Source organism: Equus quagga, chromosome 7 (genome assembly GCF_021613505.1).
Source record: "Equus quagga isolate Etosha38 chromosome 7, UCLA_HA_Equagga_1.0, whole genome shotgun sequence".
NCBI lineage: Eukaryota > Metazoa > Chordata > Mammalia > Perissodactyla > Equidae > Equus > Equus quagga.
Genome location: NC_060273.1, coordinates 108,195,052 through 108,267,140, shown reverse-complemented (window position 1 = coordinate 108,267,140; position 72,089 = coordinate 108,195,052). Strand labels below are relative to the sequence as shown.

Here is a 72,089-nt window from a genome sequence, read left to right as displayed (position 1 = left end):
AATAATTTGTTATTAAGAGCTAAATTTGACTATTTGCAAACCATGTGGCTTAGCATTCTAATATTAGGTGTACAGTCAATAAAAAATGCTTGCTTGTGTACCAAAAGACGTGCACAAGAAATGTTCATAGAAATATTATCTATAATAGTAAAAAACTGAAAACAAACCAAACATCATAGGTAGAAAAGATAAATTGTGGTATATTTGTACATTGAAACATTAAACAGCAATGAAAATAAATGAACCACAGCTACATGTAATAATATGAATGAAACTAACAAACATAATATTGAGTGAAATAGATTACACACACAAGAATGAAAAATAATGATTCCGTTAGTAGAAGATTAAAATATATGCTAAACTAAACTATGGTGTTAGCAATCAGAAAGTAGTAACCTTTTATATTAATTATAACACAACAAAACAAATTACTTAAAAACTTAGTGCCTTAAAAGAACAATAAATATTAATTATCTCAGTGTCTGTGAGTCAAGAATTCTGGATCAGCTTAGTTGGGTGATTCTGCCTCCAGGTCTCTCACGAAGTTTCAGTCTACATGCCAGAGCTTCAATCATCGGAAGACTTGTCTGCAGCTGGTGAATACACTTAAAAATGGCTCACTCACATGGATTTGTTGAGATCTTAGTTCCTCACTGGCTTTGCCAACAGGCCTTAATTCTTCTCAGAGGTACGAGCCTCTCCGTAGTGCTGCTTGAGTGTTCTCATGGCATGGCAGTTGGCTTCCTCCAGAGTGAGTGATCTAAGAGCCCATGTAAGGACAAAGCATAATGCCTTCTGTAATCTAGTTCCCAAAGTCACACACTGCCACTTCTGTCATATTCCATTTGTTAGAAGCAAGTCATTAAGTCCAGTCCACTCTTAAGAGGAAGGGAATTGAGCTTCACCTTTTGAAGGGAGGATTATCAGAGAATTCACTGACATATTTTAAAACTGTAATGCCTTTGGAGAGAAGGGAGGAGATAGCTATTGGGAGGAACATAGAATGAGGGATTTATAGTATTCTCTATTTCTTGATTGAGTATTGTTTACATTGGAACATTTTCTTTGTAATAATTCATTGTGCTCTACATTTTTGTAAATTTGTATGTATGTTATATTCAATAAAAGAGTTAAAATCTTTAACGCAAATTTTGATCATCTTTCACTAGAATATTAGCCCTTTGAAGAGATACTCTAAAAAAGATACACAGGATAAAAAATATTGTGTGTAAACAGACTAATTAATCACGTAGATGTGCTATTTCTCTGTTGTAGCAACTGTTGTACAATAAGTTGATATTTCCTAGGTCCACGAGAGCACCAAATATACTGGCATAAATTATCACGATATATGATGGCTCAGGGCACCTCTAGTTCTTAGATTTTATGAAGGCACTTACTTTTTTTCCCTGCTCAATTCCAGTTACAAGATCAAGTCAATATTTCTTAAAATTCTAGTTATATTGGCTTCCCCAATAGATCTATCTGCCCAAGATTCCTCAGGATAAGGATATCCTGCAGAGAATGTGAGTTCTATAGTCCTGGCAAAAGGAGCAGATAAGGAAGAGACACTTGGGTGTAGAATATATGGGAAGGGGCATCTCAACCAATTCACTGACCATTCTTGAAGTCGGTCCGGGTCCCCCCAGTCCCCCTGAAACAGGGCTAACACACATATTTTAGAGACCTGAGGTTAAAGACTGTCTCCTTAAGGTTCATCCACTGCTTCTTCAAACCTCTGGAATTGCTTCCATGATAATGAATTCTGGTTCTACTGATATGTGACATTATGAAAGTGACAGGGGACACTTGAAAATTATGACAGAGTGTGCTTTGGAGAGGTCTCACTTTCTTTATGTAAAAGCCACCAGGTTCACTCTTTATATTATTCTAAACTGAAATGAAAATTAATATATGGTAATCAGAGTTCACCTCATGAGAATACTTATCTTGAGAATACCACTTTTATCTAAGTGTTCATTAGCAAAGGTAATAAATCTAATATTCTCTCCCAAATAATCATGCATTAAAAAACTATTCCTGAACCGGGATACAAATGTGCATCATCTGAATTAACTAAAGAACAATTTTAAAGAATCTTAAAGATCAATTTTAAGCAGGTGCTAAGATTATATTAACTATTTTTTACTTGCTACAAAAGAGAGCAATCTCTATCCATCAAGACTCATACACTTCATTTAGAATTTTTGACATTTGTAGATATAAATAGAGCATGTGAACAAGAGTAGGACATTTAGGTGACTCTTTTGGCAGAGTTCTGAAGGATGGGGTTATGCACACTAATAATATGATTATCAAAATTGTTTCTGATGATATATAGTATTGAAAAATGGGTCTGATGATTTTTGGTCTGCACTCCACCTAAGGGAAATGGAAATAGATGAAAAGATGTACAGCAGTTAAAAAGATCAGGATACTGAAAGAGCAGTTATCATTATTACAGTAAATTTGGTCTGGAACATTTGAAGATGAGCCTGAGCACTTGGTTGATAACCATTGCCCTGAAGAAACCTACAAATGATTTCCCTTGGAAGTAGGCTAAGGAAGATAATTCCAAAAGGATCTACTTGATTATAGTTAATAAGCTTTTTAGCCTGTAATGATGTCCATGCACATGGAATGAACAAATTGCTGAAGTAGACTTCTGAATTCAGTGGGTCCCAAGGATTCTTAAGTAAAAATGGCCCTTTGTTTGTGTCTCTTAACAATGCAGGTCCAAATGTGCAGGTCCATTTGTATGTGCAAATTGGGATGTACATGTATGCTCTTTTTAGAGAATACAGATTCTCACTTGCATGTACATTTGGCTATTTGCATTGATGTCTGTGAAATTAGATATTATCCAATAGGAATGGCATAGTAATTCTCATTTCATTTACATTTTATGGTTTTGTACCATGTGTGTCACTTCATGTGTAGCACTCATGACTCAGAAACTGCTCCATTTTAAGCCTGTGTTTGTGAGTATATATGTGTTTGTAGGTTTCTATTTTAAGGATATAAAGGTTGATTATATTCACCTGAACCGTATTACTGAAGTTTGGGTAGGATAGCCTAGGTCAGGGAACTGTATTAGGCAAATGCCATGGTAATGAAAGACAGAGGAGAGGAGGGTTTTGGAGCGGGACAGTTTGGCTTTGAATCCTGGTTACAATACTTACTAGCTATTTGGCTTTATCCCTATTTTCTTCGTCTGTAAAATGTGAATAATGATGATAATAGCACCTACTTCATAGGATGTTTTTAAGATTAAATGAAATAACGGATGAAAAGCACCTAGCATGTTACTTGAAACACACTAAACCGTGAATAGCCAGCAGATATTGTAATTCTTTCTAGATCAGTAAACTTCATGAAAGGGATCACCATGGGAGTAGAACTGCCTTCAATTATATTTCCAACCCAACCAGCTGCCTCACCATCATGTGCCACGGGCCACAAGAGCAAAGAGATTACAGATGGCCTGGAACAAGCCATTCCTTCTGCCTGAGAAATAATTTAGAATGAATTTTGAGATTCAGTCTTCAAAATTCATCAAAATTCTGTCTTTTTAATAGGCAGAATTAGAAGTCTGAAAGAGGAATGGCACATTAAGGCTTCAAAATTTGGTATTCCAGGGCAGTTTGGAAGAACTTATCTAAGATAGACATACATGCCAGGGTTGAAGAATCAAAATGAAGCATAGAGTTATTTAGAGAACATTTACAATTCCAAAAGGCAATCTAGGTAATTCATAGCACATAGTGGCAGCTTTATAAGACATCATCATCAATAAATATTTATGAGCATCTGCTAGGGCCAAAGACCATACCTGGCACTAGAAATGACTGAATGATCACTTAACTCCAAGTTTCACTTTGGTTCTGGAGACATGGTCATGCATTGGTACATAGGGCAGTGTTCATGATGGGAAATTAACATAGTAAGATTTTATTGTGACTACGGAAAAACATGCCACATATGGTTTCAGATTTTTGATGGAGCAACTGAAAATATGATTATGTTCAAATATGTCATATTAATCAACATGACTTTATTTAATGCATGAGCTCTTCCAATAAATTTTTAAAGACTTGAAAACAACACTTTTTTTGATGCTTTTTCTTTTATCACTTTATACTATTCAGTTTTGTGATAACTTTACAACCACCATAATAAGCATATGCATGCACACACACATAGGTGAAACCATGGGAATTCTCCCAGAAAAATATTTAAAGATCCCAACTTTATTTCAGGACACAGCAGGATAATTTAGAGCAGACTGAGTATTAATGAGTAATCCAATTGTGCCAAGTGAGACTCTAAACTCTATCTTTCCAGTGAACGTAATAATATAATATATTTAATATATAACAATATATTGATATAATTCATTTTAGCATGGAAAGAATAGAATAAGAATGGAAAGTTTGGACTCACTCATATATTGTGTTTGGCTCGTTAGCAACTAAGTGTATACCTTGTTAGGTAACTCTACATATTTCAGCATTGAATGCTACGCAAATGACAAAATTACCTTTTATTTTCAGAAAGGAGCTCTTAATTACTACCTTTGTTACATCTATCTTTAATAAAAATGTTCCATTTTTTTTTGTAGAAGAGAAATCAACAGAGAAACACTTTAGACTGAGAGCTTCTCAAACTTTGTATAGACACATCATGGGGATCCATTCTTTTAAAATGCAGATTATGATTCATTAGGTTTGGGGAGGGAACTGAAAATTTGTATTTCCAACAAGCTCCAAGTTGACACCTTTGCTTGTAGTTCATGCACCACATTTTGAGTAGTAAAGCCTGACCTTTACTTAAAAGTAAAGTGCCTTACTTTTTTGGAAGTGCCTTAAATCTAGGGAAAAATGTGCCTTGGTCATTATTGGGATCTGTTTGCTTTGAGTTCCAGAACTACGAGGAAAGACATTCTAATCATCTTCTATAAACCTATGAGAGCAAATTCTCTATTCCAGAATATTCCTTGTTTTATGTAAGACTTCTTTCAGACTCCCTAACTTGTGTCAATAGTGAAGCCACATTTTTGATTTTGTTGTAAAATTAGGAGGATAAGCTTATCAGAAGCTTCATTTTGGCAACAAAAGCTGAAATGTTTACCCATTGCAAATTAACATAGAAGTTTGTGTTTTCAATATTGGATCTTCCTGCCTATTATTTTATTGCCTCATTTAGTATGTATGGGGTTAAAATTTTGAAAGAATATCAGACTTACTTTACCTTTTATATAGTTCTTTTTCCTTTACATCCTGGAACATTTCTCCCCATAGAACTAGTTTGAGTGGGCTGAGGTCCACTGAAAGAAGCATACAAAATAATCTAAAGGGAATAAAGCGTCAAATTCTTGGCTTTTGAACTCCCAGGAAGACTTTTATAAATCTATTGCAAATTCAATCGTCTGAAAGTCAAAGCTCTTTTCAGTTGGAATGGGTAGAATTTATTCAGAGAGAACAGTTTTGTTTTGTTTTGTTTGAATTCCAAAAGATGGGCTCTGAATATCAAGAGCAAAACCTGGAGGACTCAGGGCACAGAGTTTACACAATAAACCACAGACTAGGGAAGAATATATGAATGACATGAAAGCATTGTGCCCACTCAAATAGAGCCAGTTTTGATCAGTGGTTGAGAGAAGAAGATCAGAGGGAATGTAACTAGAACTCAGAGGTTGCCTGGAATCATGGTCTGGGTGGTGGGGGTAGGGAGTGGGGCTGGGCAGTATATAAAATCACATATATGTTTAGGGGAACCTGGGGATAGAAGAGACATGTGCCCTGCTGTATGGGTCGGTGAGACTACAAACCTGTCTGGGAAGGCCTGTGTCTAGTATGTTGTTGGAGAGACAGAGCAGCAAAAGCTGAGAAGAATAGCTCTCACACTTGGCCTTGTGGACTCTCTCAAAGTCCTGTCCTCTTAAGATGGGGAAGGAGATTTTACAATAAAGAAGGCTGGGTCAAGATGAGGAGTAGATACATGCTTGGACTAGGTAAAGGTAGGATCCAGGCCATGAGCAGAAAACATCAGCATCTTATGAAGGGGACTAGATGAGATGAGTTACATACAACGTGGAGAATGAAGAGTCCTGGGGCAGAAGCCCAACAATACAAAAGGCCTTTGAGAACATAGATTGCCTCCGGTAAGAGAGGAAAGGGAAGTCAGATGGGGATGATAGTTGTAGAAGAATCCTAAGGAGTCACTGCAAGTGACTGAGTTGTATTAAACAGAAATCAAGGTTTAAACTAGAAGTGACTCTGCTTAACTTGAATGGCAAAGACTGAGTTATCTTGTCGTCATTGGGAATTGAGGAACTGAGGTTAATGAGCTAAATTAAGCTTAACAATGTAATAATAAAGTTATAATTTATCAACCTGAGTTCTGTGCCTATGTCAATTTATAATCTCTATACCAAGATGATGATAATGATAATGCCAGCCCTGCTAACTTCAATTTTAAATAGTAGGAAAAAAATACAATCCTGTAGAATTGTAGAGTAGGTATCAACCTCAGGGATAATCATGTACTGTCACCCCCCTTCTTACAATCTTTGAACACTTCTTGTTCTTAGAATAAAGCCCCAAATCCCGTGGCCTGAGAGACGCACCGGATCTTGCTCCTTGCCAGCTCTGCAGTCTCATCTTTCTCTGTCTGCCCGGTGGCTCTCTTTGTTCCAACTACACATTCTTTTTGGTTTCTCAAACTTGACCTGCACTTTCCCACCTCAGGCCTTTTTCAGATGTTATTCTCTCTGCTTGTAAGACTCTCCCCTCCAACCGTAGGTCAAGTTGCCTTGTGAAATGCTTCCATGTCAACCTGTACTGCTTCTTTATAGTACTTATCATAGTGAAATAGATTTTAGTTGTTACTGTGGGTAATGTCAGTCTTCCCTTATAGGCTGTAGGTTTCAGTGATCCAGAGACCATGTCTGTCTTATTCACTGATGTAGCCCCAGTGTATAGCACAGGTCTTACATGTGGTACTCATTAATGCTTGAGGAGTGAGCAAGCGAATGAATGAATGATATGATTCGATACTCTCATTTTACGCACGAAGATGTGTAAATGTGACTGAACTTTCCAGAGATGCTTAAATATAATCAAAGACGTTTTATTAAATCTTGGGGAGAGGATGGGAGGAAAATTTTCTCTAATCCTTAAAGATACTAAAAATAAATTCAAGAATATCCTCTAGTTTAAGAAATCATTACCCCATCCCCTACTGTCCCAGCCTTTTTGGTATATTTTATGTTTATTGGTAAAACCTGCTCTTAAAAGAATCATTGGTCATATTTTTATTGCTCAGATAAAATGTTGTGGCTAGACCGTCACACGTTTTATTTATTAAAAGCAAATTGGTCTCTTTGGCTACCTCATTAAGTTTTGCGGAGTTTTTTTTAAAGATGAATACTCGCCAGACCAACAATTGGCCTCCATAGGTGTTTTTTCCCCATGTTAGCCAGAAAGCCACATAAAACTTTGAAAAGATGTTTGCTATACCTGCAATAGTGAAGAAGCAATAAAGACCAACGAGACAGTCATAAATATCACTAGATAAATAAAAGAGTCTCAGCTTGTATTCTCTTATACAGGGTGACACAATTTTAAATTGCACTAAATTGGTACAAATTTGGCAATCTTAGCTTTGATATGCTTCCAGTCTTAAAATTGTATAGACTGTAGACTTGAGGGGCATTCACACTAGGTTTGAATGAAATGTATTTACAGCACAGTAGGAGAACAGTTTTATTTTATTCCTGGTTTTCTCTATGCTTCTTGGTGTGGAAGCTGTGGAACCAACTAAATCATATCAATATTTAGCATCTCTTTTTTAAAATGACAAACTTTAGAAAAATAATTCAATATCAAGGTAAATAACCATAGCTTTGGCTGCCCAGGTATCTTGTAAACACTACTGAGGAAAGGAAGTATTTCTCTTAAGAAAACTGCATGAATGTCAGACAACTATTTTTTTCATAAGGCCTTATAAATAATAACTAATATTGTGCTAGGACAATAGAGGATTTTCTCAATCTCCTCTGGGTGCCAGGTAGAATACTGGCTGTTAGCTCGCATTTATGACAAAGTATTATTTTTCTGCTAAAACAGATGGATTTTGAATTGACATTTTGACATCACAGGAAAATACATACTGTCCTTTCAAATACTCCTCTCAGATACATCAGGAAAGCAACTATTAAGTGAAATGTATGACAGCAGGACTTCATTCTACTTTTCTTATTCGAGTGTTTATTTGTTTGAATTGGCTACGGATAGGTTCCTAAGGATGTGAACTGTGTCAGAAATGATTTGATTTAAGTCAAACAGGAAGCATAGACATGCCTTGTCACCACTCCTCAAATGACTCTTTTTGGTGGGAGGCCATCTTCATGGACAAAATGTAATAAGTTCAGAAAAGCTTTCCTGGGCATTGTCTCATTTGTAAGATATATTTAAGACTGGAAAATGACATAGGAATATTGACCAGATACAGATATTAGCAAGAAAATTTCTACTCCTGTGAATGTGACTATGGGAGTATTTAGAGACCAGTATGTGACAGCTTGAAAATAGCATATAAGTATTACCAGATAGAGATATTACCAGAATAATTTCTATATCTGTAAATGTAGATTTAGAGATATGTTAGAGTTATGATTACAGAAATATTTACTTGGGGAAATTATCACAGTGAGGATTTAATTTTAACTGTGTGTGTGTGGAGGCGTACGTAAAGTAAGACATTGACTATTGCATTTTATAAGGTAGAGTTAATTATGTACGGGGGAATATTTGAATCTATTTTATTGTTCATAGGAAGACTTCCTGTTACTCTTCATGTGCAGACTTCTCCAAGTTTTCACGGATTTGAAAGGTTAGATTTGTTTCTTGAGCCACTTAATAAGTTCATTCCTCTGGATTTATTTTCCATTCAGATATGATATTGTTTCCAATATAAAGATACAACTCCAGCATTTTGACAACCCACTTGAGGACATTCCTTCTGGTCATGCCTGCCTTATACACATTTACCCCCTGCCCATATGAGCCATTTTAGTAAGCTGTAGATAGTTGTACCTTTTTCTTCAATTTCTCTGAAATCCTTTTCAATCATTTTGATGAAAGCTGTCAGTCCTTATTTGTTTTACCTTTCAAAAGGACTCAAAAGGCAATGCATTTTCACTTGCATATCTAATCCTTTTTTTCTAGTCTTAAATTATTACTAGCAGTACACTTTGCTACTCCAACATGAACTTAAGACTTTAAAGCAGTACTATTTTGTTGAGACTATAGTAAATGATATTATAGGCACAAGTAGTATTATTATTAATATTTCCAGTAATATTGCAGACATTTAGTTATGATTTTTTTCTCAATAACTTAATTTGTAAAGCTGGTTAAAAATTATATTTAGTTTATATTAGCATTATCCTTTAAAAATCATGTTTCTAAATATTGTGGTTAATACTTTAGTAAAACAGTGTTTCAAGGTCCCCTTTCCTTTATGTGAAACCAGTACCATCAGCAAAGTGGAAGTCTGAGCTTTAATTCTCTTCTTAGACTTCTCCTTGTTTGGATGATCCAGTTTTCTCTATAGTGATCACAGTGAATCACATGAAAATGAATATGCCAATGTAAGTTTGAATATTTTTTAATTACCTATTGATATAATTTAGACCTCAAATCCATATCAACTTCATAATTTCGTTAAAAGGTAGATGTTGTCAAGCAATTATTTTGAACTCCTAAAATATGCCAGGCACAAGTACTATGTCATTTCACTCTTACAGATGAGGAGGACTCCATACGTATGAGGACATTGGTGCTCGGCAAGGTTGAATAACTTTCCAGGGTTGCACCTCTGAAAATGACAGAAGTGGGAGTCAAATTTGGATCTTTCTGATTGCAAAGATGGTGATCCACTGAACTACTGGATTAATTTCTTTCATGTTTGCTTTCCTTACCTATAATACTAAAGAAGTTTTTTCAGATTAGTTGGTAGTGAACCCAAGGATGCATGCTGAATCTTAGATTTTAAAGTTTCCAATGCCAAAATTTTTTTCTCCTCTTCAACTGTTTTTTTAAAATGATTTAATTGTAGAAATAGTTTGATTGAAACGAAAAAATTTGAGATCAGAGACTTAACAGTAATGCATTTCAAAATTTAAGTTTTTCCCCTATCATATGCAACTCTCTCTCAATAAGCCATGGTATTTGGGCATAGCAATTAGAAGACCTCAGGTTCTCCAGTTTCAATCATATTTTACAAGGTTATTAAGGTTTTAAATATTTTACTAACAGTTTAACTGTTCAGGTTACTTCTACCACTGGTAAGGAGTAAAAGTGAATCGCTATCTTGTGCGATGCCATGGTTACTTTGTCCTTTCTTTCAAGTGCCATTTAGAGTTTAGAGTTTGCCCCGAATTTCAGATGATGATTGACAATGAGGTAATTATTACTATTTGCAGAGTTTCCTCAAGATATGTGGTAAAGATGGTGAAAAAGGAACACGTGTTAAATATTTGCTAATATATAGGTGGGTTGATCCAACCCTGACTCGTATCACAGAGTGATAAAGGCCAATGAATGTGAAAGGTAAAATAGTCTTCTTTTGGTTGAGAAGAATGAAGTCTAAAGGAATAATTAATGGATAGCAGAGCCAAGGCAAAAACCTGTTTCTCCACAGAGCTGGTCAATGAAGGGGGCTTGACTGAACTCAGGCCACTTGAGTCCACATCCCATCCTTCCATGCAGCCCCAGGGATCTAGATCTCCCTCAAATAGGCCAGAGAAGGGTTTTTAGAGGAGGTCTGGGTCCTACATGTCCTTTCAGAGGACTCTGGGTCTTTTTGGCAGAGGTTGGGTAAGAATTGCTCCCTGGGATTGAACTCACATGGTGTCCCCCACAGTTGCAGAATAAGCTGCCTTGGCAAACAATGAACCCCCCACCGGCTGCTGCCCCATCCAATAGTTTGTGTTACTGCTGCTGGACTACTGGCTGAGGCTGCCAGTCCAGGACTGTTGTGTAAGCTTGCTGAAGCTCTACACAGACAGGTGCAAGTTCCTCCTCTGGTGAGTCCCTCTCCTCCCCCGGGGTCAGCCAAGGCTCGTCTGTGGTCCATGCCATTCTTGGTCAGGCACTAGGCTGAGTGCGTTACCTCCTATCCTATATCCTTGGATAAGCCATTTCCCAGCAAAACCAGGAGAGGGGTTGATTTTCCCATCTTACCCCCATGAGGAAACTGAGGCTCAAAGAGGCTAAAGAACTTCTTCAAGATCACAGAGCTCTAAGGAGGGCCAGTAATAACAACAGGAATAATAATGCTAATAAGCTAACGTGTTTGGCAGTTAATGTGTGTCAAACATCATCTCATTGAATGCTCACAGTTCTAGGAAGTAGATACTATTTGCCCCCATTTTGCAAACGAGAAAACTGAGGCTCAGAGAAGTGGAGTAATGTGTGGAAGTCACATAGCTAGTGAGTAGGGATGGCAGAAAAATGAACTAATGTTTATGGGACACTTAGTGTGTACCAAGTACCTTGCTATTTAATTCTCACATCCTTACTGGAAGAACAGTTGCAATTATCTCAATTTTATAGGTGAAGAAAATGGGACTTAGAGAAATTATTTGATGAAGGTTGCACAATTAATAAATATAAATATAAAAATAGTAACAACAATAATAATAATAAGCTAACGTGTCTTGAGCACTTATACTGTGTGTGGTGTATTATGTTACATTCTCTGGCTCAGAGAGTGTAGGAACTTGCACAACATCACACAGCCAGGAGTGGAAGAGCAGGATTTGAATTCAGATCTCTTGAGAGGGAGATCCCTCTGTGGGAGGGAAAGTTGCTAAACGCTGAGGCCCTTCAACTCGGAGGACGTCCGCTACTGGGAGGGCTTCCTGCAAGGCGTGGGCATTCGCAGGGTGGCATCCTTACCTGCAGTTTCGGTTGCATCAAGGACAGCATGAGCTCCATGCCAAGCGCAGCTCCCACAGCGCCGCTCAGCGGCCCAAGATGCCGGCCGTCCACCTCTACCGGCCGACATCGCGCACGACACGCGGGCCCTGGTGTCTGACGACAGCACAACAACAATGACGATGGGTACGAAGACAAGGAGGCCAGGGGATCCCAGGGCAGGGGCAAAGAGTCTGAAGACAGCTATCTGCAGAGGCCATGGAAGGGGGGTGACTCTGCACCTCCAGCCTCAGAATCTCACTCACGCTCATAGGACCCCATTTCCAGGCCCTCTCTCCACCCCCGGGCGGGGCCATCACTCCCAGTGGGTCTCGGTATGCGCCCTCCTGGCTCTGGTCCCTGCAGTACCGAGAATGTCCTGCCAGGGGCGACAGAAGAGGATCCTGAAGTCCTTGCTCAGTGTCCTGGTGCTGGGCAGGCGTTCTGCTTTGTCTCACTAGCCCTGGGGCATTGGCCCCAGGACACCCGCAACCCCCCAGCTTTCTGGGAGCTGAGGGAGGGATGAGGAGTGGGTACACTTCCTGGCCAACTGACCATAATTCCCAAACCCCTGAGACCTGTTAGTCCTATTTTACAGATTGGGAAACTGAGGCTCAAAAGAGCAGAAGGGACTCAAAACATTTTTGTTTCTGTCCTCTGACTTTTTATATCTTATTTTCTACTCCAATATAGTTTGTTTTTATATCTTTTAAATCACTACAGAGAGACTGTAGTTTAAACTGTATTTATTTGAATAAATGGAGAATCTTTTGTATGCACTGAGTCTTTTGTATATAGTAGGTATTCAATAACTATTTGTTATTTGAACATTTTAATTAGAAATAAAATGGGAAAGAATATCTTTATACTATTTCAGAGAATCCACCTGTCCTATTGATAAAAGGATTTAAACCACAGGACTATCCAAAAAGGGGTAAGATAATAAACCCCACGGTAGGAAGAAAGAGTGTGCTAAGTATAAGGACCCTCATACTATAAGATTTAGGATCCTGATGGACAGAGAAAGTGGATTTAAGAGGACGTGAAAGCAAATGTGCCTATTCAGCTGCTGATCAGAAAATGACAGATGGATCCACTGAGAAGGCTGAAAAGGCACACCAGAAGAAGAAAACAATACTATTATTTAAGATAATGGAGACATTCCTCACAGCTCGTTTCCGGGAAAACCAGCAGCAAGTTTATCCCCTGATTGAGGCACTGAATACTTTTCAATCAAAGCACAATGAGTTGACCTAATAAAAGTTTTCAGAGCAAAAGTAAAGAAAAATAGAAGGCATTATAGGCAGCAAGCATTTCCCCTTTGTACAGTTTGTGGTGCATTTGAGCGATTACGTTAGCCGTCTGAGGCGGTGTTTCTCAAAGTGTAGTGGGGGTATTCTGAGAGACCCTTTCAGGGATTCGTTGAGGTCAGAACTATTTTCATAATAATACAAAGATGTTATTTACTTTTACGACTTTTATTCTCTTGTAGGTACACAATAAAAATTTTCTAGAGGTTATATAAAGTGTGATATCACAACAGATTGAATGCAGAAGCAGATATGTGAATGTAGCTGTCTTCTATTTACTAAAGATACTAAAGAGATTTCCAAAATTACAAAACAATACCACTCTGCTACTTTTTTGTTTCATTTAGAAGTATAGTTATTTTTCACTAAAAATCCACGTTATGTATGTTAACATATGATGAGTTTATTACTTTTTGCTTGAAAGGAATTAATAAATATTTAACAAATTTCTCAGCTTTAATTTCAAATATGATGTATATTGATAGATAAAATCAATATCAATGAAAGCTCTTAGGGCCCTCAATGATTTTTAAAGCTATAGAGAGATCCTGAAACTAAAGAGTTTGAGAACCTCTGGCTTCAGGGGTATGAGAATGTCTCCTCTAAAAACTGCCCATTTATGGTAGAGACTGCAAACGTTTACCATGTCCATTTCCCTTCTCCTTCTGGAAGCGTAGGGGGAGTATACTTCCTCACATCTCTGTGATTGAGGAACCTATGAGACTAGTTTTAACAACATGTTGTGGGTAGCAATGACGTGTTTCACTGTCTGTCACAACATTTGATGGGTGATAGGAGATTTTTTAAGAACTCTCTTTTCCTTCTATTGTGACCCTGAAGACATGTGTTGACATAAAGGTGCCAAAGATTCAAGCAGCCTGCCTGGAATACTGAGCCAACCCTAGGAGGAGAGCCACTCTGGAGCACCATCTGGACTGGCAGTAGACCTGGCATAAGCTAGAAAAAAATGTTCAGTAGTAAATTCCTGAGACTTGAAGGCTGTTTGCTACTCTTGCATAGACTGGCCGCTCCTGACTTGTATCTTATTTTTCATAGGAAAGCCAGCAGACAATTTTAGGGCATTATTACACTGAGAGCTAAGGGAAAGTCCTCATACTATTAGAATAAAAGGTGATTCAGAGTAGCTGTTCAAAATTGTCATTTATTATTTTTGTGATGCTTTAGAGGTAATTATGCAAAGAAGGTGACATCAGGCTCTGTGTACCTAATATGGATAATATGTAGGTCCTTACTCTTAAGGAAAATGTGCCCTAAATGCTGTTCTTTTATGTTAGGTGCTTTGGGAAACTCGGAGCTCAAATGTAATAATCATTTACATTTACAGAAAGCAATGTTCTCCTACGTATTTATTAACTCATTGAATAGTAGTTATTAAATGATCACTCTGTGGTATGTACTTGGCTGGGGATAATACAGTGACAAAGACAGTCTTCAATGTCACCAGTTAACTTACAGGCAGGAAATTGCAGAAAGGCAAAGGGCAAAATCTGCATACCAACTGAATTGGCGCATTTTCAGGAGCTTTCCAGGAAGTCCCTTCAAGGATTTAGGCTTACGTCTTATTGGCCACTCTTAGCTATGAGGAAGGCTGGAAATTGTAGGGTTTTTTTATAGGCACATTGACACCCTGAAGAAAACTGGTCAATAAGGTGGAAGAGTAGACAGATACTGAGTAGGCAGCCAGGCATATTTTCCACACTTACCCTTTGTCCTTTTGATGATCTCTCCACCTCGGTTGTGCCAGAAAATATGGACTCTCATTCACTGCTAAGGCATGAATTCCTCAGTTCCCAGTGCTCTAGAATATCACTGAATCACCCAACACCCTGGTACACGTGGCTGCCTCAGGTCCAGTGGCATTCGCTTCTCATATGTTACTTTTGAGGCTAGGACATCATTGAAAACTGCCTGTGGACCCATCTGCAGAGATGCACCGTATAGTCATTCTCTACCCCCAGACTCTGCTCTGGGAGCCAAGCCCAAGTCCCCTTTGCTCTTGGACCCACAGATCTCTGTTCTCTACCCCTTCTCAGCTCCCATGATAGAAGAGTTTCTAACAGCAGGTAACCCATTTTCCTTCATGTTGTAAACCTAGTCAAACCTAAAAATCCTCTCCATCCTTTGGAAGTAGGAGGACTCAGGGACTATTTTTTCTTTCTACTCTGATGCATCTCTCCCTGAAGCAACATTTTACAGCACCAAGTACCTATCTTAATAAAAGAGAGGGAGAAGAAAATATAAGTTAATATCATAAAGTGTCATTCTACCACATAAATGATTGGGTTTTCAATATAACATTGTAAGGTTTCTGATATGTGTATGCACAGTGTGCTATGGGAAGCCCTGGGAATCACTTCCAGGGGGTCTCAGGACTTCCTGCAAAAGGTGGTGTCTAAACTGAAAAATCAGTAGAATCTATACAGTTGAAAATAAAAGAGGGAGAGAGAGGGAGAGGAAGGGAGAGAATGAAAAGTGTTCTAGAGAAAGGAAATAGCACATGTAGAGACAAGAAAAAGTATGAAGGGGTCAGGGGATTGTCAGTAGTTCAGTACATGGCTTGAAAGTACAATGTGAAATAGAGAGTGATGGTGATGGAGAAGGGGTGAGAAGAAAACAGCTCATTTGGATTTTAGCCATGGGGAACCTGAGCAACCCTAAAGACTATGTTTTAGTAAGATCTCTCTGGCTCTAGTATGAAAAATGGATTCAAGCTGTGTAAGACTGGAACTAGGGAGACCTTTTAGAGATCTGTTGTAATTATTTTGGCAAGAGATAATGTCAGGCTGACCTAATGTCATAGCAGTGGGAAGGAAATAATTGAATGAATTGGAGAGTTATTATGTATATAGAATAATAGCAACATCAAAAATCAACCTCTGTCTTTGGATTGGTGGTTGAGTGTGTGTTGGTTACTTTCTCTGAAGACAAAAGACAGAGGAAGAGGATCAAATTCTATGATGCAGCTCTCCTGTCTAAAACCCCTCCCCATTTCCTGCTCTATTTGTTTTTAGAACTTATCAATATCTGTTATATTTGATTTTTTCCTGGTCTGTACATCCACACTGGAATATAAACTCCTTGTGGGAAAGCATTTGTAAAAGTTCTGTTCTCTGTTGTATCCCCGACTTTTAGAAAAATGTCAAGCACATAGTGGCTACTGAAAAAAATATTGGATAAATGATTGAGTGACTGATTGATTGACTACCTAAATGAGTAAGAATGGGCCAATAGTAAAATAAATATGCTCAGTATTTGAACTTGCTGGACATGAGTTGCCTTTTGGCATTCATTTGGGGTTGTCCAGTAGACATTAGAGATGTAGGTTTGGAGTTCAAATGATATCTCTGATGTAGAAATAGAACTTTGAGAGGTCCTAAAAATATAGAAAGCCTTTGAAATAATGAGAGAGAATGAGATGTCCATCCTGTAATTCAGCTCTCAAAGAAAATATCCTATTGTAGATATTCTTCTTTGCAGCTACTTTTGCTCCTGATAGAAATTTCCTTTATTCATCAATGAGACCATGAAAGACTTATCTTTGTAGTCACCTTCCCCAAACTTCACTCCTTCAATCTTTTCCTCACCAGAAATGTGGTCCCTTCATTGAGATGTATCGATTCTGATATTTCATTTTATATCTTACATATCATCTTCTATCTCATGGGTTATGTTATTTAGGTTCCTCAGGGACCTTATAAAATTTGATGACTGATAATTAAGAAGTTGCTAGAAGCAAAGAATACTTATCTCACACGCTTTTCAGTCTTACGTAAATGCTCTTGAAAAAAGTTATACTCACCTATTTTCCTAACACGTCTCATTTTCTTTCTTTCAAATTATTTCTCTTTACATTTTTTAAATGACCCACATCTAAATGATTTTTCTCAGGAGAAAGAATTTAAGATATCAGACAAATATTTCCTTTTTTCTCTCTCTTTTGAAGTGGAGCTGGCTTCTAATTTGCCACCGATTGTAATAATAGGGAATTCAAAAATCTACCCACCAATCAGAGACAGAGCCAAATTTTGTGAATGAGTCCCAGAAAATAGAGTTTGATGGGAGCTCTCAGTAGTAGTTGTTTTGGGGATGGCTTAACTTTTTTTCTTTGGAGTAAATTTAAGAGGAGTCCTTAGATGTGGGAGAAGTAATGACGCTCAGAAAAGTGGCTAGAAACAGGCCATATGCAGAGGAACCGGGGCGGGGGCTAGGAATCACTAATGTGTTATTTTTGCTCCAGGCAACAGGATGCACTACAGGGATCTTAGGAGACTCAGGACAGAATCATGAAGTGGAGGATGCTAAATTGACTGACTTTAGTGACTGCAAGAAGTATCTCCAAGTTTTACATGACAATTAGACTAATAGTTTTCTTATAGCTTTTAGTTAATTGATCCTATTTCTATGTAAGAACTTATAACAACTTGAAGGTTGGGGATGTGAAAAAGAGAACTGTCTGCCTAGAATTATTTTTCTCAAGAAACTATGCCAAGTTATGCTGAGATTTCTTAAAAGCGACCCAGCCTGCTGTGGTAGGCATCTGTTCACGCAGTGTGAGGGATGGCCATAAGGCTGTTATAAAATTGTTGTGGTCAGTGTATAAATGACTCTGGAAACATGAATGAAACCATTGATAACTTGGCTTTGCCATATAAATTGTAACATTTGTGAAGGGGACTATACATTATTTTAAAAAATACTATTCATCATGTATCGCATTGCCCTGTCCACATAAATGGGATTAAAAAAATACCGATCATTTATTACCTACACAAATAATTTGAAATCATGCTTTAATACATGTTTTGTTTTTTTTTAATAGAAATTTAGCATTTGCTGTATGCAGGGTGTTCATTTTTAGCTTTTAATTACCTAATTTGGAAGTCTTATAAGTAAAACATTGAAGTATAGATAATTCATCCAGAAAATTATCAGTAGAGTTTTAAGTGGAACCAAGGATTTCATATTATCATTCTTTGTATTGGATAATAGAAATGATTCTTAAAATCTTTTTTACTTGTGGATAGAGTAAGCCCTTTAAGGAATCAATTATTCCTCAATTGTAAAATGAATGGTTTTCTTCTCCTTATATCTCAAAAACTCTTAGAGATCAGCAGATATTCATTAAATGAAAGCCTTGGGGATGGAACACGGATCCACCCATTTGTAGTACAGTTCCAAGATAGTTATCTGCAGCTCTGAGCAAGGGTGGCTATATCCCACACCTTTCCCTCCTCCTTCATCCACAAGCACAAGAAATTCTGACAAATTAAAAAGCTTTTAAAGTAACAATTTAATCTTCTTACCCCTTTGGGGGATAATGATAAAATAATTATTGCCCATAGAAACAACACCAGCTTTTCATTGAAAATCTAGTAAGAAATTGCAAATGGAGTCTAATTAAACATCATCTATTTCCTTGCAGTTTAAAAGTCGCTATAAGTTCCAAAGGCAGATTGTTCTTTAACCCTCCTTCCAAAAAGAATTGTTTTTATCCCTAGCACCAATCCCTAGCACTGGTGAAAAACATGATTTTAGATTCAAGCTCATTTCCTATCTCAGGTTTAACATGTAAAGTCACGATTTTAATAGAATAATTCATTTTGGAGAGGTAGGCAGCCAAGCAATCATGTTAGCTACTGCTATTTATTAATAATAAATGTAAAACACTGAGAGAAAATATACATTCTTAAGTTAAACAGACAATGTGGCTTCGAGAATTACAACACGAAATCTTTCAGCTGTTTCTTGAAAACATCGGAGCATCGAGTTCAATATTGATTGAAAAAGATCTGTAAGCACAGACATGGAATACACAATGATTCTCTTTGTGTAGTCTACACAGTGAATGCGTTTTATGTCAGTGTATGTGCATGTATAGCACAAGGAATCTTTCTCTGGGAAAGTGTGACTTGTGGTTAAGGACTTGCTCAAGAGAGCTAAATTACTTTCAAGTACCTGGCTCTCAGTAATGCCATGTGATTTAATGTTGCTTCTCCTGATCCATTCACTTCTATGTGACAGAAACTTCCAAGGAAGGTCAGTGGTATATCTAAGAGATTTTGACAGCTGAATTATGGTTTCAAACAGGTTTGGCTTTTACACTACCTTAGAAAATGAAATAGCTTTTGATTTATAGTCATTTTACATTAATATGCATTTCTCTCTTGTATTTCACTTGAAATTAGGCAGGCCAGGTTTATACATTCCACATTACTTCTTGAAGTGCCTACTGAATTACATATTTTAAACAAATCATTCTGACTAGGTTGACATCAGGTGCAAACAATGAGAGAGAATAAGTAAGAGGCTCTGAATTTCCCTAGCTATTAATAGCAACATTAAAGGCATTGAGACCTCTGTATGACATGCAAGTCAAGGTATATTTCTCTGTTAATGATCTTGTACCTAGCAGAAATAAAAAAGGCACCAGATTAGAGGTTCTACAACATCTGTCATGAGATTTCTTTTCTAAGTTATGAATAATTTGGGAAATAAATTTTCAGGTTTCTAGCTCTTTGATGATAGGAAACTTAATCCCACATTTTATAAACACATCAATAGGAGAAGAGAATGCATTTTTTTCTACCTGCTAAAATATACTATTTCCATTTCTAGATGGTCTTATGATTTTCTTTACTTCCATAACTATTGATGACTTACTGGATAGAAACTTCACACCCCTCTGCATTCTCTTTCACTCTACTTTGGGTTATTTTCAAGGGCACTCTAACTCAGGCTTTGGAGGGACAGAAAGAGTGTCAAGTCATAGTCCCAAGTCTTACGACTGTGCTTGACTGCAACTTTTTGAGCTTGAAGACATGCTATTCTGGATTCTCGTAAGTCTAGGTTTTTGAGTGACAAAAGTAGTGTATTTTATGACACAGGAAGACTCTATGTGCCTCACTGTATGGAAAAATGGATCTAATATCATTAATTCAATGATTCATTTAACAAATATTTGTCATGTGCCAATTATCCACCAGATATTGTTTTAGAAATTGAGAATACAAAGGTGACTACAACAATGTCCATGCCTTTACAATGCTAACTTTTTACTACCGAATTAATATATTATCAGCATTATATATTGAAATTGACTCTGAACACTTGAATTTCTATTACCTGATGAAATCTCACAATTTCTCATCCATAAAAGGAAGGGGAAATTAGGAGAGAAAGAATAGTTATATGTGTGAATAATGGTAGATGAAAGGGAGGGAAAAGGTCCGTGGGAGGCAATGATGCTGAGGCACTCACTCATGCTTCACTTGTCATGAATGGCTTGTCTTTGGTGCAGGGACACTTTTCTTATATTCTAGTGAGATAGTGACTCATTACTCTGTAAATCAAATGCTTCCCCAATGCCTGATATATTTATCTGAATTGTGGAATAAAGCATTTTTTTATAGTATTCAGAATGCTGGGTGTGAAGAAACAGTTTTAAAGAAGACAGAATTATACGGTTTTACAAAGGAAAAAGACAGAGACTCCATAGTAATAATAATAATAATAATAAAAAGATGATCTGTAATGAAATTTGATCTATTTTAAAAGTCTCATGGAAGTATTCTCACAATCACTTGAAAATATTTAAATGCAACCAAGTTCTTTATTAAAAGAAACTTTAAACAACTTCAGAGCATTAGAAGCTTTGGCCCTTAGAGACAACTCAACCAGGAGCTCCGATCCCCACGGTGGGAAGTCTTTCCTCTTTATTAATATAGATTTTTATGCCTGAATGCACAAAGCAGTTTGTGCTGTTGGACTGATGATCTTCCCACTATTCTTGTCTCTTCAGCCAAGACTCCTTTAAAGATTAGGTCTATGCATTGTTAATTGAAGCCTGACTGATGCTTGCAGATCAATCTGTACTTCTCCATAGTTGCTGTCTTCATTATCATCATTCATTGATATTTACTACTACCTCACATTCTTCCCTAAACATTACTCTGTGCCTGCCGTGTGCTGTGTTTGAATCAACAAGTTGTAAGTAAGAAAAGCTCTTTGACGTTGAGGAGTTTACAGTTTAGTGCACTTACTCTTAACTATAGATGAGCATTGGACTCAACTGAGGACTTTTGAAAAGCACATATTCTCATCCCTCACCAAGTCTGAGTGGACAATTATATCAGTGCCATAAAAACTTTCTCCATGTGATTCTATTGCGTATCTGCAGTACATACCCTTGGAAATGGAAAAGATGGCCTTGACAACAGATAAGTATAAAAGAATGCCACAGCTATCATTGTCTGGGTCCAACATTTAGTGCATTTACAGATGGGAGAGTGCCTGGCTCTATGTGGGTGGGTCACCTTGTTGAGGAAATGGTATTTGAGTTTAAACATGGTTGGAATTAGATGGATGAAGCAGGTAGAGAAGGTCAATGTATACAAAATGCATAAAGGCATGAAATAACTAATATTATAACAATTTTCTACTATGTAAAAATTGTATAATAAATACATACATTACCTTCACTTATATTCAAAAATTGTTAAGATTCCAAAGTAGCCTTTTGAAAAAATGAAGAACAAAGAAAAACCATAACCAAAACCAAACCACATCAAACAACAACAAACGTTTAGCTTCTTCTTAATGTAAATATCTGGGAAATAAGGCATTTGATGTTCTAGTTATGCTGTTTTTGATGCAGAAATAGTATGCCTATTAAACATTTAATGTTCCCCTACCTAAAATAATCTTACTGCATTTCGGAAACAATGGTCTAGTTTATCTGTACAGCCCCTTCTAATTCTAAAAGTCTGATTCTGGGGCCAGCCCCACGGCCGAGAGATTAAGTTCTGCTCTCTGCTTCTGCGGCCAGGGGTGTGCCGATTCGGATCCTGGGCATGAACCTACACACCACCTCTCATCAAGCTGTGCCGGCATCCCATATAGAAAAACTAGAAGGACCTACAACTAGAATATACAACTATGTGGGGCCAGCCCTGTGGCCGAGTGGTTAAGTTCGTGCGCTCCACTTTGGAGGCCCAGGGTTTCACCAGGTTGAATTCTGGGTGTGGACATGGCACCACTCATCAAGCGATGCTGAGATGGCATCCCACATAGCACAACCAGAAGGACCTACAACTAGGATGTACAACTGTGTACTGGGGGATTTTGGGAAGAAGTAGAAGAAGAAGAAAAGATTTGCAACAGATGTTAGGTCAGGTGCCAATCTATTAAAAAAAAAAGAAAAAAGAAAATTTTTTAAAAAAGACTATACAACTATGTACTGGGGCTTTGGGGGGAAAAAAGAGGAAGATTGGCAACAGGTGTTAGTTCAGGGCTAATCTTCCTCACAAAAAATAAACTCTGATTCTGTGTGTGTGTATGTGTTTTGTTAACAAATTAAAATAAACGTAAGATTTGTTCTGTAGAGCTACATCTATTTTTAAGATAATACTTTATGAAAACCTCTCTTTCTCATTGCAATCCCAATTTGTGAGAATTTGTTACCATATTTCTTTGGGAAATTGGGATATATTCTAGTTCTGAGCTGCTCATTTACTCACTATGAGGACTTACAGTAATACTGAGGGAGGAAGAGGAAGCCTGTCAAGAAAGATATTTGAGGCCCAAGATACAGCAGAATGTTTGCCATTAAAAGTTTGAAAACTGGCAACTCTGGCAAAGAAGGGCAAGAGATAATGTTCAAGATGACACATTTTGTCTGACCCCAAAGGTAAATGTCAAAGGTAGATAATGTATCAGCTTTCGTATCATTTTTTGGAACCATATGTTGCTTATATTCGGGAGCATGCTGGATATTGTCCAGATGCAGTCCTGTGTTCTGTATTGACTTGTCCTTGATTTTAATTATGAAATAGGCAATATTAGAGCACTGATAATCTCACAAAATAAAGAGTTTAGACTAAAATCCTTCTCAGTTACCCTTCTAAGACATATGTCTCATAACTGTATGTAATATCCTTTAGAAATCATGCTAAAATATCATCTCAGTTTATAAATAAAATGAGTTAAATTTTTTGGAATTATTCAAACTTGTTCATTGATATTCACTATATAATCTAAGAATATATTTCTCAAACAACACACAACACACATAAAAGGGAATGTTCATGTTACAGAAGATTTATCTGTATTAAGATAGTTATTAATTCAGGAAATATAGAAGTTGTTGGAAGCACTGAGGTAGAATTTAGAGTTTTGCTCAATATTAAGCATTATTTTATTAGTCATCACCTTGAATTGAAAGCATCTGAATCTACTTTTGGTGGCTTATTTTTGTTCAAGACAGATAGTGCTTTATTAATGCAGGCATGTGAAACTTCTGCAACATTACGTTACTAGGGTTTAATGTTTGTGGGTGTCAGATCAGAACTATTAAATGCAAATTTCTCTCAGGGTTCCTGCAGTCAGGAATGATTTTCAGGATAAGTATGCTAGTTTAAAGCATGATAAAATCATTTCTGAGGTGATTTCTCTTCTCTTGCTTAGAGCAGGACAGACTGACTCTACCTAAGTTAGACTTGTGCGGACTCATCAGACCTCTAAATGTAAAGTTTGATGTGTGGCCCTAGAAAGAAAAAATAAATTGTCAGTCACCACAGGCGCTCAGACTGCTGCTGATAAGCAAAACATATTCATAAATGCTATCACTTTAGGGGAGCGCTTGTCCCAGATTTCCAGTGTGCCCTCTGCTGTCTAGATTTTGGGACATTTTAATAATGTATACATTTCTTATATGTTAACAGGCATATTTGAATTAAAGTTTAGCACTTAGAATTGTTATTGTTATTATTTTGGTTTCCTTCAAAATCAATACTAGGAATTTTGGCTTGAAATGGACAGTTTTTATATTTTGACTGCCTATTGTCAATTTCCATTTCTTACCAATACCCTGATTTTCTTTAGAAAAATGATCTCTCTCCCATTGTATTTAGTCTGGAAGAGGGAGTTAATAATATTTTATTATTTTTTGGCTAACTGAAGTTGAAAGCATCCCCACATCTCCACACTCAGGTACAATCAAGGGGTACATGTCAAACCTAGGTTTAGCCGAATTGATTCTCTCTTCTAGGATTATAAATCTTGAGTAAAAGAAACAGGATGGAAGAAATAGCTGGAGGTTGTTTATTCCTGCAATTTTTCCCTTACATAAAAAGCAGCTCCAATCTGGGCTCTTGCTCTGATTCTAATCCTGGTTCTCCACAACTTCGTCCACTTGGCAACTCCCTGATATCCTTCTAATACATTTCTTTTTGTTTAAGTTATCTAGAATGGGTTTCTGTTGTTTGCAAACAACTCTAATACAGGACGCATCGAAGTTAAGTTACTTCATTAAATAACATCGGCAACTTCAGCAAGGAAATGAATATGACTTTTAAAGTTCCAGTGCAGACTTTAGCTGGTGTCTAGAGACTATCAATTAACTTCTACCTTTTTTGAACCTTTTTTAAACTTTGAAGAGTCCTTTTGCTCTTGACCTTCAGAAGTGAACAATTCTAATAAAATATTAAAAGATATGGACCTGATTTATTTTAGTGGAATGAAAATGAAAGGAGAGAGGGTTTTTTTAGCTTGACAATATCGATGTCTACTTTTCTCTAATTTTAATGCAGAAGCTGTCAGTGTACATTAGAGACAACTCAGTAAATCTTTACAGAGACGAGACATTGAAAAATATTCTCCTGATTAGCCATTTCCCTCTTGAGACTAGAACTACACTACACATGATATACAATATGTCTCAACCAAAATGGGAAATATAGCTAATTACCATTTTAGTCATACACATCAGGGATTGCAAAAAAAAAAAAAGGTAGGCAAATATAGCCTGTTTCTGATTATCCAGGGAGAGAAACTTTCGCTTGTGAATTATACATTTTCATACATCTTCTTCCTCTCTTTGTTACTCTTCTCTGTTTCTCTCTCTCTGTCTGTGCGTCTGTGTCTATGTGTGTATTATCGCCTATTTGAGAATTTCTGTTGCTCATTTGCAATAAAACCAGAATGAATCAGGAAAGGACTTATAGCCCACAGTACTCTTGTAAAGGGTAGATGGAAAGCAATTGCTTCTATTGAAATCATCGCCATTTTACTCAATTTCCCTGATATAAATAAGCTAGAGAGCTGTTTAAATATTCCAATGATTTTCAGTGTAGTGAGAGAGTTTGGTCTTGGTTACAGTGCAACTGTTTACTCTCTGTATGACCTTGGAAACACGTTGCTTAACTTTTCTCAGGACTTGCTCTTTATACTGTATAATGAAGTGCTTGGATTAAGTGATATCTAAGGACATTTTCCTCTAAAATGAGAACGGTAGATATTATTACAAGTGATTGTCAACATATGCATCCCTAGCATCAGTTTCCTCAGCAGAGTGAAGTCAAACTCTGGTAACTAATCTAATTTTCCATGGAAAAAAGCCAACAATAAAGATTGTGCATAATTCGCTGTATTTCCCCTGTGTTAGTTTTAGGCTCTGATAGGGAGTCTCTTCACGCAATGCAATCTTTACTTAAAATATCCCATGGACAGGATGACTCATCTAGTTTTAAAATTAGGTCTTACTGGCCAAAACATGGTATTTGAATCACATCCTCTGAGTTTTAGCTTGAAATTGAAGGCTTAGTGCTCGCTATTGCTTTTGAGTGGTTTTCTAGCATGGATAGAAGACGTTTATGCTCTGTCTATATGAGGAAAGTATTTTACAACATAGAGCACTGTATGGTTTATCTCTCAATTTTTAAAAAGTATTTTTTCTATTTATCTAAGAGTAAGTTTAACAAATATTTATTGAGTGCCAGGCATGGTAGTGGAAGACGAGGGTACAAAATAAACTAATTGCTATATTATTCAATAGTAAGCTACAGCAGTCTACTTGCTGAATATACCTTTCGAATATTCACCTTCTTTTCCTCTCTGTACCCACGAATTAAATTCAAGATAATTTTTAGTTCCTTGATTCTTCAATTTTCTGTTTTTCTCTCCTGGCTTTATTTTCTTCTGCATTTAATCTTGAACCCTTGAAACTTCTTTCTCCAATAACCTCAAGAGCTTTGTTTCCGTATCTTTTTCTATACCTGCACTTTGAGGCCCAATCATGAACCTAGGTTATCTATCTACTATGTCCAGACAATTGGGCACAGCTAAAGGAAATCACGTAACTATGGAAGGATGGGAGAATGCAGATTTATGGTTTCTGGCTTCAGTAGGGTACTTAAATCTTCCTGGAAATCTTTTAAGCTTTTCATCAGTCTCTCTTCCATGTATTATTATTCTAAGCTCCCACAACTGTTCTCAAATTCCCTAACCTGTTCCTATCCTTTGACTCCCAGAAGTTGACTATGCCTTGGAATTCACAGAGAAAACAGACTAGACTAGGAGGACTCTTCTAGTTTCTCAACCTGTCATCTGCAACATGTCTATATCCACTCTAGCCTTTGTGCCTCTCTTCTCAGAGGAAGCATTCTTTCTGTTAGAAAAACAAACAAAAAATTCCCTTCTACTTTGCCATGGATCCTATCATCCCCACTTCCTCAGGGGCTTCAATCCATGTATCATGGCTGAATCTTATAACTTCAATATTTCTTTCTGTACTCACTCATTTCAACAAGTTTCCATCTCTCTAACCTAAAACAGTTAATAAACCCAGAACTCATTTCAATCTTGTAGATTCTTCCAGGCATCACATTATATTGTTCTGTCCATTAACAACCAAGCTTATTGAAAAAATATCCCTCACCTCCTACACATGCCACTTTCACATAGCTCACTGTAATTAGTATGCCACCCTTGGAAATCAATAGAACTACTTTTGCCAAAATTGCCAAAAACTTCTAATTGCAAAACTGAATGCGTAATTTATAGTTCTTATATAATCAATTTATGAGTAGTATTTGATAATGGAGCTGACTACTTAATTTTCTTCCCATTGAAATGCTTTCTTCTCTTGGCTTCTTTGTTTTCCTCCCACTTTTCTGAGCTGTGTTTCTTAGCCTCCTTTTTGGACCTATATCCTCCCCCATACTCTATGTTTCTTTGTTTTCCTTGGTTTCATCTGAATCTCTATTATCTTCTCAAAATATATTGGGTAACAAAGGTGTGGATTCTGCCAAATTTTCTGTCACCTCAAGGTTACCATCAATTGCTTCTATGGTCTCCTCTGCATCAGAAAGAAGCTGGGAACCACGTTTCTGAGAAGATTCATAGCTATTACAAGAAAATATAAACTGATGAGTCCACAACCCATCTCAATCTCAAGCACAGACTTGCTCTCATGCATTATAGCATATCTCCAACAGTTCTAAGATAGGTTTGCCCAGTGGCATATCAAATTCAACTTGTACAAGACTGAACTCATAATTTCTATGTCCTAAATCAATTTTTTTCATTTTACTCCCTTGATAAATGGCATTATTTTCACATGGTTTCATGAGTCAAAAATTGGGAGTCATCCTATGTTATTCCAGCTTTCCTGATTCCTACTGTTCACTAAATCCTGTCAATTCCTAAATCCCTCTTCAATGAATTCTGCTCTCCCTGTACTCACAGACTCTACCTTAGCTCTTCTTATCATAATTCTCAACTGTATTATTTTAATAGTCTTATAACTAATGTTTCTGTCTCTTATTTAGCTTCTATTAATTATTAAAGATGTGATTGTTTACACTCTTGTGTGAAATCTTCAAATTGTTCTTCATTACCTTCAAGATAGAACTTAAACTATTTTCATGTAAAAAAAAATGCCATATATTGGTCTTATCCCATCTCTCCCATGTCATTTCCTACATGAAGCTCCTGTTCGGACCATACCTTAATGCATGTTCTTTGAGTTTTCTATAGCTTTGCGCTATGATGACTTAACCCTCCCCTTCTTTGCTTCAAGAATTACTAAAGGCATTTTGATGCCTCTCAGCAGTCCACTCCCAACCAGAATTTTGAATTCTTTTGTGCCCTCCTCCCACCTTGTTCTTATGTTCCAACATATCACTAATTATGCAGTATTATACATATATTTTAATTGTTAGGTAACTATCTAGTTTATGAGAATGTGAGATCTTTGAAGACAAGGACTGTATCTTTTGCTGAGTACCTAGAACCTTGCATAGTGCCTACTGGACATAGTTAATACAGGATAAAAGATTGATTAATGAATTAATTCTAGTGGCTCCAAAGTCCAACTAGAATACATATTTATAAAAATACTTTACAAATGTATGAGAAAAGTGAGATTTTAAAGGTGAGCACAGTTGGTCAGTTCATGATATGATGCTCTGATTTTTAACTATTGTCTGTCATAAACTTTATAAACACAAACCTTCTCTAATCTTTGATAGTATGTACCCATATCAGAATGATGTGAACAAGTTTGTTAATGATTAACGAGTTCAATGGAAAAAATGTAGCTTGCAGTGCTGGGATAGTATCATTTCTTTGTCTGGTCAGGTAGTCAAGTTTCCCACAGAAGGAGCTAGGAAGATATTTATTCTTAGTTTTTTCAGCCTGGAATGGCTCATTCAAGTTATCTCTTAAATCTCCATTCTGCTAATGACCACAAGTAATAAAAACTGTTCCATAAAACTCCTCCAGTCTGCGATATTGCCTTTCCTGTCCACTAACTTTATTCTGTGTCTGGATTGATCTGATTTGCCGTTTGGATTCAGTCTAGTGTTGTTGCTGCAAACTTGGACAATAAATATCGTGGTTCTAAATCCCAGTTACGTAGCCTCAGACTTCCTTTCGGAGTAAGCCTTCCTTGGTTAATCTAGACCAGTGTTTCCCACTGTAGCTGTAGACTAGAAGTATCTGTGTGTGCAGAACACAGATTAGGACTTTCCAGCCTAGACCACTTAGAGAAATCCCTGGGTGTAGGGCTTGAGCATGGACATTTTTAAAAAGCCAGGCGTGAGTATTATTGACAGAGACCCTATGGGCTAACACAGTGACACATTCATGTTCTAAAAGCTGACTAAAAGCCACCATCCTCTGTTCTTTGGAATAGAGAGCTAAGAAGAGTCTGTAACTCAGTGTAGACGTATAGGTTTTGATCGAGGCAATGTTCTACTAGAGGAATTCTCAGATAAGGTAGAGGAAAATAGGTTTTAGAATGGTACAATAAATAATTCACAAAAATAACAAGATCACTGATTCAGTTTAACTGTGTTCCAAGACAAACTAGATTTTTAAAAGTCTCGCCTAAAACCTTTGTTTTGGAGTCATAGGTTTCTAATAATATATAAACTTTAAATTTTTCTCCTACATTGAGTACAGGATCCTTCCAAGATTTTTAGTTTCCAGAGTCTCAATTAAATTCTTTTCCAATTTAAATTTTAAGTTTCATCCAATTGAACTTCAATCTAATCTTACTTTATTTTTTGGTACCAAACCATTAAAAAGCTGTTAGGAACATATACTCAATGATTTCCATTAATGTTATCAGTATGATAAAAATTTGTTTCCAACATTTTTGTTTCTGGGGAGCTCTGAAAGCTGGAAAGCTAAATCTCTGAACACATTGTTTTTATTTGCAGGACAAAAATGAAATAAGTTTACTTTGAAATTAGAAATTGCTAATCCTATTTCCTAGAGTTGTTAACAGTGAGTCACTGTTTACAATTGGATTATCCACTGAACCAAGGGCCGCGTACCATGTGCGATGGAAATTGAAAAAGCCTGTATGACTAGCTGCCATTGATTTTATGTTACTGCACAATGGTAAATGTGCCATCTCTTTAACACTACACTCTATAGCTCTATTAAAGTGCACTCTTACGATTAGAAGCACATGAAAGTAAATCATTTGATGATGAGAAAATTAAAAATACAATAATTAATGAGACTGACTTAACTTTTGGCTGCCTCAATAATAATTATTATTTTTTCTGCTAAGTATTTTATAAAAATGTGGAAGTATTGTCAAAGTCATCACATTGTGCTGGGAGACAACTCTTCTTTTTATCTTGTTTCTATCACTCAATAACATGGAACCTGAGCTGATCTTCTGGTTCTCACATTAGGAAGGAGATGTCTTTAGTCCCCTTATATAACAATGTATTACTCCTGGTAGAGCAGAGAACCAGAATCTATCTATCTATCTGTATATATAATGGCATCAGTACAATAAAAAATTTGTTTCCAAGTTCATCTCTCACTCTCTGTATCTATACGTATATACATACAGAGAGAGAGAGAGATTTATTATAAGGAATTGAAGAATTGGCTCACACAATTTTGTAGGCCAACAAGTCCCAAGATTTGTAGATAATTTAGCAAGTTGGAGACCCAGGAGAGCTGACGATGTGGTTCCAGTCCAAAGACCAGCAGGCTGAAGACTTAGGAAGAGTTAATGTTTCAGTTGAAGCCTGAAGGCACAAAAAAAGCTTCCTTCCTAGTTTTTGCCTTATCTGAGTACCATTTGTATTTGGAGTCTCTCTCTTTCTACATACACACATTTCAAATCCACTTTCTTTTCCCTGCGTTTTACTTTTACTTAAATATTGGCAATAATAGAATGCTCCTGTAATAATAGTTATATATATTTTTTGGGGGGTTGGGGGGCTGTGATGAAATGCAACCTTTAATTCCATGCAGAGTCCTCTTCCCCAGCATTATTACACACACAGTGGAAAGGGATGTCAGGTCTGAACAGGAACAAAATCCAGATCTGGGCAAAAAAAAAAAAAAAATGTATATATATATGTGTATATATATATATACACATACATATGTAATTATATACATGTATGTATTTGCAGATAAGAAAAGTTAGGAGTGTGATTAAGGTAGGGCAGAGAGTTAGGTGAGGAAAGTGTGAAGCAGGGAGAGGGTGCCCAGTAAATTATATTCTTTAGAGAGTGGAGGGGGATGCATGTGTATGGGTGGGACATGGTAGGCAGGATACTCAGAAATGTCCCTGTAGCCTGGCCTCTTGATCCCATCCAAGGGAGTCTGAAGGCCTGGGTTCTTCCCAGGACCTGGGGTGGTGCTAGAAAGTAGAACTCTAGCTGACTTTGCCTGGAGGCTGATGGTGGGCTGGGTTTGTATAAGTGACACCTCCTCTCCAAGCCAAGGCTTCCAAGGCTGGAGCAAGGGGCTTTGAAGCTCAGGGTGGGGGCTCACAAGTAAAGGACAAGTGGAGCTAGAGGGCAGGGTGACCTTGCTAGAGTCATAGAAGCAGGAGGTGCAGGCACAGGGGAAACTGTCAAAGATGAGGCAAAGAAGAGTGTTTGGGTGTGTACAGGGACCTGGAGCTTTCCCTGCCTGGCTGCTTCCCACCCTCACCTTCCTCCTACTAGGGCCAAGCGTTGGACCCAGCCATTGATCAAGACAGCTGATAGGCCTGACCACTAAATGTCATGTTCATTTTTCTTCAGTCTCTTCTGGGGACCTTCATGTGGGGGTGGGGGCAGGAAGAGGATACAAACATTAACCCTGTCTGTGCTGGAGTCCAGGCTGGGTTTGCCCTGTGCAGTGAGGACCAGGAGTGAGAGAAGGAACACCACTCCACCCCCCATTATGGGGAAGAAAGTCCATGTCCCACAACCCCAGGGCTGCAGAGGTTTTGGTTCCCCCTCGACCCGGGGCATAGAGCCTGCCCCACCTCTGACCCACTTCCTTGCTCCCCCACAAGATGACTGCTCCCAGCTGGCCATTGGAAGAGCATGCTTTGGGGTCAATGACCCCAGCTCCAGAGCCCTGAAGCAGCAGGGGTGACGGTCAGGCATGGAGAAGGTGAGGGCAATCAGTAGAGAGAGGCCTTTTCCTTGAGTTTATTCTGCTTCCACAGAGCCAGCCTGCTAAACTCTTCAGGAGACATGGAAAATACCCTTGGGAAGTCCTTGGCTGACAGATGCCACTCAGGCTTCATCAGATCCACACCTGGAGGCAACTTGGTTCACCCCTTATTGGTCACCACCAGCATTTTATAGGGACGGATTTGCAGGCCTGGGCTTACATTCTTATTCTCCATGGGCTAAAGTCTGTGGACTGTAGCCGGCTCAGGGTGGTCCTGCAATAGGTGAGGAGAGAACACTTAGATCTTCCAGGGTACAAGGAAGTAAGAAAGGGTCTCTGGTCCTTTCCTTCAGATAGGCAATGACTTTTCCATCTTTTATTTCAAGATCATCTTTCCCAAGTTGGAAATCACCTTACTGAGTTCTTCTCTCTGACGCTTGCTGAGAGCCTCCATCTCCTCTCTGGAGTCATCATCTTCCTCCTCCTCCTCTTCTTCCTCTGCCTCCCTCTGAGATGCCTTCTGCTTTCTCCATTCTGTCTCCACAAGGGCCAGTGGCAGGGGCATGGTCAGTAGCCAGTTTTCATCTTGGCTGGCTGCTTGGGGTTGGGGGATGGGCCACAGGGATCTTAGCTGCCTTGATGATGAAGTCCTCAATGAAGTGCTTGCTCTGGGGGCTGCCTCACATAGACTCTCTCTGCTTGTAGATGGGTGGTTTCTTATAGATGTTGGAATCTGGGCAGATGGTCTTAGGATGGTGGGAATGGGTCAGGTTGGTCTCGGGAGTCCCAGTGCTTCTTTCGGCTGAAGCCTGAGAGATGGTACCAGGGGACTGGCTCTCTTCTTACGCCTCTGGGGATGGTGGGGAGTTGTGGATTTGGGTGATAGCTAGCATTTGGCTTCCAGGAAACTCCATGTGTTCCAGGAGGGACTAGGTAAAGTGGCATTTGTAGATCATGAGGTTAAGCCAGTAGATGTCCAGGATGGCCTTGTCCTGGGGGATGGCAGCCAAGTCCTTGTAGCTCAGCACCTGATTGTCCGTGGAGTTTGTGTGCTAGCTCTGTTTTTCCAACTGACAGTAAAATAACTGCATAACTAGTAAAAATTTTTTAAATGTCCATCTGTGTACCATGTAAAGTAAGCCAGGTTACCACCAGTGGTTTGAGAAAAATTAAATGTAAGTTATTTTTAAAGAACTCTAATATCAGACACAACATGAACAGTTTAAAGTAACTGTTTTTAAAATGTGTTTAGTTTTGTAAATGCCTACAAAGTAGGCTATATGTGGGGTTTTGTAAACTAGATACTACACAATAAGAACAACGGGTTATAAATTTGATTTTATAATACTAACATTGTTATTTATGTCCAAATAGATGCACATTTATGCATTCATAAATAAACTTAACATAATATGTGATATTAATATATTATGTGAATTAGACAACATGCACCAAAATTAAGAATTTTAAAGGATGGTATACAAACACAAATAGAAATAGATATGTAATCAGTCTTCTCTACAACTCAGTCATTAGTCTTGAGCACAACATACTGCTTATACTCCATTGGGTAAAATCTGGGAATCAGAATTTGATTGCTTAGCAGAATCAGTGATTTCACATTTTTTAAAGACTCCATTTTCAGCCTTGATCTCTGAGATGAAGTCGTTTATTTTATTACGTCCCCTCCACAATTTCCAGTTATTTGAGTACTTTTATTTTAGTGTGGCATAGTGGTAGCAGAGCATAACAATGGATTGTGAAACCGGGAGAACCTCTGCTGAAAGACCAATACACACAGATTTTGGTATACTAATTAGTGGTATTCAAAATTGTTAAACATAGATGTATTTTTCTGGGAAAGCTATAGGCAAAAAAGAAAACAAAACAAAAAGACATAGATAGCTGAGTTGGCAAAGAGGTACTCTGCAGACTGCCGACTCGTTATACATTACTTCACAGTTGTTCACTATGGGCTTAAGGGCAAATGGGACGCCTTCAGTTTTTGCTTACGAAGACAAAGGGAAAATCTTCTCTTTTTAGAGGATGTTTTAAGTAGGATGTGGCTTATAAAAGCATCTTATTAAAATGGCATTCTCCCCATGGACATGTGTATTAAGAACCAATTCACCCAGCCTAAAATCAATTACCTCTGCCTGTGGCAATGAAATCTGTGTGAAACATATGCTCAGAGGTAGTTAGCATTCCACTGAAGGTTACTGCTTCCGTCCAAGAGAGCAGTACCCAATTTAATCAATTCTCTGAGTGTTAAATCTCAGATAGTAAACAACTTAGATTATAACCTGTGTAATTATTAAGTATAACAAGACACTGTGTTTTGACTAGCTAATTCACAAAGTAATCAGTGGTTAACTAGAAAGTTCTGATTGTTTAATACTTACTTGAACTTTTATTCAGAAGTAACACAAAGCAAGTTTGAATATTAACTTATTCCCGTGAGTTTGGACTTGCCCTCTTCGTATATGTTCTGCACATTGCAGTCAGAGTTTTCTTTCTAAAGAAAAACTTAGGTCATTCTACTGCTTAGCATGTTCATCTGCTCTTCCATGCTCTCTTGGCAGAATTCAGACACCTTTACATGGCTTAGTAGGCCCTTCGTGATCTGACCGCTCTTTACTTCTGCAGCCTCATCTTTTATCCCTGCACCTCTCCATCTCCTCTCCTTTTCTTCCACTGGAATTCTACACTCTGGTCATTCTGAATTTCTTTTTATTTCTTCAAACACAATACAATCTCTCACTTCTGGGCATTAATTAATACAGGCTGTTGCCTCTGTCAGGAACTTTCTTCTGCTTTTTGTTTAACTCATTTCGGTTTCAACATAGATAGCAATTCCCTGGACAGCTTTCCCTGACTCGCCAAGACTGGATTAGCTCTCTTTCTGTATTGTTCCATAATGCTCTGTTTTATGCCTATCATAGGTTTCTTCATGCTGAACTTACTGGTTTATTTAATAGTGTCTATTTTCCACACTATTGTATTCCTAGAGGCTAGGTGTTAAGCAGGTAGTAGTTGCTCAAAAAATGATTATTGAATGATTGCATGATTAAACTCTTAGTCAAAAATATAAAGGTGTTTCTCAATCTCTTAGTTGACACAGAAATGATTCTCAACACACCCCAGAAATTTGATTCACTTCCATCAGAAGCAATGGCTTACTCAGAATGGTTTTAATGGCAAATGGGAGGCATAGGAAGATCTCCATGATATGAGGAGTGTGTGAAGGTGTATTTGAAAAGTCCCTGGGTGAGTCTGATGTGTGGCCCTGCCGCAATATGGGTTCTAGATTAGATTCACTAATTGAAAGTTTTTACACCAAAACTTTGGAAAATGGGGAAAAAAAGACCTTATCATTTGGATTTACAAAAAAAGAAGAAAATGGCTAACCAGTTACCGGTGCCTCCCAACCTGGTTTTAAAATATCATTTTTTACCTGGGAATTCTTATACTTTCCATTAGTGTGAGATCTGAGGGTACTACTGTTAATGGCTCCTCCAAGAACATGACTTAGCTATGTCAGACCCTGCTAAGGTTTCTGTTTCATAGGACTGTGGAGGTGTTTGTAGGTCCCAAGGTTCACCCAAATAGCATGAGTTTTAAACTACAAGTAGAAATCTTATCTGTAAGCAGCTACTGTATCTTTTTCTAGCTACACTCCATTAAAAGATTTGGCCTGGGCTGGCACTGTGGCCAAGTGGTTAAGTTCGCATGCTCTGCTTCGGTGGCCCAGGGTTTTGCCAGTTCGGATCCTGGGTGCTCACCTAGTGTCGCTCATCAGGCCATGCTGAGGGGGCGTCCCACATAGCACAACTGGAAAGACCTGCAACTAGAATATACAACGATGTACTGGGGGACTTTGTGGAGAAGAAGAAGAAGAAAAAAAATGGCAACAGATGTTAGCTCAGGTGCCAATCTTTAAAAAAAAAAGGTTTGGCCAATGTATTCATATCAGAAAATGAAATGTTAGGATATTAGAAAGTAAGATGTTTAAAATAAAACAAATGGTGGCTTTTGGAATCAAAAGCTTTTAGGGATAAAATAAAGGAGGAAGCTTCAGAACTTTTACACATCAGTAAAAAATTAGCAGCTACTTAATCCTAGACAGAATTTGCTAAAGTATTTGGGGAAACATATGGGAAAAATGGTTTTAATGAACAATTTAAAAATTTCTTGCTCCTTGTATCTTAGATAAAGAATACCTTTATGTAGAAGAATTTGCTATTTGAGAACAAATCATTGACGAAAAATGAATTAGTTAATTACTGGTATAGAGACAGGAGAGTTAACTCCTGGAAGAACAAACTTGACTCCTATCACTAGCAAAGTAGAGTCATACATTATAAAAAGTTATATGAATTTACATCTTTTTTGACAAAGGCCAAAAAGTTTCGCAATACTCCATGTTATCAGAGGTATGGGGAGAAACATACTCTCATACACAGCTTGTGGGTATGCACCAATAACCTTAAAGACATTTAAATCTTTTCGTATTAAAATTTTGCATCCAGAATTTATTGTAAAGATACAAGTAAATTGATGCTAAAGATGCACGTACAGAAACGTTACTGTAACTCCAAAATGTTGAACCTGTTGGAAGCAGGGAATTAGTCTGTTTTATGCAAAGTATCTAGAACAGTGTCTGGCACATGGTAGGTATTTAATAAATATTTGTCTTTGTCATACTTGTTTGTAATAATAATAAAAAGCAATTTAAATGTGTAACAACATAGAAATGGTTACATAAGTTAGGGTACATTCAATAAGTAAAATTTTATGCAGTTATTTAAATGAAAGACATGAAAAGAAGTGTATTATGTAGGGACTTTCATTATATATTAAATATATACGCATATACATAATTTAAAAAGCAGATAACATGATGCTTAGGATGGTCTTATTTTTGTAAATATTTCTTTTAAAATGGCATACACTAAAATGTTAACCATGGTGAGATATCATGTAATATTCATTATATTTTCTTATGTTATATTGCTCTGTATTACTTGTCAAATAAAATAATAAGATGAATTAGTAAAAGTTCATGTTGATAATTCACAGATTAGAGAACACATTTCATACTCATTAATATGGCTAAACGCTTTTATGATCTTATTCTCATTGTCCTTTGTATCTTAATCAACTACTTTCTCTTCATGTATACTTTCTTCCAAACAGACTGAGTTCCTAAGCTATACGATAACTCACTTAATTATGGCTATTTAATGTTACTTAAAATATTCTCTTTTTCTGAAAATGCTTTATCTTTTATCTCTGTTGAAATCCTTTCATTTGTCCAAGATGCGTCTCAATAATGTCTTCGATTTTTGAAGACATAATTTTTAATTTAAGTTTTTATTCTTCCATTTATTTTATATCTCTTATGGCATTTAACTCCTTATATATTATATTTGTGTTTTTTCTGAACATGTAATTTCCACTCATAGAATAAATATTTGATGATATGGAATAGTGTCTTATTATTTACACTGCATAATGTATAGCAAAACATCTTGAATAGAGCAGAAGATTTTTTGAATTACTGAACAGAGATGTTTTCATAAAAAGCTCAATTACAGTCTTACTTATATAGAAGGAAAAAAGGAAGAAAAAAATAATGTTTATAAAATAGCTTAAAATTCTGAAGGGAAATTTCAAAATATTTTGCAAGTTTTTATTTTACCTGCTGAAGAGAGTTTGTGTATATATTTTAAAATTTAACTAGTTCATGGGGCCGGCTTCACGGCCAAGTGATGTTCGCGCGCTCCGCTGCGGTGGCCCAAGGTTCGGATCCTGGGCGCGGACATGGCACCGCTCGTCAGGCCACGTTGAGGCAGCGTCCCACATCCCACAACTAGAAGGACCTGCAACTAAGATATACAACTGTGTACAGGGGGGGTTTGGGGAGATAAAGCAGAAAAGAAAAAAAAAAAAAGATGGGCAACAGTTGTTAGCCCAGGTGCCAATCTTTATTAAAAAAAAAAAAATTTAGTTCAAATGTAGAGCATTAGAATGAGGAATTTTTTTTAAAAAACCACTGTTTTAGTCATTCTAGGTCATTGTTTTGTTTCATTTTACAATAATTAATGTATGACAATGATCTTATCAGATCACACATGCAGGAGTCAGAGCAAATGTAATTTTGAAGTTAGCCTGAGTTAGAGATTTGGAACTGATATATGCCCACAGAAGTTTTTGTGATTTTCTCTAACTTAGAAATACCTGAAATCTTTCCAAGCTGATCCGTTTGAGAATTTAAGACCAGAAAGTTTAGATAAGCATCTTAGGAATTATGACTATGCTTTCTCAAATGTGGCAGGTGTGCCACACTCCATTTTGGCTTTCATACAGAATCTTAATCCATGCAGGAAGTATGCCACTTTATCTGTCTCAGTCATTAGTTCTACTGACACCTCTAAGTTGGGAGATCCGAACGCAATCACGGATAGCACACACCTGTTTAATACTTAATAGCTCTTGTCATGGCGGTCATTTAAAAATAGGGTGGTTCTAAATGCATCCCTATTTCCTGGGCAGGTCGTTGTCGGGTCAGCAGATTTCTCCACTGAGACAACTTGTCTGACCTTGCTTCTGTGTCCATTGTGTCCTTCCACTTCTCCATTCAGCTGTGAGTTGCCCATTGCCTCAGCTGGGCCTTCAAAGCACTCTGAACTTACCGTTCCCAGATGCTCCGGGACTGGCTGTTTTTATTTCTAATTTTTCTAAGAATGGCCATGTAGATATGTGTTAGGCTTGGGTTCATGAAGGAGTCAAAGCAAAGCAGCCTGCTCCACAGTTAAAAATAGGGAAGTCTTACAATGAGTTGCCCCAACTCTCTGAGCTGGGGATAAACAGGGCTGATCTATTTTGGAAGCTTTTTTGCTCAGATCTCATTGCAGTGCTTAAGAGGCTGCCCCAGCTGTCCTCAGGTATGTACAGGAGAGTTAACTACAGCCTAGGGAAAGGGTTGAGCACAGCTGCCCTATAGAGATCAGACCTTTTTCTTTATCATCAAAAGCAACAATAACTGTAACCACCACAACAAAAAAAGGGTATTTTCTCTTTTTAACTTATACCACAATGCATGTCTTGTCAGGTTTGCATATTTGCCTAGAGAACACTGCTAAAATGCTCTCAGCCCAGTTTTTGATGTTGCTCATGTTATTATGCTGTAATGTCACGGATGTGATCATGGATATTTAAGAATAAAGTTTAATTGTATTGTAATTTGCCTTTTTTCTTTGCTTCAAAGCTCAAGTATTTTAGCAGTTTAGGAAAATGTTTCAGAGTTTCTTTTTTTTTTTTTTTCCCAGATTAAGACAATGTGTGCCTGTAGCATTCATCATTTAAGAGAATGGTGTTTTTCTCTTTCAGACCCCAATTTCCACTCATTATTAGAGAGCTGAATTCTAAATCAAAAATTATGGAGAAGAGATGTGCAACCTGAATAAAACATTTCCAGAAGGGCCTGAATAATGGTCCTGAATAAAGAGAACTGAAATGTTCTTGAATTGTAATTGGAAAAAACTCAAGTGTGTATACTAAGTAGCACGTGTACTAAGAAGAGCTTAGTTATTATTCTTAGTGCTATTTAACATTTATGGGGCCCCGATAGTATTTTTAGTTCTGAATTGAACACAAGTGGTCTGGTAAGTGATCCCCCATCGCAGTTACCCACGTGGAGACTCACCTGTAATCCTTCTCTGTGCAGAGAGGGGCAGCACTGGTGAGCAACCCCAGAGGGAGTGGACTGTTAGTGCAGCAGTGTAATCTGACTCACAGCAAAATAAGATAATTAGTTCAGACAAATATGGCCTTTGAAAATATCATTTGACACCTTTTTTCCCTGATCTGATTCCATTGAGGCTGAACATTCAGAAGTTAGCAAACGCATTTGTTGGACTCATACAAGAATGCTGAGAAACTGCAGAAGGTGGTAAAGGTAGATTGAAGAGGACTAAAGATTACGGTCAATTTCTGACCTCAAGGATTTTATGCTCCAAAGATAAGTAGCAGAATGTCTTTTCTTCTTTGTCTCATATCAACAGTATAGAATCAACAGTAATGGCTACTGCTTCTGATACTTAATTCTGAAAAAGCATGATAGAAAAATTTCTGAAGTAATGAATATTACAGTCTGGAGGAAATTAAAAATAAGAGAACATAATCCTATGATAATTAAATGTTAGATGGAATTGAGAAAGGTGTATATGTGAGCCACGACAGAATTTGTAGGAATAAACATGATTCTATGTGTAAATTTTTGTGTTAGTGGCTTTATATGCACAAGGGTAAAAAATGGTCCCACCGCTGAGAAGAAACTAAACATCCACCAATAATGATAATACAGGGGACACTTCGCATTCTAAGTTAAGAAGTATACACTTTATTCTCTGGGCATTAGGGAGCTGTTCAAAATTTTTCAGCAGGTGAATGACATGTCCAGAATTGAGTTTTATGAAGACTAACCTGATGGCATTTTCAGGATTGATTAGCATGAAGCCTGTATTGTGACAGAACAGATTGTGGTAATGCAAGTCTGAAATATGGTGGTGGCAATGAGAATAGAAAGGAAGAAATTGATTTGAAAGATCCATGACAGTGGGACTACGGGACTTGATTATTAAATATGGGACCTGAAGTAGGGAGACGTCAGAGATGACTCTAGACACTTTGAGAGATCAAGTATGGAAGGAAAAAAATGTCCTGTCAGTGGCTTACTATTATCTCCTGGATCCTGTGAGTTGTGTAATCAACTGCATTCTAAAAATCTTGGGTCCAAATCCATGTTCCACATCTACTAAGCACACCATGTCATCCTGGCATCTATGTTTTTCACAGTGATCTATTGCCAACCATAGTTATTACATTACAGAAAAAAATAGTGTGTGGCAAAACTATAGGCGACTAGACCAAGAGAATGCAAAAATAATTGCATTTAATGTATTTAAAAAAATTAAACCTCAGCCGGCCGATGGCACAGTGGTTGGGTTCGCACATTCTGCTTCAGTGACCCAGGGTTGGCCGGTTTGGATCCAAGGTGCAGACATATGCACTGCTTGTCAAGCCATGCTGTGGCAGGCGTCCCATATGTAAAGTAGAGGAAGATTGGCATGAATGTTAGCTCAGGGCTGGTCTTCCTCAGCAAAAAGAGGAGGATTGGCAACAGATGTTAGCTCAGGGCTAATCTTCCTCAAAAAGAAAAAAAATTAAACCTCAGTAAATAAAAGTTCTAGTAAAAATTCACTTCCAAAATAGACTAGATCAATCTAAGTTAGAAATTTGCTTTAAATGTATCCATCCCATTGAAAGCAAAGCACTAGTTACACACACACGCACACACACTCTAGTAGGTGTCTTTTCTCTGGAATCACTTTTAGTTGTTGAGGAAATATTGCTGAAGTGGTGTAGTCTGCTGAGGCAGATTCTCCTAGAAGTTTTATATTACACAAAGTGCATTTCTTTTTAAAGTTTTCAAACCGCCCCTTACTGACTTGAAATTTAATGCATCTTACACTTACATTCTCCTTTGCATTTTTAGCAAGTTTCAGCCAAATGCTTGTGTAACTACTTGGCATGTTCACAAATTACCAGGATCCTGAAGGACGTATATTTCTATTCTTCTGTCCACATATTGAGAACATGGGTTTAAATAGATGCCTTATAGTATCCCCTAGACTCACTCAAATGGTCCAGAAAAATGGGGAAGTAATAATTCCAGTAGACTCTCTTGCTTAAGGGAATTGGAACTATTCTATGTAGAAGTATATGCATGCAGTTTAAAAATTTTATGCAAATATATATAACCATTCTACAGAAAAATAAAAGCATTATTGCCAAAGCCACAGTTAATAAGACATTACTGGACTAACTTCATTCATGACTTCAGATATTTTCCAACTTTATTATCCTGTTTTGAATTTCTCATCTTTATTTAAAACTTTATTTTCTTTTATAGTATGTATTTTCGTAATTCTCATGTATCATTTAGCTGACATTCTCAAGTTGTATTGGTGTCATAGAGGCACGTAAATCCAGAAGATAAATGTCACTATCTTCATGGAAAGTAAGAAAATCTTACTCCAATTTTTTTTTAGAGTTTCCAAAGACTTAGCATTAAAATACACATTTACTGTTGTTTTTGAGTAAAGGCAGCATTCACAGGAATTTAAGAGATAAAGCTCAAAATTTCAAAGGGATGTTAGATTTGGAGGAGCAGGCAGCTTTATACTCTGCCCATGATTCCTGGAGGACATGCTCACAAAGCAATGTACAGCATAGTGACAAGGACTTCAGATACTGGCATCAGACAAATCTAGTTTGAGTTCTGACTCCATTATTAACTAGCTGGGAGGTTAACTTATTTAATTTCTCTAAACCTTAGCTTCATTGTCTGTAAAATGGGGGAGTTATAATATTTACTTCGCAGGGTTGTTACAAAGATATTGTATGTAAAATACTTAGTAAGAGCCTGTCTCACAGGCCAGTGTTAATTCATAACTGCTATGAGTATTATATGGAAGTCATAAAAGATGCCTATTTGATATTGCAAATTTTAAAACACCTTCCTAGGACACCTCACAAGTTGGACAGTTGTTTTTCTCTTCACCGCTCTGTCAACCTTGTGCCCTTTCCTCCATTACCACATGCATTTCTACATTATCATTGCGATTTAATAATTTGATTGTCTTTGTTACTCCAAGGAAACTGTGGGCTTCCTGAATGCTTGTTCTGGAAATGGATATGGATCGCTCACTATACACTAACTGGGGTTAGGTTTATGTAAATGTATAGCTAAACATAAAATTAAAATATTGTTAATCACAAATTTTATTTGTTTATTTTCATCTCGGCAGAAAACCAAAATATTAACTTGATAAGGTTACTTATATTGAGTTTTAGTCACATTTAAGTAATAACCAAATTTTAGTGAGAATATAAAGCCAGATTACACAAATACCTCTAGTTCATGGTATACTGTGTACAGAGCAGAACAGTTGGTAACTCTGGAAAGACAAATGGAAGGGCTGGATCACTTAGGAGATTAAATTCCCATTTTAAGTGAATAAAAAAATGCAAAAGTTTCAAATAGATCATGGTCCAATTAAACATTCATTTTTCAATTCACCATATGATTTCATGGGCAAACAGCTGATAACATCCAAATATCATTCAACTTCCTTGATGGACCTGATTTATTATTTTGAGATTAGATACAAATTCGTTTGAAACAAAAATGGTGCCTTATTGAACTTTGTTCCTCAGATGCCTATAGATGCAGGTATTATTTTCAATGTAAAGATAAATTGCAGAAATAATTTTGAAGATTGAGGCCAATCTTTTCTTCCTTACCCCTGAGTTTCTTTCTCTGTGATATAAAATAGCAACATACATAGCCTTCTTATATACTTAATGACATTTCAGCCAATTATCTGTTTCCTTCTAAGCCCCAAATCAGGCATGATGTAAAAATAACTTAGGTAAAATTTAACACAATAAAACAAACCACATACAAGGTAGACTTTTAAACAAATTAGAAAATGTCACGCTAAGGCCAATTCTCCTTAGGCAAATATATGGATAGAGATGATTGTGTTAGTAATTTAGGAATAATGTCCACCTTATTTTAGTCTGAGTTGTCTTGGTAAATTGAAGCATGTAAATTTAAGTTTTTTCCCTGTTTAACATGGAGAGTGATCCTGGGGATTGCCTGAAGACATCCCCTTCAACATAGCCTTAATTTTGGAAGTGTTGAGCGGGCAGGAACAAAGACATTTAAAGCCACCACTTCCAAATTCTCCTTGTCAAAGATCATTGGGAAGCGATAGTGAATGCTTGGCTCATTAAGATTGAAGTATTTGAGACATTTTAGAATTTCCTATACATGGAAAGATTTGGGGCAGTCTTTCGTTCTTAGGTGAGTGTGAGGTTGTCTGAGGGGCTGTGTGCTTCTGAGATTGGGACTCTTTGAGTCTGAATTCTCAAAATACAGTGAGTAAACCACTGCTAGGACATGAGGTAATTATCGGTGGTAGAAGAGCAAACACTTTTTAATTTTAATAGCTGAGATTTTTAAAATATGGGATAAGAAAATATAGCTAACAAAATAAGCGAGAGATTTCATGAGATAACTGGAATTAGTGTGAAATGAAGTAGTTAGTGTCTTTAGCAAATACCTGTATTCTTTTTCATGGTACATTGGCATGTCTTACAAGGATATGGCCAAAATTATGAAGATATTATACAAAGGACTGAACTTTGGGAAACACTGTCCTTAAAGGGAAAAATTAGGTAAATTATTCATTTTTCATTGTTTGTCTTATTGCAGTGATGGATAATGAACATTTTGTTGCTTTCACCACCAATGAACAAGAGTGACTGCATTAAATTACTTTCTTCCAATGGAGAAAACATAACCAATTTTGTATGCACTGTCTACTAATGCATTTCTTTCTTTCCCTTACTTTGGTTTAAGGTAACACAAGAATTGGTTTTAATTTGTACATTGTGAAGAAAGTTAATCAGTTTTAAATAGGATTCTTATTCCAGGTTACAAAATTTGAGTACCCAGAGAATACATGCTAGGTAAACCTGTTTGCACATTTATTCTTTCAATTGTACGTTCAACAAATATTTATTAGATTTCTATTTTCCCTTTCAGTTAACTATAAAACATTTATTATAATATTCATTTTTTAAAATTCTGGCCTGATTTTTCTTGATACCAAGGAAAAGAGAGCCACCCACAATTATTATTTAAAATTATCTTAGATTTTTGTGGGGTTTTTTTCATAAGAATCTAATGCAGTGTTTTCCAAATTGTGGGTCATGCACCATCTGAAGAAAAGTCTCCTGAGATACCTTCCAAAATATAAGTTCTCCAGGGATGGGGTCTGGGAGTCCACAATTTTAACAAGTTTTTAGGTGATTTCTATTTGTTCTTCTAAGATTGGGAGCCACTCAAGAAGAGAATAGGAACTGAGTCTAGCATTTGTGCAGAATTCCACAGATAGATGGATATTGAACATACTCCTTAAATAATTAATAAATACAGTTCTATAATTTGAGGAATAGCTTTTATTCTTGTTTCATTCTCAACTCACCTCCTTTCCATCTGCTTTCTCCTTCTTGCTTCTACCTCCTCCCAGGGAAACTTGCATAGGTCCCCAATTCCTTATGTAAGACTACTTTGAACAAGTTGATTCCTCCACTACTGTATCTTCATATAGTCTTGGAGACCACCCAAGGGCAATGGTTCAATTTCATTTCATTTTCAAAAATGCTTGAGAAGTGAACAACGCGCACACACATGCCCTAAATATGGAAGCAGAAAACGAAAGTGTCTATTTTCACAGAATGCCACAGCTTGAGTATCTGCCCAGGCTTTATGATATTTTCATTGATTCATTTAATTCATTTTCTGTTGAGCTGATCAAAAATTGCCAGAGCAATTGTCAGTTTCAGGGTAATTTTATTGCTACTTTTAGCTGTACTCTGGCGAGGAAAAAAAACAAAGGGAAAGTTAAACACATCTTGTTCTAATGCAGAGATGAATAGCACTGAAAGAGTCCCAGTGTGGCACTTCTGGCATCGGTCAACGAAGCTGAAAAGCGACGTGGGACAAACAAGGAAAAATGGGGGAGAAAATGTTCCCATAAATTCAAAATTAAGTTCCTCCTTCAATTTCCGTGAAGCAAACTCCCTGTGGTGAACATCTGGCAGGCCATTAACTTTTGTTACTTTATTTTATTAAAAAATCTTAAGGTGAGAGAAATTTCTCCATTTGGAGACCTGATTTAGCATTGAGGCTCAAGTCCCAGCCATCGTGTTGTCATTGCACAGTACCCATGATCCAGCCGAGCATATTGCCCTCACAACCCTTACTAAGTTTTCCGCCAAAGGTTGCAGTTCTTTGTCATTTTTAAAAATCATTAATCCTGATAGGTTTTTTTTTCAATAAATAAATCAGCTGATCAGTGGCCTGTATCTGCTGGAGGAAAAGTGACTGCAAGATTCTTCATACTTGATAGCTTCTCGCTTGCATTTTTTTTTACTGTATTATTTTCTACAGGCGCTTGAACATCAAAACTATTTACATAGAGCTTTTTCAATGATCCATCAGAAGGATGTGAACTGTTGATTGCACCATTTTCTTTATTTGCACAGCTGCTATAACCTTCAAACTAAATCATTTTCTTACTGTGTCTTCCCTTTCTCTTCTCTTTCTCTTTCTTCTCCTTTGTGAGCTAACCGTCACTTTCCAAAGTAAATGTTTCATATTCTAGCATCAAAACTATTCGTGTACATTAATTTCCAAGCCATAAAATTGAGTATTAGTCAGGTTATTTTCTGTAAAAAATGCATGGTAAATGTTAGAGAAACAAATGAAAATGATTTACTTTTTGTTAAATTTAATATAATTTATGAACTTACATCTTTATATTTCTTTGATAACATGTATGCATCTATCTGTCATGGCTCTATCTATCTTAATTATTTAACATGTGGTTTTTAACCTAAGCCACTTTTAAGTCAAAAACATTTATTCAGTTTTATGAATGATTCTAATAATTTTTTCTAAAATAATACATAAATATAGTTTCTGTTTATTATAATTTATTTGTCTCTAAACATTCGTACAATAATTAGAACAAGCTTTCAACCAACTCTGAATTGTTTGTGAGTAAAAACTTTTAAATGTTCTTCTACTTTTAGTCTTACAAAACCTTTTGTGATAATAGGCATGCAGTAAAACTTCAATATTAACTCCTGAAACAATTCCAATGGCTTTTTTTTCAACTGATAACAATTTTTTTGGTGATAATATTATTTTTGAGAACTAAAAGATTAAGTAAAGGAGCTCAATCTTGACTTTTATTTATGGAGTATAGTATAACTGCATGGTGAATTACATTAAAAAACAAAAAAGTTGGTTGTTATATATTTTTCCCCAATTATTTCAGCTTAAGTAAATATCTACATCTGTACCTATCAATGTATAAAATGCTGTGCTGTTTGCAAAGTGAATTTTATAGAATTCCTTTGCATGTGACAGTAGCTCTGGAAGTTGAGTTAGAGTAGATATAATTACAGAAATGAGAAGTCAAGCAGGAAAGATATGATCTTGAATAGGGAAAACTGAGGTACAGATTTCAAGGGATTTTATAAAAGTTTGTATAAAGAGTAAGTGCAAAGTTCTGTGATTCTAAATGTGTTGCTCTTCCTAAAATAATGGGATTCATTATATTTCCTGAGAATTTTTAATTTCATTGCCATTTTTAAACACATATACAAAGGAGGGTATAAAAATTCAAACAGACAATTTCAGATGTATAAGTGAGTCCTATAACTCATTGGGAGAAATATAGGACCTGTAAAGAATTTCATGTCTGTATTGCTTTTTACTTATATAAGTAATACAGAAACACTTTATAAATTATACCAAAATCCCAAAGTATATAGAATTAAAACAAGAAAGGCTAGTTTTGACCTCTCAGCAGCAAATTCCATTTCCTCTCCCTGATGTAAAAATGTTATTTCCTTATCTGGTTACTACTGCTTGATTTTTTCTTTCACTTAAAATGTGTCTAGAAGTTCTTTTCATATGATTTATCGTGTTCTTTTTAATTACCTCAGAGTTTTCCATAGTAGCAATATGATATAATTTTATTTACAATTCCTTCATTGTTAAGCAATTTGTCAATATTTTTGCTATTAACAAATTGTGCTCCAATGAACCTCTTTTTCCGTATGTCTGTGTACACAAGTGAGTATTTCTAACAGTCATCTTTCTAGAAGCAGAATTAATGGTTCACCATCATGCTTACTTTTGAGTCTGATGGATCCTACTGCCGTACCCTTTCCTATCAACAACCTGTAAGTGACTATTGGTCTCCACCAGTGCCAAACCAGATATAAATGATTATAATTATTTCTACTAATTGTTACATTATTATTTTAATTTCCATTTCCTTGATTACATATAGTGCTGATCAGCTTTTCAAATATTTACTTTTTTTCCAGGGAATTACCTATCTCTTTGTTTTGACCATTTTTCTATAAAGTTTTTTTCTTGATATGTAGATGTACTTTATATTATCTAGTTGAAATCTAAACATAAAGAAGACAGAAGAGTGGGGTAACTTCTCAGCCCTATGTTCATCTGCAAAGTGAGGACAATAAAAGCACCTTCCTTCTAGTAAGGGCCGAATAGCTGTTACTTGTTTTTATTAACTTGCTATGACTATCTAAATCTACAGTGCTCTTTCTAAAGAAGTCTATTAAGACTCTTTATGGAGTAGAAGAGTACAAATAGGGTAGACAAATTCCAAAAATATTAATTATATGTATTTCTGTTACCTAATTTGCAGATCCCTAAGGGGTCTGTAGGCCCTTGTCAAATATTATGTGGAAACTCATCGTCTAATTCATTTAATCAGTCCCAACAAAGGGACTTTGCTCAGGCCTCCTCTCCAAATATGTATCTATCTGATTCATCTAAATTTACTTCTTGTATTGAATAATTTAATCAGATAATTGCTGACCTTTGATAAATTTATTATTTGTAATTATAACTAATATACCTAGAAGATTTACAGGAATTCATTTTCAAATTTAATTGCTAGACTATTTCGTTACCAATAAGTTTCATGAAGTTCCAATGCTGTCTATTTTCTCCGAGTCTCTTTGTATTTTGAGTTCCGTTGTTTATATGGGTGTGTAGGTTTATATGTCTATTTGCATATTTTATCAAACAGAGAGAGATTAGTTAGAGAAATGGAGGAGAGATGAACCCAAATCTGATCAGAAGACATACCTTGTACTAGAAGAACAAGAATCTAATTCTAGTGTCTATGCAGACAGGTGATTTTCTTTTGTGAAAGAATATGTAAAGACCTTTTCCCTTACAATTTTCTCATTATTGTAATTCCCTAAAATTCCTAATGATCTCAAAAGACTCTTGCATACTGTTATCACCTGGCTTTTTAAATCTTCCTTTAAGTTGCTTATGCTATTGCTCTTTTATTTCAAAACTTGCTTCTTACCCACTTGATCTACTAATTGGGGTTTTACCTTGTGAGGTGCTTTGAGCTGCTTTTTCTTGCCAGCGGACTCTGTTCTCTCAACGTGCTTCTTTACACCACCCTCTGCCTTTTCAGCTTTCAGTGTATATCATCTCTCTCATCCCTGTTTTCTTCAGCTGCATTGAGCTTGTTTTATTTTGTGTGTGTAGACAAAAAATGCCCTCATGACAAGAAATGTCACCGCTAATCTTATTTTCCATTTCTAGTGTGTATTTTATTAAATTTTTTTTTCGTTTCTTAACCTACATACTGACACAGTGCCAGGCTTATTTCAAGATTTTTAACTCAGTCAACACCAACTGGCATGTGTTAAACTAGGAGAAAAAAAGAAATCAAACAGAATAGGAATTACCGGAAATCTGCTGCACTTTCTGGATGAAGAACTTGGGTAATTGAATTGTTACAAAGCCACAAGGTCTAGAGAAAGGAATACAAAATGCCCAAGATAAAACTGAGGAGAATTATTGAGTCTGTTAAATTAGATTTGAATAATTTGCTCCTGTGATAGAACCTTTTCCTATAGGAGAGCATCATGACTGAACCTGAAATAAAATTACCGTCAGACCTAAAGCTCATTGACAACACAGCAGCGCTGCCAGATATGTAGCACATTAAGTAACATAACCAAGTGCCTGGTTATGACCGACCATCAGCATCAGGGAACAAACATATTGCATATGTATTAGGTTAAGAATAGCTTTTTTCTTTTTCTATATGTGTGAATAAGAATGAGCAAGTGGAACGATTTAAAGTTTTTCTGTTTCTGACATTTTACTAAATGTATCGAGGGTAGCCTGGAATTTTAAAATCTCTTGTAAATTTATTTTCTGTATTTCCATTACAGGCTAACTCCTCACACATTTTGGTGTAAACCTTTGTTTAAATAAACCTACACATGTGGGTGTGTGCCATAAGGTGAATAAAAGAAAAAGATAGTATCAAATAGGACGATTTTGCTTCAGAAAGAACTATTGATTTATAATGATGAAAAATGAAATTAAATATTAAATACAATGAGAAATACTACTTTAAGCTGCATCACAACAGCATATTGAAATTATCTTTTCCAAAGGCAGAAGTCATCCCAGCATAATACCAGTGTTTCTGAAAAATTGTTTATACCTCATAAGCTTTCAAACTAATCTTGTCTTATTTCTGACACTTGCTCATTCAAGTGCTTTAACGTAATCTTGAAGGGCCAGGTCCCTTGTTTCAGCTATAAGGATAGGTTTACTGGTCTTCCATAAGAATAGCAATTTGGGGTTAGGTTCTGAGATCTTACATCCTAAAAAGGAAAAAAGAATAAAGTTCAAATTTTCATTTTTTCTATAATAATATGATGCCCTAAAAAATGAACAAAACTGAGAGCTGGGATGAAATTTAAGTGTAGTCTTATATAATATGGATAGATTTTTATCCATCCATAGAAGAGCCATATCTCATCAGAAATATGTTACCATTTCCTTATATTTCAGTGTAATTTGACTACTTCCACTTCAAAGCCACAGTTGCCTGATGGATTTTTGCTAGCTATGTCTTGTGAAAGAGGAGAATTTATACTAAAGCCATCCCGATTTCCCTGCATTTCTTGAGGATTAGCAGTTGACTAGTAGATAAATGATACCCATGGAAAGCTAAGAGCACATTGAACTTATGAAGTGATTGTTTTTTCACAGGGATAGGCTTGGCATCAAAGGCCTGCTGTATCTGCTCCGTGCTTGCCCTTTATTAGTGTAATCAAGAAAGGCTCACGCCCAAAATAGTAAGTGATGAGTCAAGTCCTCCAATTCAGATGCACTGTTGGAGATGAAGGTGAAAACCCCTGCTTGCTCAGGGCTCTGGGCGACAGCGTTCCTGTCACTGCCCTGTACTTTTCCACATGTTAAAAATGTACATTTGGAATGACATTGCACATGACTGGTGAACAGGATAACAATGTCAATATAAAGGATATATAATAGCTTGACCCATATATTTTATGACATATATTTTATGACAAAGTTGGGAGAACAACAGTGGCTAAGGAGTTTTCAGTATTCAGCATTTATTTCATGCTGAATACTGAAAAACATAGGACATTTTCTTAAACATTATATTACAGAGGTAGGGATTCAGGACACTTTTGAACTGTTCAAAAGTCTTGTTGACAGGGAGCAAAAAGGTGGCATTTTAATACACAAATATTTTTCATTTTATTCAAATTGGTAAATGTTGCCTATTCCTTTTTGACTGACAATGATATTGCCTCTTAGATGACTGATGATGTCTCCCTTCTAGAAGCTCACATTATAATAACATAATATTTATATCAGACCGTACAATTTACAAAAACCTTCACATTCACCATCCACTTAGGATGCCTTTTATTGTGTGTGCCATGCATTTTATTCCTTAATGTTTAAGCACTAAAAGGAAGATAGATTATCTAAAGTAGTCTACTATTCCCCAACCTGTTTCTAACTGTTTTTTGTAAGCCAAATTAGTGATCCCATGAAAAACTCCAACGCTGGAAACTGTAAAGAAAATAAAAAAGACTAATCAATTTGATACCTAATAAATTTTATGTTTCTGAATGGGAGAATATAAAATCCACACAGAATAATGATGTGATGGCCTAGTATTTTTGAATTTAAATTTATATTTTTTAAAACATTTTCCTTGTCCTAATGAAACATTCTTCATTTAGACAGCTAAACATTCAGTGTCTTTGCTTTAGGAAAAAAGTGAGGCCACACAAAGCACATTAATTCTTGATTTTTGATATTAAAATTGCCAATTCAAATTAATAGCCAAGAATTCTTGTTCCTCTCTAGATCCTACACTCCAACAAGACAAATAGAATTGGAAGAGAAATAATTATGCCACAAGAGAATAAATGGATAGGTAGATACGTAGAGAGGGTGGATTCCTGAAGAAGGGGTATTTGGAGCCACTACTTGTCAGGAATAGGCCTGGGTAAAGCATTGATGGTTCTGGGCAATTTGGGGGCATAGATGACCTGTCCTTCCCTTTCTGCATAAAGTCAGAGAGTATCTGAGGCAAGGACATTTTATTCAGTCCTGGTAAATGTTAAAATACTATCTACATAAAATCAAATTAAGGACTTGACATTTTGGTGTTAATTTAAATGTTGAAAAATCAAGTGAAACTAAAATTAAAAAAAAAAAAATTGTCACATGCCCTGGGCTGAAAGAATTACCAGTTAGTTGTAATTAAATGTCTAATGCTACTTACATGTAATTACTGTGATGTAACTAAGAAGGCATGATATAAAATAATGCATAATTTTGATGATAAGTTATTTAAGGTAGTATCTTAGTCTTAGTTTTAATGAGTTTGACTATCAATTGCATAGTAACTAGGCTTCATATTTCTGAATTTTATCTCATGGCTTATTTTGTAGATTTTATTCTCATATTCTGAGTACAGTCTTTCAACTGTTTCAAAATATTTTCGTACTTTTGCTAGAGTTATGCTTTTGTTGAACTGCATTTAGAAAGTGCGTATTCAAATAAACTTCCCTCTTTTAATTGTCCCATATAATGATTTTTCTATAAAAGATAGCATTTTAAAACAGGCTGGCTATTACTGCCATGTCTAATTTCTTTTAATTCAGCTTGGTTGATGATAGCATAATTTTGAGTTTCATGAGCATACCAGTTGGTTTATTTCAGTTGGAGGCTAAATTTACAGTAACTTATGAAAACTCAAGGAAATTGACATCATTCAATTACTTGACTCTCCCAACAGCCACATCTTCCTCATGAGAATGGATTTGTGTATGGTAAGAGCTGAAACACCTGCAAGTGGACCCGGAAAGACCTTGGGTAATGGATAAATACATGCAGAAGCCTGAGCGATCTTGTAAAAATGCAAATGCAATCATATTATTTCCCTCTTAAAGCATATTAAGCCTTCTTGTGGCATTTAAAATAAAGTTGAAAATAAATTCTCACCATTATCTACAAAGCCTGGCATGATCTGGTCCCTGCCTACATCTCAAACTTCACTTGATGTCTCTCTGTCTCCTTCTGCAACTTTATTGACCTTTTTCAGTTTCTCCAGTGTCTCATGCCCTTTTCTGCCTTAGTGTCTTTGTATGTACTGCTGCCCACGCCTGAAGACTTTTCTCCCTAACCTCTTCAATCTGGCTAACTCTTACTCATCTTTCAAGTCTCAACTTGAAATATCATTTCTTCTGTGAAAGCTCTTCTGACACTCCAGACAGAATTAGGTTATTGCTCCTGAATAGTACTTTTTTGTGGCTTTTCTCTATCAAGTAGCTCATGTCTTGACACATTAAGGGCATTCAAAGACTGCTTATTGACTGAGGGATCTTTGGATTTCTGGAGTCTCTCTGATTATACTTCTTAAGTATCAATACATCTTTATGTGAGAGTTACTGAGATCCCTGCTTGCTATTTCACTACCTCATCATACTTCTTACCCGGGTGACTGTAAGCTTCCATTCCAAATTAGTGTTGAGGTTCAAGAACACTTGAACTCCTAATTTATTGCTCTAATCTTCAAAACTCAAATTCCAAGTATTTAATATTTTCCTTCTTCCCCCGATCTCCATCATAAGGACCAATCAGCATAGACAGAGCTGGGAAAGAGAAGTTGATCAGAGGAGCTCAGACATTCCTCTAAAAAACTCCACTTTTATGGCCCTCAGAGATTAGGCAACAGAACATGCTCACCTGCGCCATCAGATACAGGACCTACTTCCTAATGTTTTATGTCCTGATGTAAATGGGTGAGAAAGTATGAAGACAGACAGGAGTAGATTAATTAGTCTGTAAATCTACCTAGAAGCTCCATGGAAGCATTACACCATGTGTATTTATATCTATCTGTGGGGAAAAACCCTGCAATATTCATAGTTTGTTTTCATTATTCTATTTTCTAGTTTACATTTTTTTCTCTTGCCTAATTCATTGTGCCATGGGAGTCCCCACGGATCAGTTAGCTAAGCAACAGTCTGGAAACTCAGGTGCTCTGTAGCCCATCCCCTGCTGGGTTTTTAATTTGCTGTGTAACCTTGAACATGCCTCTTAATATCTCTGTGCTTCAATGTCAGGATCTGTAAAAGAGCGGAAAAAAGTATTAAACTTCAAGCATATTTGTGAGGAAAAACTAGTAAATGTGGTTGAAAAGGACTTTGAGAATATAAAGTCCTAACCATAAGCAAAAGAGGAAATCAGCCAAACCCTAGAACAACTGAGAATGGCCTTAAATGTACTTAGCTGTTGATGGAGAGGTTTAGGTTTGATGTGAGGAAAATTTTCCTGACAGCGAATTGTTAAAATAAGCTACCTTTTTGGCTTATAATATTTTCCTGCTGTTTCACATTTTCTTATGTCAATGCCAATCTCCCATCAAGGTATATATGGAAGCTATAAAATAGAAATCATGCCATAACTATAACCAGTTATGTGAGATATGGCCAGGCTTTGAGTAAGCAGCCTTCATTAGCGGTCAATTTTTATTTATAGCTTGTATAATTACTAGGCTGATACGAGGCAGAATTTGTCAAGCAAATAATGTTCTTTGGTGGCTCTAGAATTTTACTGATTAAAGTATTATTCTTCCTGAGAATATTTACTTCTTAATCAAATAGTCAACCTAGAGAGTGCAAATTGTAGAAATTCAGACACTTGAGAACAAGGGAAGGGTATTTCATTTATTTACTTTTTAGGCAAAAAGTCCTTGGGGCTAGAGGAACCCCATCCTAAGTGGTCATTTGTTTTCTTCTTATTTTCAAATTTATTACCAGATCTCTTTAACCTCTTCCTTGAGTAGGTGGTAAGAAATTTGTATCTGACAAGGGATGACTTTCAGGAGGAAAAGATTAAAATAGTGATTTAGGAATCAAAATGTGTGCATGAAATATTGTTTAAAGGTATTTTTAAATATTTGCCTTTAGAGGTCACGTAATGAATTCATAGAAGCCCACTGGTTTCCAGATGCTAGTATTGTTCACTACTTTTTTGTATTGGAACATCAGTCTCCTGTATGTGGGCATGATCAAAGACCTCATCTTTGAAATCGAACAATGTTTTTGCAATGGTACTTGAGCAAGACTAAGATGTTGCTAATGATACTGACAGTTTCAATTAGATATAAAATCTAATGTAAAAATTCTGTTGCACTATCATATGGTTAAGAGGTTGCTTTGCATTCTTGAAGATTGTCCCAGATATATCAATAAACTGTGATGGATGTGCATAATATTTTCATCAGTGTATCAGAAGTAAATCTTAGGGTTCTTATAGAGAAGAATGTAGCTTGAACCTTGTGAGATCACTTTGGTTTATCCATGGCTTTTCAATTGCAATACTCAGTAGTTTATTTCAAGTTTTGGTTCCTAACTTGTCCTTCCTTGATGAAGATCTCTCAAAGAAATTAGAAACGTGGTTCTCAATAACTCAGTACATTTGCAAACTTTCTTAATTGAAATCTAAACTTCTAGGCACATAGCTTTTAATTGTGACTGCATGCTGTATTTAATTGTTTAATTGTTGAAAATATAGTGCAGGCCTTCCTTAACATATATTTCACAAACAACCTTCTGTTTCTAAGCTATGGTCATGGCTTAATTGGATACCAAATTATCTATCACTCTTGGCCTTGAAGTTTTTTGTTGAAGTGATCCTGTTCTTTCTGTTTTCAGTTTCCAAATCTATAAAAGGCAATAATGATAATTGCTTTCCTTTGTATTACTGGATTATTAACACATCCTTAATTAATATGCAATACAATATGTAGTATTAATAACATCTTAGAGAACATTGAGTTTTGCTTATGATCACAGTAAGTCATTTTCCAAGAGGATTATACAAACATTTTACTTTAAAAGTAGAGGTTAAAATGAGGGATTCTTAATGGAAGAATGAGAGAAGAGCAGAGCTAATGCAGGCAGAAGCTTTCTTCTACTTGGAAAACCAGGAACAAAATTTATAGTGCACTCTTTAAATAATATATTAGTTTGACTCCTGCTGTGCTATTATGTTTTCATATATTTAGTGTGAACTTTGAGATTCATTTACATTTGGACCAAGTTAGTTTTATCTGCTTCTATACCATGTGAAGTTGCTGCTACTTTTAGGACAGGAAGGAGAAGCAATAACTTATACACATTAGTTCTCTGAGACTAGTTGAGTCTTATGGACTTATCTCAGAACGTTTGCTTTGTATAGTGTGCAAAGCAATATTCAATACTTTAAGACTGCTTCATGTGGCATTCATTCTATTGGCCATTAATAATATTAATATTTCTGTAATTCATATGATTGCTAAAGTTGAAATTATGTGTTCTGCTACAATGGAAAGTGAAGAACTGACTATTATTTCCTGAAATAAAATCTATTGGCTAAAAATAAACAGCTAAATAAATATCTTGCCTTCACATTTAATCCATAGGAAAACTCTTTTCCTAAGACCTGTTTTACACATACCTCTCAGTACATCAAGATATTTTTTCTTTTTTCTTTCTTGGTGAGGATTGACTAGTTAATGTTTACAAAGTATTTTGAAGGTATAAAGTGCTACACAAGTGCTAAGCCCAATAACAAGTATTTTGTACTGAATCTGAGAGCTGACTTGTGCAGCATCCAGCTTTGTAAGTGAATAGAGCAAAGATGATTAAAATCAACATCATTTGTAATTTAAAATACTGTGAACAACAAAGAAGATCCAACTATGGCTTTCGTTTTGGCAGGCTGCAAATATAGATTGCTGAACAGTGGTAGTCTGTCAATATAAAGCATTTAACACTTCACTAAGCAACTTGAGAGTTTTCTACCTTAGGAAGAAAAAATGTATTTGAAATCAGATTTGGTGTAACATTAGGAAAACTTATCAGTGGGGTGAATGTTCAGAAAAAGGAGACCTTCTCCATGAAGCCTCCCCCTCCCCCATCCTGAATGTGCAGAGGGATAATGCCAGAAATCAATTGCACAGAAACAAAGGGCTTAGTATTCATAAAGAAAGATTGAGAATAGATACAAGATTGACAGCCACTCATGCTGGGAGTAGCTTTGGAACACAGTTGGGCAGTTTCCACAATCTAGTTTCACCAAATATTTTTTTATTAAAGTAATAAATGTTGATTGAGTCCACAAAATAGTCTCAGAACTTTGGGGAACACTTTTATTTATTATATTTTTTTAATGCTAGTCTAAAAATTAATTTAATTCTGCTCTTAAGGGATATAAAATGAGTAAGACACAAATAATGAACTCACAGAACTAACAGTCAGAGAAGTATAATAAAATGTCTAAGTAAATACCTATACTACAAAAGAGAAAGTGAAAGTTACATGATTAAGATATTGATTTGATATTTTGGGAATTCAGAGGAAGAAATTTTGCATCCATTAGGGGAAATCAAAAACTACTTTTAATTAACGTAATATAGTTCTGCCAATACTATCTACCTACCTATCTATCATCTATCTATTGAATTGTTTCAGAAAGAAGGATTTAAGGTAACAACAACAATTTAAAAAGATTAATTTGGTTCATTAATTCTACAAGTATTTATCCTGATTCTTATATATTTAAAAACAAAGGTCTTAGGGGCCGGCCCTGTAGCCTAGTGGCTCTGCTTCCGCAGCCCCGGGTTTTGCTGGTTCAGATCCTAGGCGCGGACATGGCATTGCTCATCAGGCCACATTGAGGCGGGTCCCACATGCCACAACTAGAAGGACCCACAACTAAAATATACAACTGTGTACTGGGGGGCTTTGGGGAGAAAAAGGAAAAATAAAATCTTTAAAAAAAGGTCTTAGAAAATGCATTAGTTTGTTAATAGATTAAGGCTGTGTATGTATGGTTCATAGATTAACTTACTTTATGGTTTTCTGTTGTAAAACATTACCAAGACTAGTGTGTTTAAGGACAATCCATACATATTTTTCCTCAAAAGTTGCAACAAGATGCGTTCCCATATGCTTACCTATGTTTTGGGCAGATAGTTTAAAATCATTATGCTTCAATCTTTCTATTGGCCAAAGGACCTTCTCAGTGACAAAATTGGAGATACAAGCTGACCAAAATGTGAAGGGAACTAGACACTATAATAGTAGTAAAACAGTATTTTTATTATCATTCCAATCTCTCCTACTGTTGATCTTATTCTTTAGCTTGTAAGCCTCATATACTTAGGGCCCTCATATTACTTCTAAATCTCCTGTCATCCATACTTTTGGGCCCACATCACTCACCTCTTTCCTTTGTCTTAATAGCGTTTCTTATATATTTCTTCTAATATCGCACTCATTGAGAAGTATTTGAAAAATTTAGAAGTATAAGGATATTAACAAAATCTTTCATGATCTTATCACCCAGAGATAATCATTTTTTAATATTTTGGTGTATATGCTTCAAACCATTTTTTCCATCTCTAAATCATTTAAAAAGTTTGTACAATATTATATAAACACATATTTAGCCTTATGTCATCAAATTTCTAGAGATTTCTTCCTGAAGATGGTAGTGGTGACTTTTCACCATCCCTTAAATCCCAAGAAATAGGAAATACCAAGTTTATGTAAATCTACTCAAGGATGGAAAGAAGTTAATTTATAAAACCCCAAACCAAAATATTGTGTTTACACAAAGTCAACACTACTATTTGCCTGAAATATTTGAGTACGGAATCTGTATGCATTCATCAACCAACATTTGTTGAATGCTCATTGCATCTGTGAGGAGCATTATATTCTAGAATGGAATGGGATGCGATGGCATGGCAGGAGTATTGCCCTATCAAGCCCTATCTGTGCCATTGTGGAGCTGTTTCTGTACATGTCAGAGTTTTCACTAAATGCTGGGCTTCTTGAGGTTAGGGCAACTTAATTCATTTTTGGATCACTAGCACAGTACTAGCACAAAACATAACACATATTGGGTGGTTAATGAAGGGCTCTTGAAGTGAATAACAGGGCTATACTAGATAACTTTAAGATAACCTAAAGTCTGTTTTTGATGACTGGTTACTAGGCTATATATGAATCGCTCATAACTAAAAAAATAACTGTTAATGCTGGTCCCTCACATATGTCCACTCCTTATTCTGACAGTCACTGTGCTTTATATATATTGGCTGATATCACTTTCACACTCCTATGGAATAAGGACCCTTATTTTCACAACTTTACAATAACTGAGGATCAGAATCTTAGTAATTTTCTCAAGTTCATGTAGTAAGTGAGGAAAAGTACGTGAACCCAGTTCTGACAGCAGAGTAACCACTACACTAGACTGCCTCCCAGCTGGAACCAACTAAAAGAAGACACCAAGGGTAAGAGAACTAGAACTTCAAGAACTTAAAACCACCACAGCTCAAAAGTGACCTGAAAATGGCCTTAAGTTCATTTGCAGCTCCCCCCCCTCCCCCCCAAGAATTGCACATGCTATTCATGACGAAATAACTAAGTTTTAAGTAGAGGGAAGGCAGACTAGGACTTTTCCTGGTATGGTATTCATTTCTCAATGCTGCATTTTAAAAAGGGAAGTTTCAAACTGGGACTTATCCCAAAAAAGAGTGAAGAAACTAAAAGCCATTTCACTTAAGAGTTACAGTAACAGGGATTTAAGAGCTTGGAGAAGAAAAGAATGTGTGTATGACTTTGAAGGAAGGTAATTTGAAGGACATAGAGTTTGCAGTGAAGTTTGGGGATGTTGACAGGAATATAATCCTACTCGAAATAGTCCAGATTGGAGGGTGGATTTGTGGAAGTCTGAATGGAATTTATTCCATGTGACTATAGAGCTCAGACTTAAGAACAATGGATGAAAATTCTTAGGAGATCAAATCTAACTCTTTATGTGTATCATTTTAACAATTACAGCTGCGTCTCCCACTAGAGGGCAGGCGACTGTGCCTTTGATCTAAATTTTATCCTGGTGCCTGGCAGCATGCCTGACTTGTAGTCAGCTTTCAGTGCTGGTTTACTAGATACATGAGTGGGTGTTCAAACAAACAGTATAAAAGGCTAGATGATGAGGTAGTGCATTCTCATTAATGGCAGGTTCATTCACAGTCCTGATGGAAACTGTCTGATATGCGTGGAACGATTCCTAAAGAGCCTGGTATGAGAAAAGCCTGGCATTGGGCAAAGTGCGGAAGCTCTGCTGCTAAAACCTGGCGGCCAGGTTAGAGTGAAGCTGCAAGGTGAACACTGAGCTATGGATTCCTGTTCAGAGGCCACATGAGTCCCAGTGCTTGGGGTGGGGCTGAGGCTGCAGATCTGCACTAAGAGCTTCCAGCTGTCGCAATAAGCGGGCCATTTACATGAGTAAGTCTTAGACAACTTTGATATAAAAGATTTTAGCATTTTGATGAGTTAAGATTACTTCTACACTTGGAAAAATAAAATTGCAGATCTTTTCATAAACTGTTAGTAATTACTAAAAAGAAATCATTTCCAGAAATAGTGTGTTCGAATCAGTGATTCTTAAATATGACAGCGTGACTCCCAACTGAGAACATTAATTCTGATTTAGGAGTGGGATGAAATTATTTCGAAGTTAACTTTTCTCTTTTAAAAGAAATTAATCAGCCCCCTCTTTCCCTCCTCCCCACACCAATAAAATATAATTATACAGTTTTTTAAAGTTTTAGATGTTCTCTGATATATTGAAATATTTCTTCGCTTATATTTATGAAATATCCAATATTGAAGCAATCAGTTTAAAAATGAATATTTAATTAACTTTTGTTTACATTATGGTAAATAATAATCTGATTGTTTTCATTTTAATTATTTGATTGAATCATCTAGTAGGGTTTTTTTTTGCTTGGAGTCTTGGGGACTTTTTAATGTTTTTAAAGTGGAAGAAAAAATTCTATCCACTCTAAATATCAATTCTCCTCCTCTTCTTATTAATAAGAACCCCAAAGTTTAGCTGACTACCTTGCTGCCTAGCTCGAAAGCTAGATTTCCTCTTCTAATTGTTGTGGCCTTATAACTAAGTTTTGACAAATGAGACTTAAGTGTTATATGCAACTTTCAAGAAATATCCTCAAAGGGAATGAGGTTTTTATGCTATTCCTTTTCCTTTTTTCCTCTAATGTGGACATGATGACTAGAGCACAAGCAGCCATCCTGTGAAATGACGCAGCGCACTAAGGATGGTAGAGTATCAGGAAGCTACGAAACAGCACCAGGCTGCCTAAATCTGTTACTGAATGAGAGTATATGTTCATCTTGTTCGTCATCTTTTGTTGGTGTTGTTATTGTTATTGCTGTTGTTACTGTTATATGTAGCTGAACTTAATACTGATATAGCAGAAGATTTAACTGTCAAGGCACGCACACACATTCACCCACACACCCACTCTCGCATTCGTGCAGGACTGTGGTAGTTGATTTGTGTTGGAGCTGCTCAGTAACCTTTACAGTTGTGACAGTGATTAAAGTTTACCAAATACCTTTGGCAATTTGAACTGTCACAAATTGACACCGATGACTGATGGATTTCTAGATCTTGCCTTCTGGGGAAGAGGAAAGCCGCCCCTTAAAGCCCTCTCCAAACACAGTACTTTCTAAGGTGTTGAAATATGTGTTTGGAAAACAAATCAGACATGGAAAACAGAATTTAGAAAACTATAAGGATAAGGTTTTTTTTAGTTAACTAAAATACCTTCTTGGCACCTTGAAGTCTAAAATATCAAAAGGTTTGTGATAAATATCATTCCATTTAAAAGCACTACATTTTAGGCTCTTCACTGAAGTCATGTGGAGTGGGGTAGGGTGCATTGAGTCCCAGCTTCTTGCTTCTGCCTTGGGGTCTGGTGCCTCTTTATCCCATGGCTTTGCTCTGGACTGGACTACAATTAGTTAAGTGAAATCTTGCTGAGTACCGTTCACGAAACCCAGAGCCGAAGGCTCCCTCCTCGCCTTTGGGTGTCAAGGGCATTGTGCTGGTATTTTGATTTGAGGACATGTTTATTCCCTTATTCATGCTGCTCATGATGAGGCTACTAAATGTACACCTCTATTAAGAATTCCTGCTGTTGGCGTAGGTGTACAAAATAGAGTCCAAATCATGCATAAATGCTCTACAGGGAAATTGGGCAAAGTCTGTGAAACTTTTTTTTTTAAAGCCCTAGTAATGTTTTAAGAACATCTTTAGTAGAGCATCTAAATTACATTTCTGTTTAAGTCTTATTTTAAACACTAGTTCATCTGAGGCAAAAGGAATGTCTACAGATTTTTGTGACTCAAAGAAGAGGCGTGAAAGAAAATAATTGAAAAAACACTTTACACCAAAAGTAATTCTAGCTAATTGTTCTCAAAAGCCATGTGTTAAAAATAACATCTGAAAGAGTTGTGTTGCAGAGATTTGCAATTCACCATTGTGCAAAACTTACTCATAAATGTACTGTTACCATGTATGTGTAATACCAGTCTGTCCTTGTAAACATTCATCTACACAGATGGGCCATATAGTAGAGAGAGAAAGTGGGTTTTGCAATTTTATTTTAGCTAGTTCTGATGTGGGACTAGGGAGCATAGTTCAAAGAAACTAACTTGTTTTTCTCCTCACAAATAAAGAGGTCCTGTGTCATGTGTATATATATATATAAATATATATATTTCTTACTCCCCCCTTCCTTCTCTTTTAACTTGTCAAGTCTGGTACACATATATAAATGTACCTATATCATAAGTGTAAGCTTGATGGATTTTTGAAACTGAAAATATCTGGGGAACTAGGACTTATATTAAGTAAAAGAAAATTACCAACTTTCCAGATACCAAATCTTGTTCTCAGTCACAAGCTTACCACAAGGGTCACTAGTATCCTGACTTCTAATAGCATAGGTGGGTTTTGCCTTTTTTTAAATTTATTTTTTAATTAATTAAATTTTATTTTTGAGGAAGATTAGCCCTGAGCTAACATCTGCAGCTAATCCTCTTCTTTTTGCTGAGGAAGACTGACGCTGAGCTAACATCTGTGCCCATCCTGCTCTACTCTATATATGGGACACCTGCTGCAGCATGGCTCGACAAGTGGTAGGTAGGTCTGCACCCAGGATCTGAACCTGGGAACCCTAGGCGGCTGAAGCAGAACGTGCAAACTTAACCACTGTGCGACCAGGCTGGCCCCATTTTTGTTCTCTCTTGAATGCTCTTTGTCCCGCTGTTGAAATCCAAGGCACTGTTCAGGGCTCAGCTCTGGGAAGTCTCCCCCACTGCTCACCTGTCCCTCAGACTCCATTTAGGCTCCCTCCTCTGCTAAATCATCGTACTTTCATAGCATTGTGCTTTGTTTATGCCTTTATAGCACTCACTGAGAATTCTATTTGGTGCACTTTCAAGGAAATTAGGAAGGACTGCTCGCCTGCTAAAGTGATCTCACCATCTGGCTTCTATTGCCTGAAGTTTTACAATTAAAACCAGAAGCAGATTTGCCATGAAGCTAACAAAGTTTCAGCTTCAGTGCCCTTCATTTGAACAGGCCCCTGTGGGTGCTGGGAATTGTAGAATGTTCTGGGTGGAGAACCTAGGCAGGTTGCTACCAGGAAGCAGGTCTAGATAATCTTATTTGTAAATTTTCTAAAGAGACCTAAAAACACAAATATACATATATCTTTAAGTCTTCAATATTTTGTTGGCATTTCTTCGCTCAGGTTAGAAATCAGTCCTGTTCTCAGCCAAAACTTGAAGGCAGCAGCTCAGTATGTCTGCACATGTCAGCGGTGTTATGAATCCTTTTCTGATTTTGTAGTTGAGGTCCAGGAATTGGCACCTTTCTCCTGTTTCCTGTCATTGACTGGCCTATTCTAGTGACTAAGCCCCTTTCTTGCTTCCCTATGTGGGAGTGCCTGCCTCGAATGTCTGTCAGGGAATACGATCTCAGAGCTCTAGAAAAGGACATACTGCTAAGGAATGCTTTGACTCAAGCCACTAGGAAGTCTAGACACTGGATTGGTTAAACATACACACAGCAACAGCAAAATAACAACAACAATGGCCAAAAAAAGTTGCTATCACAAGCATGGGAAGTAGCATGAGTGGAACAAGCAAAGTGGAAATGAAGGACAGTAAGGGAGCTGACTTGTTGAGAATCAGGTAGAAGAGGAGAGTAGAAAATGGCTCTCAGAATGGGCCCTGGGACATTGGAGGCCTTGATAGCTAAGAATGAGAGTTAACCATTTATCATGGCTTGCCCTTACAGTATCAGAGATTATTTCTGATTTTTCTTCCTTAAGTGAACTGTTACATATTGCTTTGAGATATTCTAAATCATATTAAAAAGTTAGCATCCACTTATGGATAATGGTGGAAGTATGTAAGATTCAAAGTATCTTGATAGTACATGAATAAAATTATCAGTACATTTCTGTTTGTTATGGTTGTAGACGATTTTATTACATCTTTGTTCTCTCCTTCTGCGAATTTTTATGCTTTAAGCATTTAGTTATTTTTTAATTAGGGGAAAACAAAATATTACTGTTAAAAAGTGTTTAGAGAAAAGTCTACAAAAATAAACACTCAAAAAATGGACTCAAAAGACATATGACAATTTATTTACAATGATTAGATTGTTGAAATATGTGTATTTTAAAAACATTATTTATTATTATTATTATTTTACTTTGTGTCAGGTGATTTATTCAAGTTTTCATATCCTGATAAAAATTTTGAATTAGGAAAAATGAACAATTCCCTTATAGTATAATAATTTCCTTATAGAAGGAAAATAAATATTCTGAAACATTAAGAATGATTATCTTTAGATGGTGAATATTTCCTTCTTTTGACATTTTCTTTGAATAATTTCTATAATTGAAACTGTTAGTTTAATTTTAACTAAAATAAATCAACATATTAATATCTAAATATTGTATAATATAGCTTTTGTGAATCACTATTTTTATAAGAACAATTATCTTTACAGAAAGCTACATTACCTTGTTACTTACCATATGTTCTAAATAAATAGCTAGCATGTTTCCTTTAGTGCATATCTTTTTGACAATATCTACTTTGAACATCTCATAAAATTTTTTGTAATATTGGATGATTTCATTGCTTGATGCAGTAAGCATCAAGTCAAGATAAGTTAAGAATTGAACAGCCATTCATTTTTTCCGCAATAGTATTTCAAACTTCTTTTATTTTAATATTGGCAATGTGATAATAAATGAAAATATTTTTAAGACTGATTTTATCAATAGTCACTCTAGCACAAGTGATTAAATAGAAAACCATAGTCTGTAGTTACTAAAAGATAGTTTTATTCCCTTCAAAATAGTTATTCATCTTGGTTTGCTGCTCTAGTAGAATTTTGTTTAAGACTCTAAAACTTGTATTAGAAGGCAGATGTGACTTAGTCTTGCTTTAAATTCTTATTAATATAGTACACAAAGAAAGGACAACTAGTCAAAGAACCAAAAGGTATACAACTTAATCCTAAAAGTGCTATCACTTCAAAGTGAATTACAGCACTATATGGAAAAAGGCTTGCATTGCTATTTAAGTTCATCCATTCATTTCAACGGGATTAAAATAAATGATGCACTTACCTCACATGGCATTGAAATTCGTGGTGATGGAAGGAAAGGGTGAACTTCAGAGATGCAATGTGCAAGATTTGAGATTTGATGGAGGGATTTACTTCTCAAATTGTCATTGCCATTGATTGGATTATACTAATCAATGAGCAAGAATTGACTGAAATGAGAAGCTGTGCCTAAAACTGGTAAATCTATATTTCATATTTTACTTTTGCCTTTTGAAAGACAGGGCAATTTTGATCAGTCGCTGAGATAACATTATAAATGAGACTCCTAAACTTATATTCTGCGTCCTTACTAAACTCATTTCAAAAGCACATCTAAATTTTCTTTGAAATCTAATTATTAATTTGGAAATATTTGTCTAAAATAACATTTTAGAATGCTAGATTTTAATCATGCCTTGATCCTTCTGGCCTTGTGAATTCATCTTTGTAGGTTTACATTTTTAACTTTTGACATCACATTCTGCTTTTGTTTATTTTTATTTTGAGCTATTTTTTCAATCATTAGTATGATTATCTGGGTCATCAGTCTTACTTAATCAATGAAACTTTATATTATACAAAAGTGTCTGACCAATTAGATGAAATTAATCAAAACTACTGTATGGAATAACCAAATTTAGTGATCAGTTGGCAGTTGTTTTCATTTTTCCAATAATTAGTTTAAGTGAATTAATTTCTTTTTAGAAAATACATACATGACCACTAATCGTGATTACTTTGAGGTTGCACGGACTACAACTTATGGCAGCTATGATAGCAAAAACTATTCTTGAAAAACACCTTGTTTTTTTTATAGCTTCTTTTTAAGGTGATGAAAAAGTTTTAGAAATAGATAATTATGATGGCTGCACAACATTGTGAATGTAATGAATGTCACTGATTTGGACACTTAAAAGTGGTTAAAATGGCATATTTTATGCTATATATCTTTTATTACAATAAAAATTTTAAAAGAAACATAAGAAAAATTGTGTGTGTTTTATAATCAAAAGTAACATTTTTGAAATGTTAGGTTTGGGACAAAGGACTGTACCACTATATTTCAACAGGCTGGTGCAGATGATTCAGGTTTTTCATTGGAAATTTTAGAAAAGAAATAGTTTGTGAGGTGCTCTCATCAGAAACGCTGTACCTGATTCAGCGTGGTTAAATGTGAACTTGACTTTCAGAGTTCTCTGAGTGAAATCTATGGCGTTTTCAATTGGTAATGTTTTGAAATTGTCCATCTGATTTAGTCAGCTCGGGGTTTTAGAACTATCCCTTTCCTCTGTGGAGGTTGATGCAGTTGTCAACTTGATCCTTTTATTGCTATTCTCCACCCCGCCCAACTCTCCACAGCAACCAAGTGCTGCATAGAGACATGTGGGGAACCCAAGAGTGTGACTCTCATATCCTCTTAAAATTCTTTCTTTCTGTTTGGACTAGTCATCCCAATCCTCAAAACCATCCCTGAGAAACGGGAAGGGAATAGCTTAGGGTGAGAAAAGTGAGATATTTCAAAATTTTGCCAAAAACAGCAAGGCTGGAAAATCCTTGGCAAAACAGAAGAACTGGCTACTTTAACACCTTTCTCATTCCTGGGATCCCCTGTTAACTGCGGTGCTACTGTCCCCAAAAGGTTCTATTTTTGCAGGTGGAGAAGCAGTTGGAGCAGCAGCACCTTCTCTCCAACTCAAACATTCTTTTCCAGGCCCTCTGTGGAGCGGCCTGCTCCAGTGAGCACAGCGTTCAGCTATCAAATCCCGGAAGGCCCATTAGACCTTAACCAAATGACAGCCTGTAAAGTTCTTTGGAGTGAAGAATTAGGTTGAGCTGTTAACCTTCCCCATGCAAAGGACAACAAAGAAATTCTAGTAAGAGGTAAAAGGACAGACACTCAATTTACTGTTTAACTATTAAATTCTCATCCCTCACTCGTGGAAAAAAATATGTTCACTCTTCACAGCCATTTTCCTTTGGCAATTGGCATAGGAGGCTACCTGCAGCAGCAGCCTCCTTGCATCTCTGCTATTTATTATCCCAGTCCTGCTTGCTGCCTACTCCACTCAAGCACCTTATATAAAGTGATACCACTTAAGCTGAAGTGCTAAAATCTGCCCGCCCTAAATGGGATATGGAAATGCGGGAATATTAGCCCTTAAACAGTAGGCTAGAATTTCTTTCATCCATCTATCCCTAAGGCAAACTGGGTTTTAAAGCCAAAATCACAGGTTGGCTTTTGCTTTGTAAATCAGCAGTTGGATGTGTAATTGGGATTTTTTTTTTAAATGTCAAAATGACTCTTGGGTGTTGATCTGGCAAGTGGAAATAACATAGAAAGGCTGTATAAGTAGTTTTAGAATGGCAGTTAAAATCTCATAATCTGACTTTAACAATTGATTTTGCTCCAAATTTCCATATTGGTATTATTCAGCTTTTGGCTGAGGGTCTGGAAATGGAACTTTTCCCAGTCAAACTCGGACTAAGCCTAGTATGGGATTTATCGTGTTCATAGTTTGGGTAGGTAGACTTTATACATCTAATTTACAGACCAGCTTATAGAAACAGGAGATGAAAAGACCATTTCATTTATTCCTCTGGTGGGGTGGAACATTTTCTTCCATTATGTTTTCCAATTTACTTTTGAAATTTATGGAGCTTAAGAAAAGTACCATTCCATTATCTAATAGTTCTTGCTAATAGGCAGTTTCCTTAAATACCCAGCCTAAATTTTCCATTGCTCATCTGACTTCAAATCTTCCAACCATTTTCCAATCTTATGGATTTTATAACTTAATGTTTCCTAAATCCTTAGTTAATAGCCATTCTGAAGATTGTGATTTTAAGAAATGCATATTAAGTGATTTTGCTCCCTCAGAAATTCTGTAAACTACTGATTGAATGTGTGGAACATTTAAGCCTTATCTCTAAAAGAGTAAAAACTTTATTCACAAACTATTACTCTGGATAGCAAAAGATGAACCCGTTTCTTCTGCCTTGCTAAGAGAATTTTTTTACTTCGCTTGATGCTGTCAAAGTATCTTTAAGAAAGAATAAAATGTGAATTGATCATGCTTGTGGTTATTTTCTGAGATTGAGCCAAGAATGGTATATATGGAAGGACACAATACATTTAACAGAACTGGAGAGTGGCAATTTCTTTCAATCACTAGTAACCTGTGGGGTGTTCAGTCATTGACCTACCAGCAAAAGGCTACATCTTTCATTACCAGTTCCCTGATATATTTGAACCTTTTAGTTCACTCACATTTCAACTTTTATATTAGGTATTGAAAAGCCATCCTTACTAGACTTGTCAATTTAGCTGTTATGTGGATAAAAATTCTTGCAAATATTTTCTGCATGTTTCTCTTTATTTAATTCCAGTTATTTGATAATAATAGCTAATATATATAGATTACTTAATGTGTACCCAGTATTATTTGAAGTTCTTTATCTGAATTAATTTGTCTAGTCTTGACAGAAATCTTATTTGTTAGGTATGTTTATTATGCCCATTTCACAGGTGAAGGAAGTGAGGTACTGGTTAATTCATCTGCCTAAGGTTTCACCACTACAATGAACCAGGATTAGTTTTTACGTATTCAGTCTCTAAAAGCCCATGCTTTTAACATAACTCTACAATGTTTAAGATGTGAATATTTCTACCATTAAAGAATACTTCCCAACAGCACTTACGGAGCATTCTTGCCAAAATCATTCAACCTCAATTTGATCAAACCTCTCTATCCATTTTCTAATTTACAGGAAATGTAGATGATAGAGAAAAGTGTTGAGGAAGCACAGAGATGTTGTCAGCAAAATCTAGACTATGGGAAACCGGATAGTACAAGGAATCTAGTTTTTTCAACAAGTAAATTGCAAGGAAGTGAGAGACTGCCTGTGAGAGGAATGAAAACCTATAAATTAAAAAAGACGAGAGAATCTATACTCCCATGTTTATTGCCGCGTTGTTCACAATAGCCAAGAGGTGAAAACTGCCTCACTGGCCATCACTGGATGAATGGATAAAGAAAAATTAGTATATTTGTACAATAGAATATTATTCAGCCTTAAAAAAGATGGCAGGAAATTCAGCCATTTGCAACAACATAGATGAACCTGGAGAACTTTATGCTAAGTGAAATAAGCCAGACAGAAGGACAAACATTTTATGATGCTACCTATATGAGGAATTTAAAGTTGTCAAACTCATATAAGCAGAAGGTAGATTGGTGGTTGCCAGGGGCTGGGGAGGAGGAGGACGCAAGGAGATACAAGTCAAGGGGTGCAAAGTTTCAGTTAGGTACGATGAATAAGTCCTAGAGATCTACTACAGCATAGAGCCTGTAGTTAATGGTACTGTATTTTATGCTTAAAAATCTGCTAAGAGAGTAGGTCTTATGTTAAGTGTTCTTATCACAAAAAACAAAATAAGTTAACAAATAAATAAAGGAGAAGGGAACTTTTGGCAGTGATGGAATATGTTTATGATATGGATTTTAGTGATGATTTCATGGGTATAAACTTATCTCCAGACTTGTACAGTTGCATACATTAAATATTTGTAGCTTTTTGTATGTTAATCGCCTCAATAAAGTGGTTTTAAAAAAAGTAGGAGGTTTAGTAAATTTAAGCCACCAGTAACAATTAGCATTAATATACTTGAAAAAAAGGAAAGAGAGAGAAAGACTTAAACACATATCATCTGGTAACAATGTGTAGATTTTATTTGGACCCTTATACAAGAAAAAATGTTTAAATTAAGACATTTATGAGAAAATAAGAAATTTGATCACCGGAGATTTGATGATATTAAGAAATCATTGTAAAATTTTTAAAAAGTAATTGTAATGTCGTGGATATATTTTTTAAAAAGGAATCTTTATTATAGATATGATATCTATAATAATATATGTAATTATGTATAATAGTATATGTAATGTATAATATAATATATAATAATATAAAATAATATATGTAATATTTAAGAATAAAATTATATGAGGTCCAGGATTTCCAAAATAATAGTGAATAGGACAATTGGGTGAGGGTATAGAACATGCATTATTGGCCGTGGATTGAAAATAATTGACATTATGTGATAATAATATGCAGGTTTATTCTATTTTGGATCCCTTTTGTAAATTTGAAATTTTTAAAAATTATACGTAAAAACAACAGAAAAAGAATAATTAATAGTAATCTTTTCAATTATTTGGAAAAATTATGTGATTTATAACAATATATGAAATAAGTTACTACATAGAAGTGAGCCAAAGGTTTCAGATGTTTATGGTTTTATGTTATGAGCTGCCAATTCTCATATTTGAATTAGCTTATGTTTTCTTTCACGAAGAACCTTGCAAAGCATCATTGTGACTTTAAGGGTAAGACTATAGTAGGAAAATTTATTTTCAGAAGGAGCTGACAGCAAATAAAAAGATTGCAGAAATCCTTCAGAGCAGAGTATGATCAGATTTACTATAAGTGGTACTCATTTACCAAAAGTGATTAAATTATAGTCAGGATGTACCCTGAAGTACCCACTTCAGTAGACAGACTGGAATAAATTTGGGAAATATAGAACATTGCACTATCACTATGCTTTATCTGTCAGAAACTACTCTTACGTTTTCATGATAGTGGAATACACTATCTGTGTTTTCATTGCATATTTCCTTGGTGCTTAGAACACGAAACTTATTGCAAAGAAAGAGCCTATTTTTCTTCAGAAAAATAGATCAGACTTAAAGAAAAGGCACTATATGCACTGTGAATTTTTTTCTATACATATTGGAAAATAAACGTCGTAAGAAAGATAATCCTTGACTTAAAAAAAAAGGTGGTACAATCATAAAAGTTAGAAAATGCCACAAGTGGGAATAGCATGAGCCACAACAGGAGTGCGAACTTTTGTTGGTAATGCATGGCTGACTTCCTTCAAGCAAGCATAACTATATGCTTTGGGAAAACCACGCGCTAGTGGTATTTTCCTTCAGAAATGACAGAAATAACTGCTCTTAAAATTAACTATTCAAAGTAAAACATCCAAAATATATAATCTGTCAAAAATCATATTTTGGCCTTTAGATACCCAGAAGGAAACCATTATGAATTTATGGGTCCAGAGCCATAAATATATATAGCATCTGCAGTCTACTATGCGTGTGAGAACTACTTCATCTGCTAGATTAAGGTTACATTTATTGCATTTCAGTACAGTTAAGCAGAGTACTTCAAAACCTCATTTTACTTCCGTTTCCCTTCTCCACCATAAGTTATCAGCACTACTAACAGTGGACGGTTTGAAAGGTGTGCACCTCCTGTCCCCCCTGCTGATCTCTGTTCTCTGTGATAGAAATTGCAAGTTTGCATTTCCATTCAACAGCCTGAAGGAGAGGGGAATCAGTTTTCGACTAAACCGCGTGCCTGACAAAACGTTCT

At 36.2% G+C, this 72,089-nt stretch overlaps 1 pseudogene; it reads right to left on the bottom strand.

Moving 5' to 3' along the window:
• Positions 1-32,027: 32,027 nt before the first annotated feature.
• Positions 32,028-41,616, bottom strand: LOC124242643 (dematin-like; annotated as a pseudogene).
• Positions 41,617-72,089: the final 30,473 nt, after the last annotated feature.